The sequence below is a fragment of the Trachemys scripta genome, chromosome 2 (assembly GCF_013100865.1).
Source record: "Trachemys scripta elegans isolate TJP31775 chromosome 2, CAS_Tse_1.0, whole genome shotgun sequence".
NCBI classification, from domain to species: Eukaryota; Metazoa; Chordata; order Testudines; family Emydidae; genus Trachemys; species Trachemys scripta.
The window spans coordinates 216,895,548-216,967,636 of record NC_048299.1 but is presented as its reverse complement, the minus strand read 5'-3'; the positions used below and the strand labels follow the sequence as shown (position 1 = coordinate 216,967,636).

The window sequence follows — 72,089 nt, the reverse complement described above, 5'->3', positions numbered from 1 at the left end:
GTAGCATTTGACACTGGAGAGATTAACCGGAAATACAGCTGGCAGTAATTAAGCAGTAATTAAGCGATCCAAGTTACACAACTTCAGCTAGACTAGACGCGATAAATCAACCCCCGCTGGATTGATTGCTGCCCGCAGATCCAGCGGGTAGTATAGACATACCCTTAGTCTGTGCAGAAGGCTATGGGGTTTCACTGTAATTCCTGTGTGGCTGCTAATCCAACCCGTGAGCTGGAATAGTGGCTGCTGCCTCTGCATAACCAATATGCAGGGATTGCCAGCCACTGAATCCACATACATATCGTCCATGCTAGCATATCTGCTGACAAGCTGCTGCCCACTTCCCCTGTAATTTTTAGTTACAATTTGAACTCAGTCTATTTTTCCCCTGGCTCTGCCCCTGTATTACTGATATCACCCCTTCCTATGGATTTGGGCATACACAAATGATGACATACTCTTAAAATAATCAAATTATTTGAGATATCTTACATACCAATCATTATGCTAACATTTCTCATTGCGGTCAATGTAATTTTGTGTGTTATAGCATGTTAATTAGTTGTATTATAATAAACCCTATTCCTGGTCAGGGCTTCATTGTGCTAGGCATTGGACAAAACAGTATGAGACAATGAGATTACAGTCTTAATAGACAAGACAGACAAAAGGTGGGAGGGCAAAGAGGTGCACAGAGCGGTGAAGTGACTTGTTTAAGGTCACATGCAGGTCAGTGGCAGAACCAAGACTAGAAACCCATTCTCCTGACTGCTTGTCCAGTGCCCTGTGCACTAGACCTTGCTGCCACACTCATACAAGATTGGCTTTTTTTTTTAAAAAAAGCCATTCTTATACAAAAAGTACTCTGCAATGTAACAATACTACAGTTAAGACTCAGTCAGTCTTCCTCTTTTCAGGCACTTTCCAGATAAATAATCTCATGGGCTGAAATGTCTCATACACAGACAATCGTTTGTTTTTGTGTACATGAAAAGTTTGATAATTCCCCATTATCCTGTTTTTCAGAAATCACAATGTGCTCAAGCACTTACAAATGATACAGCAACCCAGCAAGGGATTATTGCTGCCAGTCAGAAGACACTGAGTGTTTCACAGCAGGGCAAACTTCAGAGTTCCTTACTCCACAGAGTAATAAAAACAGCAAGCGTCGCCTATTGACTCACTGCCAGGAAAAACAGCACCTACTGTATAAGTTTCCACTCAAAACTTTCAAAGTACAACTTCAAAACATTGAGCTATATATAATCTTGAAAGAAATCATCCTCAGTGATACAGAAACATTTTAATTAAATCTTCTCCCCTCCCCCCATCATATTATTGATTAGATCTATAGTGATAACTGAAATTGTAGTTGGGTAACAGGCTGGTAGTGTTTTCGGGAAATATAACTTGGTTAGCAAGTATGGCTCCTGCTGGAAGAGAGTTAAAGGGCTTCTGTTGACTCACTGAGGCATGTGCCACCTGCATATAAGTGAGGGATGGGAGCAATTTGCAGGGATCAGGGGACCTAAAGTGTGAGCTGAGCAGTCCTGAGGGAGGACTCCTAAGAACAGCCAAACATGGGAAGAAGTGTTGAGCTTATCATTAGAGAGACTGAGTGAGTGAGGTAATATCTTTTATTGGACCAACTTCTGTTGGTGAGAGATACAAGCTGTGAGCTTACACGGAGCTTTTCTTCAGGGCTTCCCAGAATGCCATAGCAGTTACATATTATTTACTATTACTTCACATTTTTTAAAAATAAGCATCCACCTAGTGCTTTGGGTGCCTGTCCCATAAAGTAACACACCACATAAAAAAGCCCCTAAGTATATCTAGCTCTACCCACATCCTTCTCAGCAAAGATAACCTTCCGGGCACGCTGCTTAACTAACCTGGGCTCTGGCAAACCAAGGGTGGGGAGCAAGTTCCAAACTTGAGGACACCTTGCAGAGAATATCTTGCCAGCAGCTCCCTCCTATTTACTGAGGGAACTCCAGCTCTGTTCAGTATATCATGGGGAGACAGGCAATCCAGCAGGAAATCACATCCCAATGATTTATGACTTTGGGAGGCCAAAACCAAGGCCCGGAATTCTGTAGGAAGCTTACTGGAAAGCAGTGCTGGTCACGGAGCACTGGTCTAACATGCTCTGCAAATGGAACTCTACTTAAGAAGTGGGCTGCATCATTCTGCATTAGCTTCAGCTTGTGAACAGTCTCAAGGCATAGCCCTGCACAAAGTGCATTACCCCAATCTAATTAAATAGGGCAGGACAACATCATAATTTGGAGGCCCTATAGAAATTTATCCCCTATGCACATATAGGAGATGATAATAAAATGCACATAAGGTTTAAAACAAACAAACAAACAAAAAAAACCACCACACAGTCCATCTCTCCAGGATCAAAGTAGGAATGTTCGCTACCAAACATTTGCTAGTGCTTGGTTTAGTCTATTTTTTTGAATTCCCCAAGTGATAGGACATCTTCCCTTTGGAAACCATTCCCCAGCACACAACAATACAGTTTTCCTGCTGGTCAGATACATTTTTATTTTCTTAGTTCCATTCTTTTACTACTACGTTGCCCATTGAATAAATCCTCTCCATCCTTGGTGTTTACACCCAAATGTGTGTTGACTAGTACAATGTTTCCCCAGCCATCTCACACTGTACCTTGCCTACTTTTATGTTTGCCAAATACAGTCTTTTCAAGCAACTTTATCAGTTAAGAGTTCAGTCGTGCTAGCCCAGGGCTCACCATTTCAGTTACTTGAGTGCTAATTACAGTACATTTTAGATTGCTCAGTAGCAGTCTGACAATTAGCTGAAGTGTCTCATACTTACCCTACTGGGATTTGGAGTAGGCTAAGATGCATTGTGTAATGCATGCACCTCTGAACAGGAAATGGAATAGTATTGCATGAGGGCCCAGCACAGGAGCCTCTCGTTAAAGCAGGTTAGAGTAAACTCAACACCACCTCACAAGAGGTTGAATTGGCACATGCCAAAGGCTGGTAACCCCTTCTTCACTGAAATGAAAGTGTTATTTCAAATACACAGAAAAATAGTGTAAAAATGGATGGAAGATAAAATAAAACCTCTACCTCAATATAACGCGACTCAATATAACACAAATTCGGATATAATGCAGTAAAGCAGTGCTCCGGGGGGGCGGGGCTGCGCACTCCGGAGGATCAAAGCAAGTTCAATATAACGCGGTTTCACCTATAACACGGTAAGATTTTTTGGCTCCCGAGGACTGCGTTATATCAAGGTAGAGGTGTAGTAAATGAATCACCAAGACTATTGTCAACAAAAAGTAGCAGAAAAGACAAGATAGAAATGGATCTCTGTGGGATGCAATAAATTAAAAACGGGACATTACAGACTATTTAGGGAAGAGACCTAAAAGCTTTACACATGTGGCAACCAGCCCCCACTGCTTATACAGGCAACTGAATGGATCTCAAGCTGCAGAAGTAAACTCAGAATACCAATTACTGTAAAGAAATGATTACACTATCTGATCCAAGCAAATTTTAACAAAAACAAAAACCACCCACTAGAAGACTGAGCTCCTGCACTGCACTAATCTGTGTATAAAACCTCTCCACTAATCCAGAACCCTGACAAACTTCCGCACCCAAGTGTCATTTAAAGAGCTCCGCTACAGAAAGCATTAAAAAACATGACAAACTCCGCATAGATGATGCACAACAACAGGCATGTGCTCACCATAAAATGAATCACTGATCAAAACACTATAAACCAAATCCAGACCTGGTGAGACGGGCTGCAACTCTATGATGATGTTGTTCTAATTAGCTCATTCTACCATCCGCAACTAAATCTGAACTTTTTGTTGTTGCTGGATTAAGATATCACATAAAGAAGAGAACACCAGTTGCTTTGAATGGTTTACCCTCTGAGTTGCACGTTAGCCTTGAATGTGATTCATGCTGCTATTTCAGGCTAATATAGAGTTGCCAACCCTCCAGGATTGTCCTGGAGTCTCCAGGAATTAAAGATTAATTTTAAATTAAATATTATGTCATGTGATGGAACTTCCAGGAATACGTCCAACCAGAATTGGCAACCCTAGAACCCATCAAGGCAGGGGTTGTGTTTGTACACATGGGAGTATGGGCCACTAATTCCGACGGGAGATTCTAGATGTTACATCAATACAAATACAAAGTAAGCATATTTGATAGTTTCACTCTGAACTGAGAGAGACTACAGGTCTCTTCTGCTATCAGTCAGCAGTCTGATCTGACACTAATGAATCTATTTTCTCCTCACCACATACATAAATCTTAGGTACTCTTGGGAATTAAACATGAGCATAGCAAGGTGAGTGTTTACATGCAAAATACCTATGTCACACACACATTTAAAGTAAGTTTAGATTAGGAAGGGAAAAGCTAACCCCACATGGATGTGCCTAGACTAGGAAAAGCAGTCAAGGTTAGGTCAGGGCTAGTTCAGAGGTATGGAGTGAAGCAAGTAAAATGAAGAGACTTTCACATTTTGGCTTCAAACAGGAAACAGGCTGGAAACTTGTTCTTGTTCCAAGTAATTATAATCTATAAACTGTCCAACATCTGCCTTTATAAGCACTTGACACTTGGTGTCCCATTAAGATGTTTGTAAGGGCTCTCAGGCTTCTCCCATCTCCTCTGGGCCCAGATGAGAGAACAATAAATCTTGCTTAGGACACAAGAGGCTCAAAACCTGGCCCTATAAGTTTCTTTGGATGGATTCTGATCTCCACTGCGCCGATGAAAATCTAGAGTAATTTATGGGCAGTGCAAAGCAGCCAGGAAGTCTGCTTGAACAGCTACCTGGGAATCTCCCTTCCCCCAAGAGTAATCTGTAGGTAGAGTAGAACGAGTCTGTGCCACCCACCCTCTCAGTGTCCCTTTCCCTGTGGTCATAGAGCTTACAAAGGTGCTCCAGCCACATCCTGTATTCTAGTATTTCCAGCTTCAGGAATAGACTCAGAGCCATCTTTGGGTGTCGGAACTTAATGCATGAGCTGAACCTGCCTCCAACCAACCCCCCAAAAAACTAGAAGCTGCCAGGAATATGTTGTGATGCTGTATGGAATCTGGGGGACACATTAGGATATTATAAATACCAATATTGTAAAATTGCAAGGAATCTGACCAGGTATGCCATGTAAGATATCTGTGGAAATGTTAAGATTTGCCAAATATGATGATCTTGTTCATATTTTTGTATCACCTTTGTATTATGAGTTATAGATATATACAGTATATCTGTATTTCCAAACTTGTGCTGTGTTTCCGGGTGACACCCCGAGGCAGATTGGCATCAGCACTAGGCCTGCTTGATGGCCCATCAAGGGACATGAACCGTACAATGAACCCTACTTTATGTAGGGGCATGCAAATGGACAGAACTCTAAGGTTTTTCCATGCCATGTGCTAGACAGCTTGGGTTTGGAACAAAGGAAGTACAAGCCACATGGCAAAAGGAATATAAAAGGCAACTGCATCATCTCCATTTTGTCTTCAGTCCTGCTTCTTACCTCTGGAGTAACCTTTCTACAAACGAAGCTCTGAACAATGGACTGAATGACCCATCGAAGCTGTGGATGTGTTCCAGAGGGACTTTCTTCAAGCCAGCAAACTCACCAATATTGCTGAGAACCTGATACATGGACTTTGAATTCTTGTATTTATGTGGTTGCTTTACCATTTAACATCTCTCTTCTTGTTTTTTCTTTATAATAAACTTACAGTTTTAGGCACTAAAAGATTGGCTGGCAGCCTGGTATTTTGGGTAAGATCCAAACCTATACTGATCTGGTAACGTGGCTGACCCTTTGGAGTCAGAAGAACATTTTGTATATGTGAGCAGAGGTTTTTTTAAAGAACTTCTCACTTTACTGGATCTAGGTGCTGATTGGGAGCCAGAGAACTGGAATGCAATAAAGGAGGCTGTGTGAGTTCTTTTTTTGGCTTCTTGATAATCAGTGTGGGGATCAGAAGCACCGTTTGTGACTGGTTGGGGAGATTAACTTCAGTGTTTTCCACCAGTTTTAGGAATATCTGCTCTCCCTTTTGCAGCCTGCTCGGACCTTAGCATTTCCAGTGAGGGCGGCCCTAGGCACCCAGGGTCACAGGTGTAAAGCCAGTTTTGCCCTCCTCCAACCTCTTCTGTCAGTCCTGCATTAAGAGCAGTTTGGTAAGGCTCCAGAATCGGGCCCAGTGAGTTACTCTGGATTTATGCTGCTATAATGGAGATCAGCACCTAGTACTGACCATTGGTTTGGCTGAGGAGACTAAGTGGAACTGCATATGCTAGTATTTCTGTAGCCTCACACAAGGTTTGTGATTTGTGAGTTTCCGGCCGTGGACAAACTAGCAGTCCATTTATTTCCATGAGAAATGTTTTTACACTTTGTGCTCCCCATCTGTCCTTCCTGACTGGCCAGCTGGTTGACATTGGTCACATTTACAGTATTCTTTGGACTGATAGGGTAAACAGCCTGGTTGGCCACCAGCCATATATACACATTGAATACATCAGGCCATGTGACTAGCTTCTCCCGAGCATAATGGTACACTACCCACCCCTGCTGTACTCATCAGCCCAGATGTGCAAACAGCGTAACATGTAATGTTAATTTATCACTTCAAAACAGTTTTGCCCTACTTGCTCCACTTCTTTGTTAATCTAGATTTGGTTGCATAATTTCTTTTCTGAATTATGTGTAAAGTCTCAACCTCATTGGCATCACTCCAAAGCTCCCTTCTCTCCCCCACTCCTGCTCCAAGCATGCACAGACAGGAATAATTATACACATAGGACAATGCACATGAACACCTAGGGATCTGCCCCAGTCAGATAAGGGAGGAGATAGGCCATTAGCTGCCATAGCATTTAAACATAACAGTGGTAGGTTTTATGTGAAAACCCAAACTAGACATGTAATCACCTGCTATATCCAACATAATTTAGTGCCTGGTATCAGCATTTGCAAGAGTGTGGCAAGTCTGGAGCCCTTGGGTGACCGAATCAGGACACTCTTTTTAGCTACCAGAATACGCATATTGAGCCAGAATCATCCCTGGCATAAGTCCACTGACATCAAGGTAGAATAATCAGATTTCTGTAACAAGTCGTTAAATATATTAATATTTTGAAAACTTTCACCCTATTCTGTATTTTCCTTCCCAGGAGTGAAGAAGAATAGTTTGCTGTAAATTGTGTGTTGTTTACATCTACTTGTGTGAGTCACTCAGTGGTGGTTTTTATTGAATATATATGACTGACATTGAACTATGGCACTGTTTTCCTGTGATAAGCTTTGTTATATAATTGGTAGTGATGCTGGCTTTGCCTCTTGCTATTTGATAGCCATGAATAGCTAACGCTGCTGATGGAGATTAAATGACTTCAGGAATGATCTAAAGCAAAAGGCAACCTGTCCAAAAAAAAAAAAAAGAGACCTGCAGGAGAGAGACAGAGAGACCTCCCTCCACATCCCTGCCCCCAGCATTCGCTTAGTACGGTGTGGATTGTGTCCAATGTTTTGTTTTATTTATTAGAAGATGACACTGGCATGAGTTTATAGTTGCGAATTAAGAGTCTGCTGTACAAAATGGCAGCCTCCAACATAAAAGCCACCACTTTAAAGTGGTCCAAATACACCCCTGCCCCCAATCTTTCCCCTCAAAGGTTGTATCATTCTAGCAGGAATAATCTGAACTCTCCTCTATGAGCCTCTGAACTACAAACAAAGGAGGGAGGAGTTTTAAAGAATCTGTTTTACCCATGCAGGTTAGTTGTTTTCATTCTTCATCCAACCAGCTGACTGCTAGGGTGGTTGGCATTGGTCCTTGGAGTCACAAACCAGGATGTAGGCTGTTAGGCCTAGTGATTGGAGCAAGAGCCAGGCAGCCAGTAACCAGAGCCGGAGTCAGGAACCAAAGCCAGGGGTCAGAATTGGATTCAGGAAGCCAGAGCAGAACAGGAGCAAGGCTACAAACAAGGCAGGATTAGGACTAGAGCAAGGCAGGCCCACAGGAGAGCACAGCTGCAGGTGAGAGAGCAGTAGTTGCTGACTCCCTCCAGCAATCAGGCAGTGTCATCAATCAGGAGCCCCTGCTGCAGCTCAGCTGTGCTCATAGGCTGCCAGGAGACCCAGCAAGCAGAGCTACACATTCTCACTCCTGACACTTGGAGTTTCTTCACCAGGGCTGTATAGCCTCATTGCAGCTCATTTCTGTTCACAAGTTCCCAGCTGGCTACGCTTTTTGGTTCAATTGTCTCTCTTAGAAAACTACATGGTCCATGGTGATCAAACTGATAGTCACTTCTAAAGGTCACTTTACTAAACCAGGCATAGCTGAGATTACAGAGTCATCTTGGATTCTTTGCCACAGCCCAGGCACCACTGTGCTCAGTGTTAGCCAGCAAGCAGCTCCTTCTAGGAGCTGGGTCTCTGTGCCCTGCTCTCACCATACAATTTGTTTCTGCATCCTGCCTGCTCCCCCATATACTCAGATGGGAAAGCCCTGTGCCATAAGTCACATAGCATAGTCACATGGAAATTGTTGTTCATTACACAAGGCTTCACTAGTTGTACTTGTGGTGAATGCTTGGGGCATTAACCCCTTGTACATTGCAATTCAGCATTAAAAACAAGGTTGATCCCATTCCCAGGGAGAATTGCATAATAATAATAATAATAATAAAAAAAAACAATTTAAAGATTATTTCTCAGCACAAGGTTTCTTACCCAGACTCTTGGCCTTCTCCCAGGAAACCTCCAACTTCCTGCTCTTGGAACACTTGTTTTCTTGACCCCTCCTTGGAGCATCTGCGTGAGCCTGAGTTGTAATTAACTACTTGTTTGCCAGGAACATACCCCCTTCCACTGGTCCAACTGTTCTATAGTAAAAAGGAACTCCACCGTTAGGCTCAGTGATAACTAATGTCCATTGGAACTGGCTTCTCTGAGTCTACATCTGGACCAGAGAGCAGGGCCGACTCCAGGCACCAGCTTGTCAAGCAGGTGCTTGGGGCGGCCACTCCGGAGAGGGGCGGCATGTCCAGCAATTTGGCGGTAATTTGGCGGATGGTCCCTCACTCCGGCTCGGAGCGTAGGACCTCCCACCGAATTGCCGCTGCAGATAGCGATTGCGGCTTTTTTTTTTTTTTTTTGGCTGCTTGGGGCGGCCAAAACCCTGGAGCCGGCCCTGCCAGAGAGTGTGTAATCCACACAATCCCCTATCCAGGTGTGATTGCTGTAGTCAGCTCTTGTAGAGTTGCTGGGCAAGGCTTTCTGCATTTAACCTTTTCTGAGGAGAGTTTAATATGAAGTACTTATATATCAAGAATTTATACCATGCAGTTAGTTACCACCTTTGCCCTGCTTGTCAGCTGTCTAGGTCACAGCACCTGGTACAAGATAATTAAGCCATTGGGACCTGTCCTGCTCTCAAACCATGACTCTGTTTCACAGTAAAGCTGAGTGGGGACTAAAGCTACTTACCAGAATAAGAACTGCTGGTTGTCCTGGCACAAAAAAGTGACAAGTCCTCAGAGGTCTAGATGGCAGTGTCCTAAGATGTGACAAGGGTAATTTATTCAAAGTGTATCAATCTGTGGTATAAACGCAGAGAAGCATCCGTCTCTTTACTGCACATTCTGCTTTTACAGTGTTAGGACAAAGAATGGGGAAAATGCTTTATTACCACCTTACAGACCATGTTTATGATGAATTTCTTTCCATCCAGTTGTTGATGCATTCATCGTGCTGTCCCCATAGACCACAGGTGTCCCCATGAGAAAGCTGTTGTATTGTCTGGGGTGACTTTGGAAGGGGAGGGGAAGGACTTGTGACATTTAGGGAGAAGGAGAATGCGTGTCAGAAGACCCCAAAATCATATACTGGTGAGTTTTTGAATATGTCACTGGCTGCACACCCACATAGCATGCATACAGTACAGCAGATTTTCAACAAAAACGGGTAGCTAGAATAGGGTTACCATATCTCATAAATAAAAAAAGAGGACCCTCCACGGGCCATGGCCCCGCCCATTTCCCCACCCCTAGCCCCGCCCCAACTCCGCCCCTTCCCCCACCCTAACTCCGCCCCCTCCTCCCTCCCACTCCCAGCCAGGGGGAAAGGGCTGCCCCAGTGCTACCAGCATCACAGTTTCCCGGGCAGCCCCCATGCCTCCGGACCCTGTGCCCCCAGCCGGGCACTTCCCCTCCGGGGCTCCGGCGGCTCTGCGTAACTTACACTGTATAAGTTACACAGAGCCGAAGAGGAGCAGAGCCTCCGCAGCTGGAGGCTCTGCTCCTCTTAGGCTCTGTTTAAGAGCCGGGCTGCCCCAGCGCTACCGGCTTTGGGCAGCCCCCGTGCCTCCGGACCCTGCGCCGCCGGAGCCCGGGAGGGGAAGTGCCCGGCTGGGGGCGCAGGGTCCGGAGGCAAGGGGGCTGCCCGAAGCCGGTAGCTCTCGGGCAGCCCGGTTCTTAAACAGAGCCTCCAGCGGCTGGGGCTCTGTGTAACTGACACTGTGTCAGTTACACAGAGCCCCTGCGGCTGGAGGCTTTTCTCCTCTTTGGCTCTGTGTAACTGACACTGGGTCAGTTACACAGAGCCCCGGGGGCTGGAGGCTCCAGCCGCCCCCGCTCTGTTTAAGAGCTGGGCTGCCCAAGCGCTACCGGCTTTGGGCAGCCCGGTGCCTCCAGACCCTGCGCCCCCAGCCGGGCACTTCCCCTCCCGGGCTCCGGCGGCGCAGGGTCTCCAGGCACGGGGCTGCCCGAAGCCGGTAGCGTTCAGGCAGCCGGGCTCTTAAACAGAGCCGCCATTTTCCCGGACATGTTCCGCTTTTTGGCAATTCCCCCCGGACGGGGGTTTGACTGCCGAAAAGCCGGACATGTCCGGGAAAAAGAGGACGTATGGTAACCCTAAGCTAGAACTGCTTTAAAACTCCCCATTTTCAGAGAACCACAGAGTGGCTGGCCAAAACCTCCACTGACTGCCAAAAGGAAGGCATTTGAAAATTCATTTGTGTTTGACTTGTACAAAGGCACCTAAAGAGCTGATTGCAGAGCCAGGAGCCCTGCTCCCCAGAGACCAGATATAACTGGTAGACAACACTACTATTGTTACATTAGCTAAAAGAAAGAGTAAATGTTAAAGATACACAACAATTCAGGGTTAACTGCCAGGTTAATAGGAAGAATAGTCAAATGGCCAGATCTTACTCTACATTATTACAGCTGTTTTGCACAGCTCAGCAGGTCACTGGACAATCTCCCCTCCAGTTTCAGGGAATCCTTGGGTGGAGTATACTTGCTGTAGCACCTCCTAGATCACCCCCTATCCTTCCTAGTCACCTGTGTCAAGGTAGGGCTGAGGAGAACAGGCACGGCCATGGCAATTCTTAGCTGCTGGAACAGCTCGGGGTGGGGTGGGGCGGAGCGGGGTTGTCTTTGAAAGCCAGCATAAGGAAGAGCATCTCTTCTTTATGCTGGAAACCAGACCAGTGGGTGAATGAACCCAGGATTAGGGTATGCAAAGGACATCTTTGCTCCCACTTCCTCAACTTCCCTGACCACTGCTTGGCCATAGCTTAGGCTTTGGCCACGTCTTTGTAAACCTCTGAGGTCAATATCCTAGATCTTTTATTAGTAAATGTAAAGAACTCCCTGCAGTTACAGACAAATCTAGTTGCCTTTTTGCAGGTCCCATAACACCAGATTAGGCCCTCTTCTAGGTGGCCATGTCCTAGAAATGGGGAGAGGGTTGGTGGAAAAAATATGTGGCTATTTGAGGAGTTTTGAGGGTTCTGCACCTGACTGACTTTGTACAGTGTCACACTTGCATACTGTATGAATAGATTATACCCTTCACTGAGCTGAATATATTACTTGACATCTTAATGCATTTGACAAGTAAAAAATGAATGAAGCTAATATAATTTCCAAGTACTGTTTTACAGCATTTATTTCTGTCATTTGTTTTTAAATTATAAAAATGTTTAAACAATGTACTGTAGGCTTTCCTAACCTGACACACACTTGCAAAGATACCATTGTTTTGTTTGCATTTAGCTCAGATCTCCAATTATATCCTCATGAATCCCAGATCCTACTGGCAGATTTTACTATGCTACACAATTGATTTACTTCAGCAGATACCAGTGTTACTGCTAGCTGATAGGTCATGCAATTGTTTCCCACTCCAAACTCCTGCAGTCAAGACAATGAGGTAGTAATTAAGGAAACACTGAGAAATAAATTTTGTCCATGTGACGGGGTTTACAGACCCCACACTAATCCAGAGCAAGGCATGGCGTGGTACTGGGTCAGGGAGGCACTGCCCCTCTATAGCTGGAAGCCCAGTGAGAGGAAGGAAAGAATTACAGGCTGCACCAGGAAATGAGGCTGATGCCTAGAGTTGTAGCACAGCAATTGCAGCCTTGGTAAGGCCACTCTGGGAGCAGTGGTCCATATTTCCTCCCACACTTCTTTGGAGCCAAGAACCTACGAGAGGCCCCAAAGAATGGGATGATGTTGTCCCCTGGCAGACAAAGCAGGTACTACTAAGGCTGACCATGCCCCAAATGGAGGCGCCACAGACGGATAGGAAGTGACTTGGGGGCGGGGTGGGGGGGGGAAAGAGTGTAACTTGGTGGACCAATGAGCAGTCTGGATACTGGGAACAGGGTCCTGGGTCAGGATCTGGTGGAGTGGGAGGGCCTGGGTCCCCCAACCATGCTGCCCCCGTCTTGAGAGAAAGAGGGGACACACAGGAGAGACCGAGGCCTCTGTCCCAAGGGCAGACTGAAAAGAAACGTGAAACCACGGTCTGACCACTAAGCCGGCTAGCTATCAAACTCCACCACTACAAAATTGGTGGAAAATTTGAGCGGGTGTCCTCGGGCCCAGGTGGTAGCCCAGACTCCAAAGGAACACTGCTGGTGGTTGCTCTGGCCTGAAGAAATAAAAGAGGGGTGCAGGTGGCAAAAAGGGTCAAGCTGGAGCAGTTTCTCCAAATTCTCCCACCCAGAGTATGGAAGTTGGTGGTGTGACACCAACCATAGAGTCTTCCAAAAGCAGTGACACTGACAAAATTACATGCAGTCTGCTGCACCTGGTCCAGGAAATACCAAAAGTGGAACCTAGCTCAACCATGATCAATGCAGAGGAAGGGCAAGGAGGGGAGGTGCAAGAGAAACCTGGCTTCCCAATCCAAGGTTGGGATGGCCAACTGACCAGAGACTGCCCCATAGAGAGATAAAACAGGAGGGAGGCTCCAGCCTAGTTTAGAGGCACTTCCACAGAACACCGTTCAATGCGGGAGACAAGCAACAGAGGCCCTACACTGTCTAGCAACTGCTTCATGTGTGGACAACTGGGCCACTTCCAATGGGATTGCCTATACATGGACTGCAATTCAGGGCAGATCTGGGTGGTGGAATCCAGAGCCCAAAAGAAGGGACAAAAAAATCTGTGGTTTCACTGCAGGTTAATGCGGTCATAATACAAAGGTGATAAACGTATAAACAAAATTATCATACTTGACAAATCATAACATTTTCAGATACCTTACATGACATATCTGGTCATATTCCTTGCAATTTTATAATATTGGTATCAACAATATCATAAATGGTCACCCATATTCTATACAGTGTCACACTACTTAAATATATCAAGTGTGGAAAGAACAGGAGGGACTCCTTGTCATTCCATTCCCTCCTGAGTTCAGTCCCCAGGCTATGATGGTTCCCCACGCAGAGACAGTAACAATCAGATAAGAGTTACTACTTGAACAGGACCAGCAGATATAGATGGGAAGGTGCTGAGGAATTGATGTATTTTCTGCAACCCAAGGTTGGCCTCACCTGGTGTCTCACCATATAGAAACCAAACCCGGATGAAAACCATGGAAGAACGTGTGACCAATACCCCTGAAAACGTGGGCAACAGTGTGGCAAGAACTGCAGAATATGCTGACCCAGGGTACCGTCGAGGAGTCACACAGCAAGAGGGACTGCCCGGTTTGGCCAATGCACATGGCAGAGGGGCATTGCTGGCACATGATGGCATATATAACATTAGTAGATGTGCAGGTGAATGAGCCCTTGATGGAGTGGCTGATGTGGTTGGGTCCTCTGATGGTGTCACCAGAGTAGATATGGGGACAGAGTAGGCAACAAGCTTTGCTACAGGGATTGGTTCCTGGGTTGGTGTTTCTGTGGTGTGGTGTGTAGTTGCTGGTGAGTATTTGCTTCAGGTTGGGGGGTTGTCTGTAAGCGAGGACTGGCCTGCCTCCCACGGTCAAACCGGACAGTCCCTCCACAAAAGAATAAATGGACACAAATCGGACATCAGGAATGGTAACATACGAAAGCCAGTAAGTGAACACTTCAATCTCCCTGGTCATTCTATTACAGATTTAAAAGTCACTATTAGTGAACAAAAAAACTTCAGAAACAGACTTCAAAGAGAAACAGCAGAACTAAAATTCATTTGCAAATTTAACACCATTAATCTGGGCTTGAATAGGGACTGGGAGTGGCTGGCTCATTACAGAAGCAGCTTTTCCTCTCCTGGAATTGACACCTTCTCATCTATTATTGGGAGTGGACTATATCCACCCTGATTGAATTGGCCCTGTCAATACTGGTTCTCCACTTGCGAAGTAACTCCCTTCTCTCCATGTGTCAGTATATAATGCCTGCATCTGTAACTTTCACTCTATGCATCTGAAGAAGTGAGGTTTTTACCCACGAAAGCTTATGACCAAATAAATCTGTTAGTCTTTAAGGTGCCACCAGACTCCTTGTTGTTTTTGTAGATACAGATTGACATGGCTACCCCCGATACTTGATTCATATTTGTGGCAACCTCTTAGCTCCCCCCTTCTTTTCAGAGACACCAAGGATATGCTCCTATTGGTAGCGTAAACTAAACTGGGGTTTTCTCTCTTCTTTATTTATTTAGGCTATAAAGCTTTTTGCAATAGCTATCCAAAATTCCCCTAGCACTGGTTTCCATAGTACTGACTTGTGTTACCTGCAGATGATCTACTGATGTACTATACCCAGCTAACCTCTGTGAACCCAGCGGAATTAGCACAGATCTCTTGCTTAGTCTTTTCTCTATTAATCTGCCATACTGCACTCAAAGGTGAGCAGGGGGACTATTCACTGAGAATTATCTACCATGTTGCACTATATTAAGGTGAACAAAGGAACCAGCATTCATTTAGTCTTTCTGGAATTTGTTCCTCTGATATCGTGAGGTTCTACCCAGACCAGAAAGGGGTTTTGTAACTGGGTGCCTCTGTGTTGTGCAGTTTTGGTTCAGAGCCCTGACACCAGTAGTGTGCACATAGCACAATGGCCTCACTCTGACTTCCACCAGCTTGCAGGGTGACACCAACACCCTCCCCCAAGCCCTGAGTTCTTCCCAAAAATCTTTCCTTGTCACACTCAGCCCCTCTTACTGTAGCACCCACAAAACCTTGTCAAGTTCACTTCTCTTTTAAAGAGACAGTACACAGCAGCTTATTAACAGGATTGACAAACCCTCTACTTCCATCAAGCTAGCTTATGATAAATGTAAAACAAGTTTTATTAACAAAGACATAGGTTTAAGTGATACCAAGTATAAAGACAGAAATGGTTACAAACAAAAGTAAAAATATGCTTCTAAGACTAAAACTCAGTGTCTTTTGTTCAAAGCAGTTTGTCTCACCACAGTCATTCTTCCAGAATGGCTGGCCCATTCTTTAGCCAGGACCCACACATGGAATTCAAAGTGCTTGGGTTTTTTGATTCCTTAGGTGACCAATAATGATGGGGTTCTATCTCCTTTTTATATTCTAGTAAGCCATTGTCAAAGGTACTTTGACAAGTAATCCCAGACAAAGTTTCTCTTTCCTGCTGGGGTGCAGACATTATGCTTTTTCCTCCCCCCTTGATAGCTTTGTTTGCCTAGTGTGTCCCCCTTCATTGTCTCTGCCTGATGACCAGGCTGGTCAGACAAGCAAATACACATTCTTTTGTCTAGGGTAGACTGGGCTTATGCATTGCTTGCCATACATTTTAAGAACATATTTATATCTTTGTACACACCCTGTAAATATACCACACAAAGATTTTCAGAACCAGTGTGTTACTAGTTTGTAAAGGATACCTCACATCAGGGGTTCTCAACTTTTTCTTTCTGAGGCCCTTCCAACATGCTATAAAAACTCCAGAGCCCACCTGTGCCACAAGTTGTTTTCTGCATATAAAAGCCAGGGCGGCATTAAGGGATAGCAAGCAGGGCAATTGCCCAGGGCCCCACACCACAGCTAAGTTGCTTAGGCGTCTGCTTCAGCCCTGGGTGGTGAGGCTCAGAACCAGAGGCTTCAGCTCTGCGCGGCAGGGCTTAGGCTTTCGGCCCTGGCCCCCAGTGAATATAACACTGGTCCTGCTTGGCGGACCCCCTGAAACTTGCTCGTGGGCCCCTAGGGGGCCCAGACCCCTGGTTGAGAACCAGGGCCTTACGTGACATCTTTTTAGATACAGATTATGACAACAGTGTGGCAAGTGAAGTGAGTATGTTGGGCCTGACAAGAGTTGCTGACAGAGTTGGACCCAAAGGCCCCTTACCACACTTCCTGGCATTGGCAGCGTTCCATGGGGTGTCCAGCCTGAGGGAAGGGGGAGTAGATGGATGAGCTCCACAGAATGTGGCTGTTGGTGTGGTTTATAGGGACTCAGGTGCAATCTTCTATCGGGCACACTGCCCTTCTAGATTCTCTCCCCTCAGAGATGGGGGAGGGGAGTTGCTTGCCCTGGAACCAGTTCATTTCCAGTCCTGCTTGGCTCTTTCCCTTCCCACGGCAGACGGCCCAACCCTACCTGGTTTGGGACCGCACTCTGCCCACAGAGTCAGCTGAGCTCCCCAATGAGACATTTAATAAAGGGGAATAAGACATGGATCTTTCCTTATGCTTATGGCTTTTCTCTCTGAAGCCTGCAGGGGCCCCAGCCACTGCAAACACCTCAGAAGGGGAAGCTGAGTTAGGGGACAGTTTTCCCAGAAAGCAAAACGGAGCCCAGGGACACAAATGGGAATTAGACAGACACATCAGTGAGTCACACTGCTAGTTAGAAATTTGAAATAAAGTGGAATTTCCTTCAGAAAGGTTCTGCAGCAGCAAGGGCTGGGTGAACAACCAGCCACGGGGAAGGCAAATAGACGGGAGGGAATTTCAGGGGGAAGGCTATTGCCCTGCTGCCAGGGACTGACAAATCTAGTCCTGCCCACAAGCCTCAAGCAGGCTGAAATACTCCTGGTAACAGGTCTGTGGACCCTAGCATGAGGAACAATGACCACATAAATGTTTTCCAGCTGAACTGAGAGCTGCTTAACTCTGACTTTGGTAAGTCTTTGGTAGGTTTTCCCATATAGTAGCTTATTATGTTTAATTATTTAAGCATGGACCATAGATTTTTATAAATTATTTTTTTTTTTTTCAGAGAAACTCCATTTTCATTATTTGTTTCTGGAATTCGTTTGTACTAAGTACTAGATATCTCTCAATTTGTTTTGAATATTATGCAGGTTTGGAAAACTGATAAACACAAAAATACCTATTATAAAATATAATTTAGGGTCTGCATGCATATTTGAACAGAGCCTTGAACTCCTCTTAGACTGGTATTGTGACATGTATCATTCCGAAGGCAGCTTTCCCTAGATTTACAATAAGATCTTTGGTAATGAAAACTACTAAAGTTTCTTTTGTTATTTTAATTAAAGAAATACATCAATGTCGAAAATTTTATTATAAAAGTATTTTATTGACATATTTGCAACGAACAGGATGAAAACATATTTCTCTAAACAAAAAATGAAAGGAGAAAAAAATTTAAACAGAAGAAATTTAACCAAAGCCAACAATTAGAGACAAAGGGAAATCAAGTCTATATTATTAGGAAGTCTAAAACACCATGATCCATTTCTTACTTGGGTATATATGCATTGAGTTCAGGATACATCTCATCTGATTAGGTCACCAAAATAAACAGTTATTGTCTTCAATTTGTTATTGAGAAAATTTTGTTCTATTTCAACTTGACCTCCTGGCCCAGCTAAGGAAGCAACCTAAAAAGAATAAAAACAAATAAAAACAGAAAAACAAGCAATTTCAAAACATGTCTTTCATTCATCTCACAAAACCAAACATCATCAAAAGTGTTTTCTTTGCTACTATTAAAACGGGGACACATTCCTCAGTAACACTGAAAAATCTCCCCCTAAATATTTAAACAAACGAACAAACAACAAAACAATGGCTGATTAGTGTCTATGTGCCATTTGTGCCTCTGAAAAATCTCCCCCCTTCATAGCTATTAAAACAGTAGGACTACATATGAGGAAAAATGCCTGCTATTGTTTCACACTTCAGTGTTATTTAAAACAGGTTACCATAAATGTTAATTCTGAGGTACAGGACCCTCAGTGTTTTGAGAGCACTGCAGTTCGCCCATCTCACTTGCAGCAAACAGCAACAGTAAGGCACCAAAATGCCAGACAGTCCTGAAATTTTATAGATTATCAGGGCTAAATCTTAAGAATCAAGGAAAGGATGAAAGATTGCACGGGAGTTGACTGCTCAAGAAAAAATATGGGATGAGAAAAACGTGTCACAAAAAAACCCTTGACTAGACACTTTTTTTTTTTTTAATTTTAAAGTCTCACACAATGTTTAGAATAAAACAGCTAGCAAACTGACTGGCTGCTGTTGAATGTTCCAGATAGAAATCCTAGTCCCATTGAAGTCAATGACAAAACGTCTACTGAATCTACTGATGTTCAGTTACTATGCTTTGCACATCCTTAATGCTCCACTAATTTTAAAGGAATATTTACAGGACAGTAGCAAAGTGAACTTGGTGCAGCAGGTGCTCTCATTCTATGACGATAGCATTCAGCAATTGTGTTCTTCCTACTTCATATTTACAGTATGCAGCAGTACCATTGTGTCAAGTGTGAGCAATCGGAAATACTTGTTTATTACAGCAGTACTTGTAATGGACTACCACAAGAAGGAAAGAAAAAATATAGGGAAGATAATTGAAAATGTATCTTTAAAGAAAAAAAAGCAAAAGTACCCTTGAAGACCCTGATCTGGCAATGTGCATGGGCAGGCAGCTGTGCCGATGCAAGGCCTCCTTGATTTCAGTGTGGTTCCACGCATGTGCTGCAGTCTGCCTGCAGCGGTTAAACGACTGGGTGGCACCCAATGTGATAAACTGATATACTTTACTGTCTTTGCCTCAGTTTTGCATTCAAATTGCTCCCAAGAAAGCAAAGGTACAAAGTGATTCTATGCTGACTAAAATGTGAAGGTCATGGACTGCAAGCCTGCAGTAAATTTCAACTGACCTTTAGACCAAGAAGTCCATGGCAGCAGCTGCTAAAATGCAAAATTAAGTATGCACTGTTACCTCTTCTAAACTCCTTTGAGACTTATACGTGAGTTTATATTTAAACATGCTGAACTTCCTCTTATTTTTGTATTAGTAAAAAACCAGCTACTGTAATAGAGAGGAAATAACATTAATTTAAATTCTACTTGTGAACTTTTTTATTCAAATCAATGACTACATATTAATCTGAAACAGACATTTATTTTCTTACTTACAGCAGCAGACAAAAACAAAAGCATTAAAAGCTTTTTCATCCCACAGTTTAATGTTAATAAGAAAAGACACTGTTCTTGTCAAAATGCAACCTAACACTTAAGGCAAAAAAGCAGAAGCTGACTGAAGTATTTATAAATAGCACAAGAATCTGAATTTGGCAAGTGGTCAGGAATGTTAAATGTTCTGACTTATTTTTTCTTACTTGAAGTTTTAATGGCAAAGTTGTTAACATCTAAGGGCAAAACAAATTTAGGGAGGTTAGTTTTGTGCTACTCTTCTTTAAGAATTCTGTATAAGAAAAAGCAGTAATCATCCCTTCAACAGTGTTGGAATACGTATGTTTTATAATTAGATTTGTTTAAGTTAATACATAAATATTTTGGAAGAGACTACTCAGTATGAGAGCAGGTACCTACACAATGCCAGCAAAAAGGCATTTCAATATAATTTCAACACACTTAGGAATAGAATTTACAGAAATGTTTCTGTGCATGACTAATGAATTCCTACTAAACAACAGAAGCATTTAATAAAAGTGTTTGATAAAGTCAAAAAAAAAGACTGATTTCTTTAATTTTTTCAGCTTCCTAGTAAGCCAAATGGAAACTACACAACAGTGTGTCAATACAAAGAAAAATAAAATGTTGGACTTAGCTGAAATGCAGGACATATGCGTTGAAGAAAGATAGCACATACTGAAGCACATTTGAACAATTACACTGTGTGTGGCTATTTATAGTTTCATACTATTAGATCGAGGATGAGTATAGTTACAATTTCATTCAACCACTAAAAATACTTTAAACAAAGTGTGACAAGATTCCGTGAAGCCAATTAAATATATAAGTTTAAACAATATAGGGAAATTAAACAAAATGTAGTATAAAAGTCTCAAGATTCCAGAATGCCATGAACTACACAGGTTGTCTGCTCAAATCCCACCCACACTCTATGCTAATTCCTCAACCTTCTTTTTGTTGAGGGGAGGTCCAGAGAAACAAACAGAATTCAGTACAGAAGTGCTGCTCGCTCATATAGAACAACCTGCATGCAGGAAAAAAAAATCTAAGAACATTTTCCAGTTACGTTCACGTACAAAGTACTGGAGATGTAATTACATACAAGATACTTGCCGGCAATTCTAATCAGCAGGGTTCAATGAACCCTGACAGTTATAGAGGGGGAAAAAACACAGCATTACACAAGACTAACTACACAGTAATTGACAAATGCTTTTAAAAACTTCAATTACTGCCTTCCTCAATCCCTATTCCCCCCTTTGTTATTTCAAAACATTCTGTTCTTTCATCTCCCATTATTCTTAGAAATATCAATATGCACCTCCCATTATTCTTAGTAAAATTATTTAAAAAAAACCAACCCGAATCTTCTGACATTTCTCCTTTCTACTGTAGTTACATTTTAAATAATATAAGGGGATGTGAAAAAGGAAATATGAGCACGAAAGTAGATCTGGATAGCTACGTTATCTTAGACAATGATTAAAAATTATGGCTCTTTTTAGGTTAGCAATTAAGGTAATGTGCAAACTTACTATATATGCTGAGAGTACACGATCCATCATGGAATGTTCCTCTGTCCTCTTCTTTTTCTCCTACTTTCTTCAGACCTAAATTCCTTAAAGCAGCTAATCTAGGCATCAATTTCCTCCACTAGCTGGACTTACAATGCATAGACTCCCCTAAAATGCCCAACTTCTTTGATTGCTCACACTGCCATTTTGCTTTCTCTAAAGAATCAGTCTTACAACTGTGCTATGGCACCCATGTCAATTTATACAATATGTAGATAGAAAATTAAAATTAATATTCCAACAACCTAGAAGCTAACAAAAATCCTAACCTATTAAGGAAAGATGATATTCTTTAAATGCTTTGGGCTTTACACAGAATACAACAAAATTCCGATTACTCGCTATCCTTTTAGGCAGCATTTTTCATGTAAATACTTTAAAGACCCAATGAAGAATGACAACTACACCTCTACCTCGAATAACGCTGTCCTTAGGAGCCAAAAAATCTTACCGCGTTATTGGTGAAACCGCGTTACATCGAACTTGCTTTGATCCACCGGAGTGTGCAGCCCCGCACGCCCGGAGCACTGCTTTACAGCATTATTGTAAATTTGTGTTATATCGGGTTGCGTTATATTGAGGTACAGGTGTACATATGGGATCCCCTCAAAACTCTTGTGTTATTTAAAAACTGAGATAAGCCCAAACCAAAATCCCAGATCCAAGCACCTTGAAATTTAGCAAATCCAGAACTGATCCTGTGATTCTTTCTATTTTGTCTTGAGTCTTCATTAAATACTAGAGAAGCTGAGTTTGTTTTATAGATGAGATGCATTTTAAAAGCAAAATACAGTAAGTATAGTTACCTGGCAAAATCTATGAATCTAAGTTCTTCTCCTATGCCAATCAGTGCACATTCAAATTAACATAAAATCTCCCTGTCTCTCACTCTTTGCCTTTAACTATTCGGAAGGGAAGTTGTAAAAGATCCCAAAAGTGGGACTGTCCCTATAAAATCGGGACATCTGGTCATCCTACTTTGCTATGTCTTGGACCTTGTCTAAAAAGCAATGCTAACCAAAGGGATCAGCAGCAGTTTTAAGGACCAGCTCCTCACAAAGCTACAGAGATAGAAATGCATGTCATACAACATCTGAAAGCTGGGTTAAGCTACTTAACATTATTGTCTATGCCTTGTAGGTCATGAGAGAGACTATAATCCAGGGGTCGGCAACGTTCGGCACACGGCTCGCCAGGGTAAGCACTCTGGCGGGCCGGGCCAGTTTTATTTACCTGCTGACGCGGCAGATTTGGCCGATCGCGGCCCCCACTGGCCGTGGTTCGCCGTCCTGGGCCAATGGGGGCGGCAAGAAGCCGCAGCCAGCACATCATTCGCCGGCGCCCGCTTCTCGCCGCCCCCATTGGCCTGGGACAGCGAACTGCGGCCAGTAGGGACCGCGATCGGCCGAACCTGCCGCGTCAGCAGGTAAATAAAACTGGCCCGGCCCGCCAGGTTGCTTACCCTGGCGAGCTGCGTGCCGAACGTTGCCGACCCCTGCTATAATCAAATCTCATGCTTCAGCGGGTTGTCTGCAGGGGTCAGGAAGGAATTTTTTCCCCCAACACATAATTGGCTAGGTGTGTTCTGGGTTTATTTGTTCTCCCCTTCCTCTGAAGCATCAGGGATTGGCCACAGCTGAAGACAGGACACCGTACAGGATGGACCAGTGCTCCTAAGGTATTCAGAAATTCCTCTTTCTAGATGCCTGGATGGTGCGTCTTGCTCACATACTGATTGCCAGACTTAGGTTGGGAAGGACTAGCAGGACCCCTGGAAGTTTCTCCTCCTTCCCCTGCATTGTGGGGTGTGGTTTGCGTGCTGGGATCATGCAGACATCTCTGACCTAATCAATTTCCTGTCATTACAGGGGCCTCAAGCATTGGTGATACTTTAGTCTGTCCTGTTCTCTGCCAGTTTAGTCTCCTGAGGACTGAAATGCCTTATTCTAAGAAAAGCCTTTGGGCTTAATATAGGGGTATATGGAGGAAATGTAATGGCTTGTGATATACTGGTGGTCATACAAAATGATGTGATGGTCCTTTCTAGACTTAAACTCTATGGAAAAATATTCTATGAAAAAATGCAGTGGGTGCATGCCTAGAATTTGATATTTCATGCTTTAGAGATTAATGTTGCCATGGAAAATGTGAAGTGAAATGCTGTGGACAGCTACAGTCTTGGTTTATGCTTGTAAAAGAAATCCTGCTTTCACTGCACATTTAATGAAACAGAATTGGATTTTATTTTGCACAAGACTTTAGCTGACACCTGGGCAGTTTGCCTAAATCTTTTCCTTAAATTCAGAGGGAACTCCTGTGCAGCCACTGAGTAATAACTTATCTGCAGCCATCTTATAAACCATCATCCTGAGAATTTTTGTCGTGCTGTTCCGGTTATTATTCCAAACATGAGTATTTTGTTGGCTCTGTCAGCTTTACACAATGATGATTCATTTGGCCAACAAATCACCAATTAATAGCTCCCCTTCCAGTAAAGTTTCTTGTGTTCATTTTTCCTCACCTTATCTAATTGCTTGTGAAGTTTAATATTTTTTTTATAAAGCAGAGTTAAAGTGAAATGAGATTTGCTTAAGTGCTAAAAGCTAAAGCACAAGTCATTAGATGTTCCCCAAAAAACAGAAGTAGCACTGCTCCTTTTCTTCTGTAGTATTAAACTAATATGCTGTACCAAAAAACTCAGCTGAAGAGAAGAATTTTTGATGAATGTTTTTGTGGCAACTAACAGGAAAAGACCTTTCCTCTTAATAAAAAACAACAACACAACATTTCAGTTTATGGAAGCCAAAGTTCTGTTAAAATATCATTGGGAAGCCACTGATATAGAAATTAAAATAGACTCTTTCTTTATGGTTAAAAGCAAAAGTCCACCCTGCTCTTGATGAATATTTCACACCACTATTTTTTAGATACTTCAATATTTACTGATAAACAGCTGGTGCAAATATCTTACAACGTAAATAGCAAACAGCAAGTTAAGAAGATCTTAACTTGCTGAAGCTCAGAAGATCTTTAGTGGACAATATGAATCATCAGCACAAAGGCAACATACCTGAAACCCTTCAGAACCCCAGGAAAGAGTTACATTCTGGCCTCCCAATTTAACGTATAAGCATTTTCCCTCTGAAACCACATGTTTACTCAATTTACAGAGAGATTTGTTTCTGTCTGGAACCCACTTTGATTCTCAAATTAGTTTTTACTGGTTTCCTTTTTGTTTGAACAATATAAGACATTTTGTTTGTAGTTTTTATGGACAGGTTTTAACAATATCATTATACCCTGTATTGCCTAGTCTTAACATATCATTTAGAAGCTCAATACTATCTTGATTGATTTGGCTTATTAGGATAATATCATAAAGGTGAAAGACCATATCTGAAGTTTTTTGTACCCTGCTGCTTTTGCAAGAGAACAAGCCACCTAATTTTATTTTTTCAAATCAAATAAGAAGCCTCTTGGGATGTAGATAAATACACTCTAATCTTTGCAAAAACTTTCATGAAAAATATGTTTCTAGACCTAACATGATTGATCCTAATGTCAATCACTTACAGAGTGTAACTCCACATAATTCACCACCAATTATTATATATTAGTTGTATTAACATAGCACCCAGGGGCCCCAATTATAGATCAAGACCCCCTTTGTGCTAGGTACTGTACAAACATGGAACAAGAAGACAATCTCTGCTCCATATGGCTTAATATCAAAATAATCTATTTTAAGTGAAATTATTTGAGTAATAAGACTGGGAGATCTAAGCCTGTTCTGCACTACAAAGTTAGGTCGATGTAAGTCGCCTTGCGTCAACCTATTTATGCATGTGTCTATGTTCAAAATTTGTCTCCGGCTAACATAAGCATCCCATGACAGAGAGACAGTGAAAGCACCTCCCTGAGCAGCACAGAGCCATGGTCAATCTACTTTGGTCAATGCAGTGCGAGCGTAGACTCCACATTATTCGAAGCAGTGCACTCAAAGCCAGTTCAGACTAACTTGATGGTTAGACAGAGTGCTGAGATGTGACAGGTGGGGCAGCACTCTGACCACTGTAGCCTGAATTGGTTCCCCTAGTAATGGCTGATTGAATAATTAGCTAATCAGAAGGAGAGGCTAGGGAGGTAAGGAACTAATTAGACCTCAACAATTAGACCTGAACCACCTGATAAAAGCCAAGAAGGAAGTGTTATGTGGGGGAAGGAGGACATGGCTAGCTGAGCCTAGAATGAAGGCTCTCCTTAGAGAGAGGGAGACCTCCTCTCCTTTTAGGACCCTAGCAAAGAAGGGCTGAAAGAAGCAGAGGTTAAAACTGTGATGTTGCACTGTACTGGGGCTGGTGATTGGGTTTAGAATAAAATGCAGCCTACATACAAGAAGAAAGTGGGTCTGAGCAGTTTCTGGGGCATCAGGACAGAGCATGGCCCTGTCACGATGGGCAAAACCCACTTACCCCATTATTTCCTTCTAGAATATAATTTTTTTTCTGAAGATGGTGAAAGCTGCAGAGATGTTAAGGGAAACTATAGAGGGAGCAAGGAGACCATAGAAGGAATGGGAGGGCACTAGTAGTTGCCAAGGAAGTAAGGAATTACAGCTAGATGTGGAAAATATCTGGATAAACTGGCTTTCAATACAGCTTAAAAGATAGCAAAGCTACACAAAGTTATTTGGGAAAATGGCTTTTGTATGGAAAATCCATCTGTGGCTTAACCTTTATGGAGAAATATACTATGCTCATCCTTACGATCCTAACAGACGCATACTGAGAAAACGTATCTCCTAACTATCAGCTAAAAAGCTCTAATAGAGAGCTCTGTGAAGCAATATAATGGTTTAACATAAATCACCATTCGTACACTGCTTTGAGGCTACTTTCACCCTCACCATTTATAACAAAGAAGGGAAAATGGGAAATCATTATTACTAATGTTTTCTGAAAAGAATCCTGCTCCCTCTCTCACCCCCATAACATTTTCATTGAGGGGAGAGGGGAGAGGAGAACCACTGTTGAAAATAATCAGTGCATATTACTTTAGAAGGCCAATGAAAGTTTGCTTGTTGGGAATAACAAGGGTGCTTTCATGGTTGCTAACCCAGAATTGTCATTAGTCTTGATAGTTAAAGATTGCAATCACCTTTGCTGAAATAATGTGGAGTAGGTTGAATAAAATCCAGTGATAGGAAGACAATTTACAGCAGGTTAATTATTGTATGCTGAGATCAAGATTTTCCAAAGGGACTAGTGATTTTGGGTCTCCAATTTGAAACACCTTAAAGCAGTGATTCTCAAACTTATTTGCTCATGCCCCCCTTCTTTGTGTCTGTAATAGTTTACCCCCCCCGGCCACATAAGTACATATACAGATAAACAAAAAATCAACATGCAACTCTCACTAAATATTAAAAACAGTAAGGCATTGATTCAAACAGAGCCAATGATCCATTGGAATAAGAGGAAAAGCAAAACTGCTTGTGGTCGATGCTTACAATTAAATGTGCACACCCCGTCCTAGCAAACGGATTAACATATAGATGGCAACAACTTTGTATAATGCTGTGCAAGCTTAACAGAAATCCATCAAAATGCACAGCCCCAGCTGAGGAACCTGATATGTCTGGACGAATCAGCTTGGATAATTATTCATTGCTTTGGGTAAAGTACATTTCTCTCCCGCCCCCCCCCCCCCCCGTAACACTTCTCACGCCCTCTCCCCCAGAATATATTCTGGGGGGGGGGGGTGAGCACAGTTGGAGAACCTTTCCCTTAAAGGGACCCAATTTTCAGAAGGTGAATGCTTAGCACTTTCTGAAAATCAGATTTCAAGATCTCAAGCTGAGCACCCAAAAACAGAGGCTCCCAAAAATAGATACTCTCGCAAAACTTGACCAAAATGATTTTACCCTGTGAAAATTGTTTACTGGACTAAGGGCACTTTGTAACAGTTGTTTTTAATTGTTTTATAATTGCATGCCTTATTTACAGAACTGAAAAGAGACCCTGTTAAGAAATAAGGACAATTCATGGTAACGCATATTATAAACGGTCTTTTTGCTAAAAGGGGAAAAAAATGTGTTTTCTAAAGTAAATATTCACTCATAACTACTGACCTTGTATGCAACTTGATTATTTTTAAAATTAAAAATAGGATACTCAAGTGCTCAGAATATAGTATCATGGAAGCTAATTAAGCAGAGTCAAGAGTGGCTAGTCATAATCCAAATTCCACAAGTTTCTTGGTAACTAGCCTCTAACAATATTGGTTGGGCTGGTAAAAAAATCATATTAAGTAAGTTGATACTTGAATTGGAAAACCAATTTTACCCCCTGTGGGTAATTTGCACTAGGTGTTCTCCCATCATTTTATTAAAGCTATTCCAATTCTCTTTCTTTTTGCCAGGTTAAACATCCTACACAGTTTTAATCAGAGGTGTCACCTGCAGGATTTCAGTAGAACATATGAGGAGGGCCACTCCACAAAACCAATTTCATTTTTACCATTTAATGATAGAATAGATGTCTCAAAGTTAACTTTTGTGTTGTTTAAAATAACACTGGACAGAAACCTCATGAATGTGTCATGTTAGGACCTAACTGTGATAAGTTCTCCTTCTAAGGTTATGTCTACATTATGCACCTTTTAGCGGCACAGCTGTGCCGCTAAAAGGTGCACAGTGTAGCTACTCTTTCGTCGGTAAAATTTTTGTCATTCAGGGTGTGTGCATTTTTTTCACACCCCTGAACGACAAAAGTTTAGCGATGAAAGTCCAGTGTAGATGAAGCGTAAGAGTCAGACCATATATGTGTGTACCTGAAAGAGCATCTCCTCCAACCTAGGTCAACTCTTAGCAAAGGTATTAACAGTCTGAGAGAAAGGAAAACAGGTCAATATTACTCCTGGGGGAATTCTGTGCATCTGCAGATGCACAGAATTCATCTGTCTCACATAATTTTGTATTTTCCTGCATAAAAAACATTTAGCCTAAGAAGTGCTGCAGTTCCGTCTTTTGCCCACCAGGCTGTGTTCGTGCCAGCTGTTCTAGTGCCATAGTGGCCTCTGGTGGGTAAAAGGCAGAACTGCAGCACTTCTTAGGCTAAATGTATTTCATATGGGAAAATGCAAAATTCTATGCCCAGTGTTGCAGAATTCCCCCAGGAGCAAAATTCATCACTGACCCCTGCCCACGGATCCAGGTTAGAACAGAGTGGGGCACACAGGGCTGCTGGGAGGGGATGTCACAGACTGGGGTTCAGAATGGCAAGTGGGGGGAAGACAGCCTGGAGCATTGGCTCAGGAGCTAGTGGGGTGACAGCATTAAGTCTGGGGATGGGGGAGGGGAGCTACAGACACCTCTGGGGATGAAGGGATGGGGAAGACATGCCTGACTGAAGGGGAGAAACTTGGGGTCAGACAGGGTCTGCATTGGACAGCTTCCTAACACCCTAACAATCCCATCTCCTCTCCCCCAAAGAAAAACCTCCCACCCACACCCAACACCCTCCAGGTTCACTCCTAGGCTCCTTCCCTCTCCCTCAGCTCCTCTGTTACCCCTGACTCCGGCAAGCCTTTGCACTGCTTCTGACAGGTGCAGGAAATACAGTTCTATATTGTAATTTAAATGAATTGTACAAAGTTCCGTATTAATATACATAGTAAGGAATCTATTTGTCAAAAAAATCTTTTTTTTTTGTCTGCATTGTTACAGACATACTTGCTGACAGATATTTTGAAATAAATTAACAAAATAATAGTAACTCGCATGATTATATTGTGTTATTTTCATAAAGAGAATATGCAGAATTCTCAAATAATGTGCAGAATTTAAATTTTTTCGGCACAGAGTTCCCCCAGAAGTACAATATGCACAACAATATGCTCTTTCTTAGCAAATATAAAAGGTTGCAACATTTCAAGAGAGAGTAGCAAAATCTCCTAAGAAAAAACAAGCTATGAAAAGAGCCAGCACTACTACCTTGGGGCAAGTTCTGCTCCTGATCCTGATGGTTTAACTACTTGGTTTGAAAAAACATTGTAAGTGAAAAAGTCACCAGGAGAAGTTAGTGGGGTTTCTTCAGCTATCTGAATGTTCACAGAGTTCCCACTGTGCTTGATTTTGAAAACTGTAAAACAAACAAAACAAATACTCTAAAGAGAACAAGGAAGTCTCTTTAAAGCTGTGACTCTAATCCTTTTCTTTAAACTTGTCTCTCCGGAAGAGTTTTTCCAGGTGAAATTTTGTGCCATGGTATGTAAACGTACAACTAGCAACCAATTAAAATGACCTCTCAATCCAAGCGTTGTTAAATCGTTTGATTGATAGTTTTGATACTTTGAAAATGCTAGTTCTGGATTTTTTTTTTATTATTTTTTTTAAGAGAAAATGTACTTGGTGCATTAAAACCCTGATGCAAGGAGATTTAGCACATGCAGTATGTCACACATACAAAGAGTGTAGGGCTGTCAAGCGATTAAAAACATTAATTGTGATTAATTGCACTGTTAAACAATAATTGAATACCATTTATTTAAATATTTTTGGATGTTTTCTACATTTTCAAATATACTGATTTCAATTACAACACAGAATACAAAGTGTACAGTACTCACTTTATATTTATTTTTGATTACAAGTATTTGCACTGTAAAAAAACAAAAATAGTATTTTTCAATTCACCTATTACAAGTACTGTAGTGCAATCTTTTTATCATGAAAGTTGAACTTAAAAATGTAGAATTATGTACAAAAACCCCCTGCATTCAAAAATAAAACAATGTAAAACTTTAGCACCTACAAGTCCACTCAGTCCTAGTTCTTGATGTTCAGCCAATCACTCAGACAAACAAGCTTGCTTACATTTGCAGGAGATAATGCTGCCCTGATAGTGAGAACAGGCATTCTCATGGCACTGTTGTAGCCGGAGTCGCACGATATTTACGTGCCACATGCGCTAAAGATTCATATGTCCCTTCATGCTTCAACCACCATTCTCGGGAACATGAGTCCATGCTGTCCTGCTCGATAACCATCCAAAGCATTGTGGACCAACACATGTTCATTTTCATTATCTGAGTCAGATACCACCAGTGGAAGGTTGATTTTCTTTTTTAGTGGTTCAGTTTCTGTAGTTTCCACATCGGAGGGTTGTTTTTTTCAGACTTCTGAAAGCATGCTCCATACCTCGTCCCTCTTAGATTTTGGAAGGCACTTCAGATTCATAAACCTTGGGTCGAGTGCTGTAGCTATCTTTAGAAATCTCACATTGGCACCTTCTTTGTGTTTTGTCAAATCTGCAGTGAAAATGTTCTTAAAATGAACAACATGTGCTGGGTCACCATCCAAGACTGCTATAACATGAACTGTATGGCAGAATGTGGGTAAAACAGAGCAGGGGACATACAATTGTCACTAGTTCAGTCACAAATTTAATTAACTTGTTATTTTTTTAACGAGTGTCAGCAGCATGGAAGCATGTCCTCTGGAATGGTGGCCAAAGCATGAAGGGGCACGAACGTTTCACATATCTGGCACGTAAATACCTTGCAATGCCAGTTACAAAAGTGTCATGCAAATGCCCGTTCTCACTTTCTGGTGACATTGCAAACAAGAAAAGGACAGCATTATCTCCTGTAAATGTAAACAAACTTGTCTGTCTTAGCGATTGGTTGAACAAGAAGTAGGACTGGGTGGACTTGTAGACTCTGAAGTTTTAAATTGTTTTGATTTTGAGTGCAGTTATGTAACAAAAAAAATCTACATTTGTAAGTTGCACTTTCATGACAAAGAGATTGCACTACAGTACTTGTATCAGATGAACTGAAAAATACTATTTCTTTTATCATTTTTACAGTGCAAATATTTGTAAGCAAAAATAATATACTCTTTGATTTCAATTACAACCCAGAATACAATATGTATGAAAGGGTAGAAAAACATCCAAAATATTTAATAAATTTCAATTGGTATTCTACTGTTTAACAGTGCGATTAAAACTGCAATTAATCGTGATTAATTCTTTTGAGTTAATTGTATGAGTTAACTGTGATTAATCGACAGCCATAAAGAGTGCTTAAAAACAAGGAAATTAAGATTTATAATTAGCACAGATAGAAAGAACCTTTTTAAAAAAAAAGTTAAAAACAGGTCTTTTATATTTTACTGGGGCTGTTCATCTTCAATTTGACCTAAAAATGCAACACATGAAAAATTATTCTTGTAACAAGAACACAATCATAGGCAGGTAAATTTGATGGGATTTCAAAAAACCAAAACAGTTTCTTTAACACTTTTCCACATGTTTTATTAATACTACTGCCTCCTCTAGAAATAGAAGAATGAACTGAAGAGAAACAATTTGATTAATTGCACCTTATCAAGGGCTAGTCTACTCCACTAGTGTGCCAAACAACAAAGGTTATCTTCCATATATGCATGTAGAATTAATACTGCTTATCAAATATTCTCCATGTCCTGGCCATGTACAACATAGCACAAATTGGCTTGGTACATTATGGATTTTTTCCCTCCTTTCTCTAGTTAATAAAATAAATAAAATCAGGAATTGGCCGCTCCTGTAGGCAAGATACCAGACTTGAAGGACCAGTGACCTGATCCTGTATGACAAATCTCATAAGAAGTTCTCGAGGGATGCGACTGCCTATTCTACTTCTTTTCCTTTTTTGTGTTTTGCCACCTTGTACACTCCAGGACTAAACAACTGTAATGTTATTTAAGTAGTGAGGGAAGGAGCAATGAAAACTAAAAACCATTTGTTTGTTTTCTTATATCCTGAACAAAACATTCTAAAAAAACCTGCTGTTTACAAACTGGGATGGGCACAATTTTTCTGGAATAATCCTTCTGCATTAGTACTTACTGTAACACTGTATGGAATATGGGTGACCATTTACATTATTGATACCAATATTACAAAATTGCAATGAATCTTACAAAATATGCCATATAAGATATCAGTGGCAAAGTTATAATTTGCTAAGTATGATAATCTTGTTTATATGCATGTATCATCTTTGTATCATGAGTTATAAATACACATAATATATCTGAGGGATAGCTCAGTGGTTTGAGCATTGGCCTGCTAAACCCAGGGTTGTGAGTTCAATCCTTGAGGGGGCCACCTAGGGATTTGGGGCAAAATCAGTACTTGGTCCTGCTAGTGAAGGCAGGGGGCTGGACTCGATGACCTTTCAAGGTCCCTTCCAGCTCTAGGAGATACGATACGATACAATATCTGCATTTCAAACCTGTGCTGTGTTTCTGGGTGACACCCTCAGACACTGGCATCAGCACTATCTAGCCTCTTTGATAGCCCATCAGGGGCAATCAGCTGTATAATGACCCCATTGAGAGAAACCAGGGGCTATGCCTTTGAGTCAGCAGGACATGTTTGGACATGTCTGTGCACAGGGGACTCCCAAGAGCTTTACCATGCCCATGTGCTGTGAGCTTGTGTTTGGGACAGAGGATATATCCTTTGCCATGTGGCTTTTACAAAAAGGGAGCTGCATCACCCAGGGCCGGTGCAACCACTAGGCGAACTAGGCGTTCGCCTAGGGCGCCAAGTGCTTGGGGGCGCCAAAAAGCGGTGCCCTGGCTCGGCAGGGAGGAGTCGCGTTTTGGAGGCACCGGAGAGCCAGAGCATTGGCTTGTGGGGGCAGCGAGCCCCAGCCATGGAGGAGCCAGCGTGGCGCGGGGGAGTGGGGGGGTGGGAGGGGGCAGCCCTGCAAAGGCGTCGGCGCCGCTAGCGGGAAGCAGCTGTACCCCCCACCCCTCCTGCCCAGGCTGTGGCCCAGTGCCCGCACCCAGGGGCTCCTGCAGGCTGCAGCAGATGCATGTGGGCGGTGGCCCCCATGCGCCCCCCGGCTTCCCCCTTGCTGCTCTCGGGCTCTGCAGCTCCTGGGCATGCGAGCCGCAGCCGCAGGGGCCCTGAGCCTGCTCCCAGGAGCTGCAGAGCCCGAGCGCGGGGAGGTGGGACCTGAGGGCGCACGGGGGCCGTCGCCCGCATGTATCTGCTGCAGGAGCCTTCGGGGGCGTAGGGGGCAGCCAGGCCGCAGCCCGGGCATGCTCACCACACTCGGGTTCTGCGGCTCCTGGGCGTGAGCCGCCGCTGCCCCTCCTGGAGCAGGCTTCGGGCCCCTGCACCCCAGAGGTAGCGGCTCACGTGCCCAGGAGCCGCAGAGCCCGAGCGCGGTGAGGGGAGTGCCGGGGGGCGCATGGGGGCTGGCACCCGCATGCATCCACTGCAGCCTGCAGGAGCCCCCGGGGGGGGGGCGCCGGGCCGCAGCCTGGGCAGGAGGGGCGGTGGGCGCGGCTGCTCCCCACTAGCGGCACCGCTGCCTTTGCAGGGCTGCTGCCCCCCTGCGCCTCGCCGGCTCCTCCATGGCTGGGGCTCACCACCCCCGCAAGCAGGACGCTCTGGCTCTCCGGAAGGCGGCTCCTCGCTGCCAAAGTGGCCCAAACCCAGCAAAGCCAGTGAGTGGACTCGGGGAGGGGGCCACCGGGGTGGGGTAGGGAGGGCTCGTGGGGGCGCTGTGCACTCTCCAGGGGAGTTCAGGGGTTGGGGAGGGGGGAACCTGCTCTGGGAAGCAGCCCCTGGGCACGGCTGGCCCCTAGGGTCTATAAAGGCTCGTTGGGATTTGTCCCTCAATGAATCGATGTGTAAGGGGGCGGGGGGGCAAGGTGGAAGTTTTGCCTAGGGCGCAAAATATCCTTGCACTGGCCCTGGTATCACCTCCATTTTGTCTTTAATCCTGCTTCTCTGATTGCTTTGACCATTTAACAATTCTCTTCTTGTTCTTTTCTTTTCTAATAAACCTTTGTTTTAGATCAGGGGTAGGCAACCTATGGCACGTGTGCCGAAGGCGGCATGCGAGCTGATTTTCAGTGGCACTCACGCTGCCCGGGTCCTGGCCACTGGTTTGGGGGGCTCTGCACTTTAATTTAATTTTAAATGAAGCTTCTTAAACATTTTAAAAACCTTATTTACTTTACATACAACAATACTTTAGTTATATATTACAGACTTATAGAAAGAGACCTAATAAAAACGTTAAAATGTATTACTGGCACACGAACCTTAAATCAGCGTGAATAAATGAAGACTCGGCACACCACTTCTGAAAGGTTGCCGACCCGTTTTAGATACTAAAGGATTGGCTGGCAGAGAGGTATTCTGGGTAAGATCTAAACTAGTATTGATCGGGTAATATAATATCTGGTCCTCTGGGGATCAGAAGAATATTTTATACAGTTTTAAATACAGTTTAGAACAGAGTTTTAAATAACTTCTCACTTTACTGGACCTATTTGCTGACTGGGAGCCACAGACTGGAATGCAATAAAGGGGGCTGTGTGATTTCTTTTTTTCAGCTTCTTAATAACCAGTGTGGGGGATCAGGATCACAGTTTGTGATTGATTGGTGAATCTAACTACAGTGTTAACCATCAGTTAGAATCTACTCTCCTTTTTGCAGCCTGCTCTGACCGTGGCATTTTCAGTGTGGGTTACCCTAGGCACCTCGGGTCACACTTACCACAGACCTTTTCACATTACAGACAGAACTGGTAGTGATGCCTATAGTTGAGGGAGCCTAACACTCTACGATTCCATTTTCAACTGCTCGTAAAACTCGCCCAAAGCTTAATTTTTCAGCCAGAAGTTTTCCATGCTTGCCCTTTGTCTCAAGGTGAATACACCTGTACCCCAACATAATGCTGTCCTCGGGAGCCAAAAAATCTTACCGTGTTATAGGTGAAACCACGTTATATCGAACTTGCTTTGATCCGCCGGAGTGCGCAGCCCCGCCCCGCCGGAGCACTGCTTTACCGCGTTATATCAGAATTTGTGTCATATCGGGTCGCGTTATATCGGGGTAGAGGTGTATTTTATTTTAAAGTTTCAGCTCAAATGGTTCAGCCACCATGCATCATAATAGTATATGAGGATGTAGTTAAAAACTGTTTGTTCTACAAGAGGCATGCCTCATTCAGTGCACAGGATGGACAGCAAATGAGAGAGAGTTGTAAGAAGAGTATGGATGTTCTCTTGAGGTTAAGGCAGTAGCGTGAGACAGAAGAGGGTTGGATTCTATTCCTGATTCTGCCCAAGGCTTCTTTTATAATTCACAGATTCCGAGGCCAGAAGGAATCATTGTGATCATCTAGTCTGATCTGGGTTACATGCTGCCTATATGTGAACAAGCAATTGTATAGGTAACTAATGTCAGCTCTGCTTCTAGCAGCACACTGATATTCTAGAGCCCAAAAACATTGTTTACTTTGTACATTACCTAAGATGCTACTCAAGTTGGTATTCCAGGATGTATAATGATTTTCTTCAGCTTTCTTTATGTACTGAAAATCTGAACACTGAGCTTTGTTATTCAACAACTCTCCTCAAGTCCAGCGCTGGTTAAAGACACATGCTATAACTGGTTTGATTGATATGAAGAAGCATTAGTTAACACCCTGCCAGAAGGATAGGAGTTTGGAGGAGAGCGGCACACAAAATTGAGAGAGTAACGTACTGTTGTTCTAGAATGCAGTAAGGAAAAACAAACTGACATGAGTTATTCACTATCCAGTTTCCCAATATGTTAAGATATGTTGTAAAGGTAGAAGTTATTAACTACAGGCCTCTACTACAACAACTGATTCATTTGAATAAGGTTAAAAGATAAATTTATATCAGAAAAGTTGCTTCTGAAAAGCTACTTGTGAATGATAACTTACCTGGTCAATGTCAGCATTGCGTGGCAGGAAATACACAATGTTGTTTGTGATCTTCTGGGACAGCTTGAAAATTTCAAATGTAGAGGCCAGTAAAGGAAAAAAAAGCTTGACATGGGTTCATTTGCTAGGTTATAATATCCCCCATCTAGTGATTAGAGACATTACATTCTTCTACTTAGTCTATTGGTGCTACACGTTAGATACTCTTTTGAAATGTCAGACCTAGCACTGCCAAAATGGATAAACTCTTCACATTCCATAAATTTGCCCAGATGTTATGAAGTGTTTCATGTTTAAGAGTTTCACTAACATTGTTTCTTAAAATGAAAATAGTACCTGTTAAAACTGTCACACATTTTTCATTTGCTAGCTATTTTCTATCCCATATTCTGGCTTGATCCTTCTAATTAATCACACATATATAAAAGATTGAAAGTTACACACACACACACACATAACCCTCTGGTTGCAACACCACAACTGATTAATGTGAAGATGATCATGTCACATAAGATCATGGCCTCAAGAAAGAAAATAGAGGCAGGGAACATATGAAAAATCCTAAGCAACAAGATCATGTTTTCAAACAAATATACTTCATAGTTTCAATTAAAAAAAACAAAGAAGAAAAATCAAAAGCGATATCAACAATTGTTTTTTGATAATTTTTGGAGACACGTGATCTAAATCCACTGCACACCGATCTTGAAGGTAGATGCTCCTGAGCATTAACCCCAGCTCTAACACGACTCTCTGCATGGGCAAATCACTAAGGACCAAGTTTCATGTGTCCACTAATTCTGAGCACCTCAATTTTTGGGTATCCAACCTCACACATTTAAGGCCTGATTTTCAAGCATTTTGCACCCGCAATTCCAAATCAAGTTCAAAGGAGCCCAAAGTAACAACAGAACAAGATAGAACCAAAGAATCATGCACTGTTCTATTCCTGAAGTGAATATTCCTGAAGCTAAAAGAAGTAAAGCTCTTGTTAATGTGTGAGAGCTATTGCTGTGAGCATATGACTTTGAAAGGATATCCATCAGGCGATATCATTGTTCTAACATCAAAGATTTCTGCCGTGGCATAGTCAGGACCCCCCCACGGAGGGCTGAGGAACACAACATCTGCTTTTATATGAGAAGCCAGCAACATGAAGTCTCCACATATGAAGTCTATCTGATCAGCTACTCCATACACTTCTGCATTATTGTGGGCAAGACTGATCTTAACAGGGTCAATATCGATCGCAATCACTGAAAAGAAGATGAAAGGAAAAAGAATTAACACTATGAAACACAAGCTGACAAAGCCATTGGACAGATGTCCATATTGTTTGCCAAAACAAGATGTTCCTTTGGTTAAGGTGCTATATTGTAGTTCTTAGGTGCATAACGCATTTATAAACCCACTAATTTTGTGTTCCCAGTCGGGACTTCTATAAATATGTATACTTTTTGTCATATACCAATAGCCAATTATCTCAATCTTGTTGCTAAAGCACACCAGACTGTATTTCCTCAAAGGGGCAAATTCTTACCCTCCAACACTGGAAAGCAGGGGTTCCCAGATGCTGCAGAAACAGTAGAGTTTCACACTGCAGGAAGGAGGGAAAGCAGGTGAGATCTGGGAAAGCTGGCTGTGGTTGAACATACCCTGCATGCTATGAAGCACAGTTCTGTAATGGCTCCCTGTGCATTCCTGAGCTGGGGTATTTGGAACTGTGCATCTGCTACTATGTTGATCTACCAACTCAACACTGGGCTGGAGTCCTGGTAGGTAATGCATTCTGGGAGGGCAAAGACTCCTTTCCTTTCCTTGACACCAGCAGAACCCCCTAGGATACATGGCTCAAACTCCTTGACTGGCAGCTGATCTCACCCCAAGAATAAATGAAAGACAGGCTGCAAGAGATGATACTAATCAATAACTCTTCTGAAAAGTAAACTGAAACTATGTGCACCTGGTACAGCATGAGAGCTGTTATGATACAGTATAAACATTTACACAAAACTCAGTCACAAAATATAAAGAAAAAAACTAAGTTTAGATGAAAAGAATAGTTACAGAAATAACTGAATGTGAACTGCCAAATTTAGCATAGATCACATCATAATCTGCCTTCCCCAGAAAATATTCAGCACTAGAATATGAATCTGCTTTGCACCCATGAACGCTTAGTGAGAGATTCCATGGAGCAGAATGTGGAGTATTATATGTTTTCACTGAAGAAGTTGCTTTCACTCCATTAGTGCAGTAGCAATAAATTATCAATGTAAAAATACACTTATTATAGATTAACATTACTTTGCAGGAACTGGCTTAGCTGCACCAGCATGTGCTCCTATTATTGGCAGTATTTTATAGACCATATGTAATGTGCTTATAAGTGGCACACAATTGCATACTGCATAGTTGTCATGGAAACAAGAAGCTGTAAACTGCTCTTCTGACATACACTGCTGATTAGCTTAATTTTCTGTGCCTCACCAGAATCAGATCAACTGAAGAAAAAAAAAAACCTAAAAGATCCTTGGGGACTGTGGGATTATTAAACCTGATAAATGATTTCTTGAGAAAAACTATTCTTGGGAACATCTCTTATACACTGTTTTTCTTAAACTGTTGGAGTGAAGAGCATTTCCTCCCAAATTCTTTTTCTCTCTTTTTGGCGAGGGGAGACTAGATGGCACTTTTCTCAGAGCCAGTCAATGATGTCCCTTAGTTTGTCACAGGCATTGTCCCAGGAAGTCTGTCACAAGCTGAACCTAACTTCCACAGCAAATTCTTTAGATTCTGCACCACTCTGATGTGGGAGACTGGAAATATTGCAGCAGCTTCATTCAAATTAAAAATGGAGTGTCTTCATTAATTTGTATTATTCATTTTAATTTTAATCAGTACTGTAGTCCCTGTGTTATTTATTTTTATATTAAATTATTCCAGCCCAATCCTTACAGAGCTATGGGAGTCTACTTGGGCTTGGGATATACACATCATACAAATTAGCTATTTTACTAAAACATGTGATAAATAAAATAACTTTGAATAATGCAACAAGTGATCATCTTTGGCTAAAATAAACTGATTAAAATATGCATGGCAGAAACACAAGAGCAGTCCTGGTTTTTTCAAATATATAAACAAAAAGATTGACATGCTTATGCTGGAGTAAAAAAATTCATCAATAGTATATATCGCAGTAGAACATAATGAATAAGGTAAAACACATGTAGAAATCCGGTATCAAGACTACTGATAGAGAGAACAGGGGATGGGGTGGGGAAATCACTGTATACAAATAGATGATTACCTCTTTTTGATGCCAAGGCAAACTGAATAGCATTTCCTCCAACTCCACAGAACGCATCCACTACTATATCACAGTTGAAGGACTGCCTGACACGGCTTGCAATATGCTTAGCAATCTTCTCAGGTGTAACAGAAAACCAACCCTCTGATGGAGGCAGTGTGGGAAGGGACGGAGAGAAAATTTGTCAATTGTTTCCAAAATCAATCATTCAAAAGAACTAAACAGAGGCTGAACATTAAATTAAGCCCAGCAATTTTGGCACCATGCATTTTACTATGGAATTATGGGATTGACCCTGTAAGGTTCTGAATACTAATTCGATACAGCAGTTTACTTTAAGTCCAGGAGTAGTCCCACTAAAGTCAGCCTACTCATGTAATTACAGCTAAACATATACTTCAGTGCTAGATTGAGCCAAAGTGCTCAGCACCTTGTAGGATCAAGCCCTACAATACTGTGATGAAAAGATAATGGTTTCTACTTAAGTCACAACAACACCATTATGTTACAAACAAATATACAGCAGATCCAGAATTTATGTTAAAATTAAAACAGAGCTGAAATAAAATGGTAGAGAAGACAGAACATGGGTCTTTATAATTGAAGTTCTGTATGCCTAATATTTCTCCTTATATTTACATGGGGACCGCTTGAAAATGGGGGCTGCTTGAAATAAGATGATAAAAAAATCACAAGAAGTTGTTATACAATCACTAGTCTTTCTGCAAATTTATGACTTTTTTCCTTGGAGAACCCATACTGATCTATGTAAAGCTGTATTTTAGCAACTGACTAAATTTAGAACATTTAATATGCAAACATGACATGTAATCAGCATATTTCAACATCGGAAGTTTATTTGGCCATATACAGATTACACCTTTTGCCATCTGATTTCTGAAGACCACTGCTGACACGAATTAATCAAACAGAATATGGTATAATTACAGGCAGCTCAATTTTCAGAAAAGATCAGGTCTGACATATGTGGCAGATCCTCAGCAGAGATCAACATAGCTCTATTGAAATCAATGAGCTATGCTGATCTGCACCAGATCACTATACATTTGTTCATACATGCCACAATGATTAAATTATTATTCACTTCTGCTTTGTTCTTTCTTATCAGATGATGAAAGTGCAGGTTTAAATACCTTTACACTGCAATGTTTGCACGCGCCAGCTAATAACATAGAATCATAGAATATCAGAGTTGGACATACCTCTATCTAATTTAATCCCCTCATCAAACCGAGAAAACAGTCTGTAACGCTGTGCCCAGTATTTGGCCAGCTCAGGATCAGCGGCAATCTCAGCAGGAAAAGATGGTGGTGTCGTTCTATTCTTTTTTTTCTTCTTTTTTTTCTTTTGGGTATTTCTTCTTTCAGTTGGTTCAGCTACAACTGAAAACACCAAATTACAAAGTTAGCATCAGGTTGGTGACCTGAGCTAGAGACACTCATGGTTACGTTTGTGCAGGCTGCAGTGGTTCCATACCAAATTTCCAGTACAGATATAGCTAGGCCACAAACCCATTATTAAGACAGAAAGGGGAATACTGATGAAGTGTCTTGCGGTGGGTTTGGATTGGTAGGTCAAAGGGAAGAGAATGAGAGCTCAGAGTGGCATTAGGAACTTGGGGTGAATTTACAGTTGGAGCACCACCCCGACAAGCTTCTCTGATCTGCACCCCCGCCACAGCGTCAAACCCTCCTGCTCACCAATGTCAAATCTAGTTATCTTGGCTGCTTGGTTCCTGTACTTATTGCCCCTGACTTAGCTGTTAAGCTGACTGGTTAACTGGCAAAGGGGTGAATCTCAGCAGATTTACCATTCTTTTCAGCAGATGGCAATATAGTTGACACTGCATAATTAACAACTGTAATCCAAATCAGAGGGCAATTTAGTGACCAAGTATAAGCAACTGAATTATGCTTTGTATTTAAACCAGAAATCAAAGCTGATCTACACAGAAGAATTATGTACTACTAATCTTATATTAAAATAAGTAAAACTGCAACCACAGGAACAATGGAATGTATATGGAATCCTCAGTAATCCTATTCCTTTGGAGCATAGTAAGTGTTAAATAATAAAAAAAAAAGGCTCATAAAATACTGGATTTTTTTTTTCTAGAAAATAAAGTAATGTTAGTATTGACACATTATATGTTTCTTGAGGCTCAGTGCAATAACAGATCCAAGAACCCAAACTCTGACAATCCAGACATTTGTTTTAATTGAATCAATCCCTACTAAAGACTCTCCCTCACTACTGAAACAATGCAGCAATGAGGGAGTTCACTGGGAGTAAAGAAGATTGTCAAACTGTTGTTCATTACAAGCCCCAAAGAATCATTATTAAAAACAGTGGCAAGGTCAGAATTTATTCAGAGAAATGCCAAAGCCACCTTCACCTGCACTGGCACTGCACAAACCAAATCTCAGTTTGCAAGTTTTTGACTGAAAACTTTAAGAATATAGTAAGTTTCATTAAGTAAATATAAAATGACAAATAGACTGGTAAAGAAACCTTACAGGATAAAGTTTATAACCAATTTGCCTCCAGTTATTAAAAACTGTACGTACCTTGACTCACACTTTCTGTTTCTACCTGAAGATAATCTGGAATATCCAGAGCAACTAGCTGTCGCCCAGAATGACATTCCTGTCTTCCTGAGCTCTGAGAGATAGAGCCACTTGCTGTTGCGTCTTCCTTCTCCTTTTCTTCAAGGTTATTTGTTCCAAGTTCATAACTAACAATGCTGGAAGATAGCGGGTCATGCTTTTTCACACTGAGATTATTACTTTGTGAATTTTCCTGTTCCTCTGAGTCACTGCTTGTAGAGGAGCCCAGCATCTTATCCTGAGCAAAGGATTCCTGGGATATAGTCTCCTCCACAGGTTCACTAACCTGTTTTAGGAACTTCTCTACCTGGAATTGTCAAGAATCACAAATAATTAGATTGCACCATCATCACGATGAAACAAGGTAGTTTAAACCAGTGGCTCTCAACCTTTCCAGACTACTGTACCCCTTTCAGAAGTCTGATTTGTCTTGTGTACCCCCAAGCTTCACCTCATTTAAAAGCTACTTGCTTACAAAAATCTGACATGAAAATACAAAAGTGTCACAGCACACTATTAATGAAAAATTGCTTACTTTTTCTTATTTTTACCATATAATTATAAAATAAATCAACTGGAATATAAATATTGTACTTGCACTTCTGCGTATAGTATACAGAGAAGTATAAACAAGTCATTCATTGTCTATATGAAATTTTAGTTTGTACTGACTTCGCTAGCGCTTTTTATGTAGCCTGTTGTAAAACTAGGTAAATGAGTTGATGTACCCCCTCGAAGACCTCTGCGTATCCCCAAGGGTATGTGTACCCCTGGTTGAGAACCACTAGTTTAAAACTCTCTTCCACTGATATAGCAATAGTTCATATTAACGTATTATATACCCTAAAAAAAAACTGTTGAAAATCTTAAGCTTGCACAGTTAAAAGTGAATGTGCAAACTGCTTCTTTGGGCCAATGAATCAATATATGATCAGACTAATTCTCCAAATACTAAATAATAACACAAATTTTCCTTTACAACTTTAGATACGCATTCTGTGTGTATGCAGGAGACAAAATCCATGCAATTAATTCATATAGGTAGTACAATAATCCAATTTCACAGAATTCATTAGAGATGAAAACAAAGAATAATATGAAAAACTTTCTGGCATATGTAGGCCAGATTTACAGCTTTTTAGTTAACTGTCTCATCCTGTGAACTGCATTTAAAGAAGGCTGCAAAGTGCATGTAAATTAGCTCCACGTTAGCTGCCTCTTCCGCTGAATTGTACCTAAGGAAGGCTCTGTGTAGTAGGAAATTCCATCAAAATAAGTTTATTCTCTCTTTAGAAGGAAGAGAGAGAGAGAGAGAGAGCGAGCGCGCGAAATCTTCAATGTGAAATGCCCTGGAGAAAAACTACCAGAACGCCTTATCTAATGTTAACAGTTGGAGCCCTGATCCTTCAAAGATCTCCACATATGGTTAACCTTAACATTACCGCTATTGTCTTTGCAAGACTGGGCTTACATCAGCAGGAGACAGACCTCCTCATGTAAACCGTAGAAAGTATACCGTTATTTTCAAATAGCCACATATTTCTTTCTTAATCCCCCCAAAGTGGAATTTTCCCTAGAATTACACTGGCCTCAGGTGCAGGGTGGGCAATACTCAGTCTTAGATCAGTGAGTTTAGTGACAAGTTTAAGGTCCAACACATCACTACCCACCAGTGTGGAAAATAAATTTTGCAATAGGAGAGTTGGAAATCCCATGAGCCTTAGAAGAATGTGAGATAACAGATCTTAAAAAGGAGGCTGTTAACTAGAAAAATCACTTGTATAACAAGTTTCTCTAAATATGTTACTAATTCCTAGGCAAAAAATCTGTTAAGATTGAGATTACATTAAAGTAGGTACCGGTAAACAAACCCAACAAGAATACTGAAGTTATCAAAATAATATAACAAGGAAGAAAAAGTGATGACTAAAAATCAGTTGCTACAGTCTATAATAGTGAACAATCTAGTAGTTTCTGTTGAGTCAGGCTGAAACCTAAACCAATGATTTGGGTGATCACAGCAACAATATAGCAAATGTCCTGGTGATGGACAGGAGAATGCATAAAGCTGTTTGGGGGTATTTTTATGTGCAATAAAAAGTTATGCAGGTGTATACAATTCACTATAGCATACAAATATTTTTTCCTCACTATTAATGCATGTGTTTGCATTTTGAAATGCATGTATTTCAAAATGCAGGTAATTCAACGATCTATAACAGTGGTGGGCAATGCACGCAGCCCATCAGGGTAATCTGATTGCAGGCCGCGAGACATTTTGCTGACACCGCAGGCACCGCCCCCCACAGTTCCCAGTGGCCATGGTTCTCTGTTCCCAGCCAATGGGAGCTGTGAGAAGCGGCAGCCAGCACATCCCTGTGGCCCCTTCGCCTGTAGGCACCGCGTCCCACAGCTCCCACTGGCCGGGAACATAGAACCGCAGCCACTGGGAGCTGGAGATGGTGGTGCCTGCGGATGGTCAACATCAGCAAAATATCTCGCGGCCCGCAATCAGATTACCCTGATGGTCTGCATCCGGCGTAGGCCACAGGTTACCCACCATTGGTCTATAATTAGAAACATATATACACATTACTGAACAAATGAGGAATCTAGAGGTAACGAAAGCTGTTTATATAAGTTGACTGTTAAGATGACATTCTTCAAAACAACTCGAAGAGTCTTTCACTGTTTTGATATGCTTCCTGACTAGAGTGCTTTTTACTAAAGAAAGATGTGTAAGCAATAAAGAGACCCAGGTTGATGCTTAATAATGTGCATTCATTTGATCTTTACTGGCCTAAACATTCCCGTTTTCACAGTTCAATAATAGTTATCAGAACAAACACGGATACATCTATGGTACTGTGGTTAGGGTGCTTTGCTATACCAGTGCTAATAAATAAACTTATAAGAAATACTTATACCTTACTCAAAGTTGTACTTTTTTGGCAAGACAACATTTCTGACTCTTCTGTGAAGAAGATGTGTTTGTTTTTTCTCTTGACTGGTTTGCGCATGTCCAAGAACTGGGATTTGAGCTTTGCATTTTTCTCCAAATACTGGACCTTGCAGCTAAAGTTTGAAATTCCCCCATATCTGCAATCAAAAATTATTGATTAAGAACAGAAGTTTAAATATGTGAGAGTCAGCTGTTATGAAATGTTAGAGAGAGACTGTCAGGGTTGACAGGCCAAACATTATCTTAAAATTACACTTTTCAGCCTAAATACAAATTTAACTATCCAGATCTCCCCATAAAATTAAAATATTTGCATTTTACACAATGTGTGTTAATGACATCTTATCTTACAAGTAAAATGGACTCCATACTGGATGGAGCCAAACTAAAACATCCTCCTCCGCAAGTGTGTAGACCATGCGATGAGCCAATGGAAACTGTTTTCAAGATGAAATAAAACACTGTCAACATCTGCATTAACGGGACAGTGGCTTTGTCCTAATATAATGAAGCTACAATAAGTTCCTATCTGGCTCCTAACTAGACACCAAACTTTTAAAAGCTGATTAACAATCAGAGCCCTCAGGAGCAGAGAATTTAAGAGACTAATTCATAATTTCACAAAACCGAGATATCTATAAAACCACATGCATTTTAACAAAACATGAGTTATACTTTAGGATGCCATCTAATTTAAACCTTTGTTATTTGTTACCTTCACTTCAAAGCACTTTTACTATTCTCTAATTCACCTTTAACACTTTGCATCCCTCCTTTCCACCCCTACAATCACCCAAAGATAAACCTACAGTTTTATTAAGCACAAACACTAATTTTCAAAATAACCTTCAAATAACTTACTAGTCAAAAGGAACAGAGATTGCTATTAATACTTGAAAATAATAGTTATGGGGAAGCTAGTGCGTAAAAGGAGCTAATTTTCGGAGGGCGGGGGGGAGAGGGAGGGAGGAACACTGAATTTGCTTATAAGTCATTACTTTTGTCCTGTACCATGCTTGAATCCCAGAAGAGAACAGGTTTCCTCAGGATCTGCAACAGGATTTTCATCTGCATCCAGTTCATGGCTATTAAGAAACCCAGATACCAGTTACTTTCTGTAAAAAGTTATCATTTTTATTACAGTTCCTAGTAAGAGAGGAAAATTCCCATTAACGCTGGCAGACTCCACAGCCTGTACTCTTATCTTCTGGGTTTTAAAGGCTACATCATGAACAAACCCAAGTATTAATGAAGTTTTAATATACACATCAGTAAGTATCACAGACAGTGACCTTTCCATTTATATCCTCCAAGTCACAAGCTAGACAAGGGCAATCTGTCCATATGAATGGAGACAATAGGCTTTTTCTACCTCAAGGCATAAGCATTTCTTGTTCTTATGCTACTGGAACGATATTAACACATTAGCATTACCACCTAAACTAGCAACTACTTAATAATGTTCCCATTCCTTCTCTTACCATCCCCCAAAATAAAAAAGCAGATTTTTATGCCAATTACAAATAAACAAGTCCATTCTCAACAGAAGGTGCATCCCATCTAATTTAACAATCTGGTGACGTAAGTGTGTATATACCTCCCATAGAGTTTGGAAGTCAGGGCTCTAAATTCTTTCCTTGGAATAAAGAAAGAGTGACCTCCAACCAACATAGAAGCTCCATGCTGTCAGATGGGAAGATAAGGAGGCAGGAAAGCCAATTATTATTATTTGCATTGCAGGAATAGCCAACTGATCCAATTAGGATCAGGGCCCCATTGTGCTAGGAGCCATTCTAATACACAGGAACACACAGAAAGGGATTTTAGAAATAGAAAAAACTAATTTATTACTTGCCCTCTCTTGAGTTTGGCATGTTTATATTCAGGTGGCTCATCCTCTTCTTCGTCTTCTTTCTTATCACTGTTGTATGATCCTCTTTTGTCATTTGAATTTGGTCTAGATGGCTCCTGTAAATCTAAAGAGGCATAAAAACGGCACTGTAAATCTAAAGAGGCATAAAAACGGAGCACTGGGAGGAGGGCGGACAGCCTGGCCGGGACCCTGCTCTCCCCGGCCGACCGGAGCGCCGGGAGGAGGGCGGAGAGCCCGGCCGCGGCCCCGCTCTCCCCTGCCGGCCAGAGCGCCGGGGGAGGGCGGCGAGCCCGCCGCGGCTCCGCTCTCCCTGGCGGCCAGAGCGCCGGGGGGAGGGCGGAGAGCCCGGCCACGGCCCTGCTCTCCCCGACCGGCGGGAGCGCCGGGAGGAGGGCGGAGAGCCAGGCCACGGCCCCGCTCTCCCCGGCCGGCCAGAGCACCGGGGGAGGGCGGAGAGCCTGGCCAGGGCCCCGCTCTCCCCGGCCGGCCGGAGCGCTGGGGGGAGGGCGGTGAGCCCGCTGCGGCTCCGCTCTCCCCAGGTGAGCGCCGCCCCCTCCAGGTGCCGCCCCAAGCACATGCTTGGTAGGCTGATGCCTGGAACCGGCCCTGGCAGTGACATTGGCTAAAGAACTCACAGCAGCACTCAAACAACTCACTGGCAGTCCCAGGGCTAAGGGCAGCAATTTAAGGAGAATAGAGGGGATAAAGAAGGAAAAGAGGGATGGGGAGGCTGCTGAGAGTTGGCTCCAACCTCCTGCCTCTGGTGTTTCTGTGAAGCTGCCAGGAGAAGGGGGAAAAATCTGTCCGCTATCTACAGTCCTCAGCAGTGGCTACTACAGGTTTCTGCATCAACCTCCTAACACCTCAGCCACTGCTGGTCTTGCATATTCCACCCCTCCTCTTAAGCAGAAGAGAACCACAGAGCAGTACAAAAGAGTTATGCGGGCTGCCTCTGGGGAGCGCAGGCAGGCACAAGGCAAGCAGCTCCTGGAAGCAGGTCCCGCCCTCCGGCTCCGAAGCACGGCTAGGCGGTTCTGTGCACTGCCTTAACCGCAGGCACCGCCCCTGCAGCTCCCATTGGCTGGGATCCGTGTACTACGTAGGAGCCTGTGGGGGGGGGTCATGCTGGCTGCTTTCTGGGAGCCACGCGGAGTGGGGTAAGGATCAGATTAAATGGTTTGATGGGCCGGATGTGGCCCACGGGCCGTAGTTTGCCCATCTGGCTTATATAGTACCACCAACTTGATTTGTTCATACCTAATAGTTTATAGTGCAGTAAGCAAATGGATGCCTTGTGATATTACATACATTGAATCAAACAAAAACAGATGTTCAGGTACAGTATTTTGGGGCAGACATGAGAAGATGGAATGAAGAAAGGATTGTATGGTTATAAGGACTTTCCTTCAAAATTGATCTTTCACAGGCCAGATTTATTAAAACATCTATTTTTGTTCTATTTACTCCAACCTACTGAGTGAGATATATACTAGGAGGAAGCCAACTGGTCTGTTTTTACAGTAAAAGCTTTGTTATCCAGCATGTTGGGGAAATGAGGGGTGCCATTATGTCAAAAAATCCAGTTAATTAAGAGGGTGGGAGTTCCCAGATCCAACACCACGAAACCCCTCCTGCACCCAAACTCCCTCCCAGATCCCACACCCCACAACCCCTCCCGAAATGCCAGTTTATAGAGCTTTCTGGTTTGTAAAGTGCCAGATAATACCGCTTTTCCTGTATATAAATAGTATAGCAGCTGCACAGCAGAAAAATTTAAAATGATGAAGCACTAATACTGTTATCCCACCACTTCTCTAGTAGATCCAGAGATTTATAAAAAAAAAGAGATATTCCATTAAAAGACTTTTATCCAAAGAATATGTTCAATAATAAGGTCTAAGAGGAGAGAGATGAGGCTTGAGTTAATTAGACAGAAGAAAATAAAATTTAGTTGTTAATCATTCTACAAAATACTCAATTCACAGGGTTAAACTGAGTAACAGAGACAGGGCTAAGGTCAGTTCTTGTGTTATATAAATCCATCTGGAGAAATATTACCAGAATCCCATACGGACCTGACTGGTTTGCGCTTTTATTTTCAGAAGATGCACTTTTCCTGGTTCCTCCATTGCATGATTCCTTCTGGCTGGAAACACAAGGACACTGCCTTGTACTACTAGTTGAACTCAGATTTTGATGGCCGTCATAAATTATTGTTAGGGCTAATTTGCTCTCCTCCGCTTCCTCCAAATCCAGATTTATGTTACTAAGCCCAGAGAGGATTTCATTATGGTGCTCATCACATGAACTAGGGTTTTCTTTACAACTGATGTTGGAGGGAGGATAAGAAGAAAGTTGTGAGTCCAGCACTTGACGAGATACAGCATCTGTACTAACACAGTCTACTTCTCCTGGAGGATCTGTTTCGAGTTTAAACGCGTTGATTTCTGTGCCAGCATCATGTGGGCTGTCAACAGTCCATCCTTGACTTGCCCAGTACTGAAATTGTTCCCAGTAATACCAGTATAGTTCGCTATAATGCTGCTTCCACTTTTCCTTGGTGTCAGGAGAGTTCCAAGGCTCAAAGGTAGGTACATTCTCAGACAATTCTACTTCCATGTGCTTCTCCAGCCAACTTTGCCACAGAAGACCTTCTCCATACTCACTCCAATATTTTTCCCATTTCTCTTTCATCTCACTGGGTAAAGCATCATTAATAGGGCAATCTCTATTTTCACAGTTGTCCTCATTCGGAAGCTGGCATGTTTTTTTCTCCTCAGTTTGTTCTGTATGTAAAGCTGGATCATCTGAAAAAGACTGGTTATGGTCTTCACAATCTTCCTCCCAGGTTTCCCGCATGATCTCATTCAAGTGCTTTTGCTGCAACTTTTTCTTCTTTTTCTTCTTCACTATCTTATTTCTCTTTCTGGAATTTTCTGATGCCTAAAAATCAAAGAGAAATAAAATGTGTTTTTAAAAAATGCCCAGAACCAAGTAACTCACAAGGGAGAATTTATTCTTTCCTCCTTTTTCGGTCTTCAGAGACATTCCTGCTTCTGCCCTCCTCTCACTACTCAGAAGGCTAATGCAAGTATTTTTTTCCTCATGAGTAAAGCTACGAGTATGTCATGGAGGTCGCGGAAGTCACAGATTTCGTGACTTTCTGCAACCTCTGTGACACTGAGCTCCTGCAGCAGCCCAGCCACTGCGGCAGTGGGGGACTCTCCGCAGCTCCCAGCTGCCATGGGTGGCAGCCTGCCCCGCAACTCCCAGCCCTGCAGGGCAACAGGGGATCCCCTGAAGCTCCCAGCCCTGCAGGGCAGGGGGACCCCCCCGGAGCATCCCAGCCCCGGCAGACAGTAGGGCTCCCCCCAGAGTGCCCCAGCCACCACAGGGAACCCCTGGAACTCCCCAGCTCCAGCGGGCAGTGGAGGACCCCCAGAGCTCCCAGTCACCATAGGCAGTGAGGGGATCCCTGAGCTCCCAGCCCTGTAGGGTAACAGAGGATTCCCCCCACCCCTGTCCCCAGCTCCCAGCCATTAGGCAGGGAGCCACTGCTCCCCGCCCCTGCATTCAGTGGGGCAGGGTGCTGGACCCTCCTCCCTCCCCATTTTGTCATATCTATTTTTAGTGCAAGTCAGGAACAGGTCATGGCTTCCATGTTTATTGCCCATGACCTGTCCATTACTTTTATTAAAAATATCCATGACAAAATCGTAGCCTTACTCATGAGATCACTGGTAGAAGATACTAAGGAAGCTTTTGGAGGGTAGCAGGGAAAGAAATGAACTTCTGCCACAGCAAATAACCCTTCCATTTGCTGCCCAAGATACAAAGTAAACCTGACAAAACTATCCAATGGTGAAGGAGAAGAGACAGGGAAACAACTAATAGGAGGAAAAAAGTAATAAGATGGTCAACTTAGTATCATCATTGGTATAAACAAATTAAACTCCATTCACTTTAGCGCAGGAATGCTTGTTTACATAAGCAGTGAATTTGGCCTGTAGTCATTTTTAAAAGCCATCGACAGAGATCAAGAAATTGTTTCACTAGTGCCTGACAGTGGATCTTTGGCTAAATCCATGAAATTATTAATTTGGCAGTAAGATGGAAAGAGAATAATCCTCTTTTACACTGAGTACAACTTACTAGGGCCAACAGCTACAAAAAAAACCCTTATCCTGCACAGAAGTACATCCCCAAACTTATTTCTGAATCGCAGTCAGCTTCACTCAGCTTTGTAGTGCTGAGGAAAGGAGCTTCAAAGTTCATTTGCATCAATGGCTGAGACTTTCAAAAGAACAAGCGGTGTTCAAGTTGTTAAATTGGAAACCCATTTTCAGTTGCTGTCAAAGTTCAGCTAGAACTGAAATGCTGTGATCCAAGTTTTGCAAAGGAAACCTTACTCATTTTTTCTTAATGCCTGCTGGATAAAAGACATCCAGAGTTACCTAATGGGGTTGTTATCTGTACAAATATCTTTGGAAGTACCTATATTTTAGAACAAAACTTTTCTATTATGAATCTGAAAAAAGTCAAACATGAGAGTTACTTAAACTCAAACCTGCTCTTCAGATTGTGTGTGGCCACTTCAGAGGCAAAAGCTGGACCATCAAGAAGTTGGTTCCAGAGAACGAATACCAGTCTTTCACTGATGTTACTTCCTTCACAGCCCTCATACCATTCTTTATTTTAACATACACTTTGTAAAGCACCACTCTTACCAGTGTTCTATAAATTAAAACTAGTGTGTATTCATTTCCCATTCAATTTCTTTGTCCCATAGTTTGTGTACCACTGTTTTTAATATTGTGTTTTGATCAGTTTATTCACAAACTGGTTCATTCAAGAAATTAATCAGTTTCTAGTCCTACAACTTGCTCTGTGGACCAGCTCCTTCACGCAAATACAGAGAGACCCACATCACACAGCGTTCAATTTACTTTCATAGTCCAGAGTCTGGAAATACAGACGCATAAAAAGCACAGTAAACTGGGGTTTACCACAAATTCCTTGTGAGGTGACAGCCCTCCGAACTGAAGTGGTAACCCCATACTTCTCATGAGTTCAGCCTCCGAGTCCAGTTCATCCTCTTCCAGGACCAAAGAATGATTGTTGTTTGAATTTTTTGCCACATTGGGATGATGATTCCCCTCCTTCTCTTCCTCTGTTTGCTCCTCTCCTATAAACAAGTTATATGAATTTACAATTTCATAAATTGGTTTCAATTCTACCCAGCTCTGCTCTGTATCTTTCTGATAGAGAATCAGGAGATCTGCACCGCAAGTTTCTTTCCCCTGTTACATTCCATAATAACATTTGAAAGATTAGTAGGCCCAGCCTTCTCCATCTCTTGCGTTAGTTGATCATTGTGGCAAAACCAATTATCTCCAACTCATCTGAAGTGACTAGTTTTGTTGACTTTTTTTTTTTTTTTTTTAAACACAGCAGCCAAGAAATACACTCATGAATTCTGAACTTTTGAACTATGTCATTATTTCAATTAATTATAACAGAATAAGGGCCTTGATTTTTGCCTGCACGATTTTTGCCCCTGCAATGAACTGCACTAAAAATAAATTCCCAGGAAAAAGCGTGAATGGAGTGGGGACACAGAATTGTGGGTGCAATTCACTACAGGCACAATTTTGTGCCTACAACATGAAGACCCAGTGTGAAAATCAAGTCCCAGCTGTTTAAATATTTATAAAACACATGCTGCCTGATATTATCTGGCCAAAAATCTAAAAGCAAGGGAGAGAGTACAGAAAGTAAACATTTCACAGGACTTCTTTTGGCATATCGTTAAACCATGGAAATGGTCAGCAACTTTACAAATGTAGCATAAATGGGGTAACAAAGATCATACAATTTTACACAACATGGCGTGCCAAGAATGTCACTAAATCTTCTCAAAAAGGATACAGACAGCTATCAAGTCACCATTTGCTCTTCTCTCAGTCTTTACATTTAAAAAAAAATTGATATAATTACAAATTTGTTTAGCGCTACAAAAATCATTGCCAAAGTAGACACTCCATATTAATGAGGCTGGTTAAACGCAGACATTTGTAATTCTGTAGAGAAAATTGATTCTTAAGCATTTTAAAAAAATCATAGTTTCTTAGCCCAGAATATATTTATTATGCAGATAACAAGGATCATCTTCAAGTTCATCTACTAAAATGTAGTCTCTCTCCTTTCACCTCTATGCTTTGGTTGGTGACTGGCCCCAGAATTCATCCATATACCTAAAACAAATATGATTGCCTCCGTTTCTGACCCCCACCACTCTGACAACTCCAAGTTCTTTCAATCTCCACTTTGTTGTCCTTTCTCAATGTATGTGGAAAGTTTAGCCTCCTCTCTAAGTAGAGCTTTTCCTTTACAAAATATTTAATATCTGGGCCGGGTAGGAGTGACAGGATAGTAAGGAGGAAATCAGATGTGAAGGGAATCATGTTCACGTAGGCATCTTGATGGGGAGTGCTAAGGATGGTAGCCAATCAGAGCAGAGGAAGTTACAGTTGCCAGAACACAATGTACACTTATAATTATGTTATCCTTATGCAGGGCAGGTCCTCTTAGCAAAAGCATTGAGAAATGGATGAGAAATGAGTGTATGATTATGGGTTAGCAACTATACAGCACTACCGCACCCTGAATAACTAATGTAATCACTTGTTTTCATAATTACACATATTACCACAAAGCACATATTTACTACATAATTAGTAATTAATTTAGCCACTTGAACTAAAATGAACCTTGGTGTCTTTAATTATCAAGCATACTTTACCTGTACTGTCATAGTCTTCTTTACCATAAAACCCCTTTAGTCCTAATTTGTATAATTTTCGATCCCTACAAAACAAATGAAAAAACCCCAAACATTAAAACACATCATCATCATCAAGGGCATACAAAGAAACAGAAAAACAACACAAGAACCATGAGAAGGCAACATCACTGACGAATCACAGAAAAATTCAGCAAGAACAAGAAGAAGCTGTAAAGACTGGCTGAGAAATAAGGGCCTCCTCCACCTGCTAGATAGAGGGAAAATCTAATGCCCCAATTCCGCAATGAACTGTTCACGGGGTGCCCCTTGCAAGATCAATGGTCATTCATGGCAGTATCAGGGCCCAAGTGCTCCGATTTCTTCTGAGAGGGTGCTGAGTGGAATATGTTTTGTTACCCCCAATGCTGCTCCTAACAAAATGCCAAGCTCATTGCTAGCATCATCCTGTCTTGCTCACATTTTACAGTAGGCTAGGCAAGATGGTCAACTGATCAGTCACTTGACTGTCTACTATTTGACCAGTCAAATTGTCAGATCTTCCAGCACAAATGCCCTGATGTAGGTGGCAGACTACGCTTTTGATTGCATGATGGTGTCTGTTAGCAAGCCTACATAAATGTCTTAATTAGGGCTGTCGATTAATCGCAGTTAACTCACGCAATTAACTCAAAAAAATTAATCGTGATTAATCCCAGTTTTAATTGCACTGTTAAACAACAGAATATCAATTGAAATTTATTTAATATTTTGCATGTTTTTCTACATTTTCATATATATTATATGCTGTGTTGTAATTGAAATCAAAGTGTATATTATTTTGCTCACAAATATTTGCACTGTAAAAATGATAAAAGAAATAGTATTTTTCAATTCACTTCATACAAGTGCTGTAGTGCAATCTCTTTGTTGTGAAAGTGCAATTTACAAATGTAGATTTTTTTTTGTTACATAACTGCATTTAAAAACAAAATAATGTAAAACTTCAGAGCCTACAAGTCCACTCAATCCTACTTCTTGTTCAGCCAATCGCTAAGACAAATAAGTTTGTTTACATTTACAGGAGATAATGCTTCCCTCTTCTTATTTGCAATGTCACCAGAAAGTGAGAACAGGCACTTGCATGGCACTTTTGTAGCCAACATTGCAAGGTATTTACGTGCCAGATATGCTAAACATTCATATACCCCTTCATGCTTCAGCCACCATTCCAGAGGACATGCTTCCTTGCTGATGATGCTCATTAAAAAATAAGTGTTAATTAAATTTGTGACTGACTGCTTTGGGGGAGAATTGTATATCCCTTGCTCTGTATCACCCGCGTTCTGCCATATATTTCCTGTTACAGCAGTCTCGGATGATGACCCAGCACATGTTGTTCATTTTAAGAACACTTTCACTGCAGATTTCACAAAATGCAAAGACGGTACCAACGTGAGCTTTCTAAAGATAACTACAGCATTCGACCCAAGGTTTAAGAATCTGAAGTGTCTTCCAAAATCTGAGCAGGACAAGATGTGGAGCTTGCTTTCAGATGTCTTAAAAGAGCAACACTCCAATGCAGAAACTAGAGAAGTCGAACCACCAAAAAAGAAAAATCAACCGTCTGTTGGTGGCATCAGATAATGAAAATGAACATTTACATACATGGTATGTCTTAAAGGTGCCACAGGACTCTCTGTTGCTTTTTACAGCTCCAGACTAACACGGCTACCCCTTCTGCTACTTGCTCTTTTTTGTTACTGTTCTAATATGACAGCAATTTTAAATATTTTATCATTTCGACACTCTGAAAATATTGGACCAATATTTGGCCAATTCATTGAGCAATTATTTTTGGACCGGTCCAATGCCCAGCCCTGCTGTGGAGCACACAGGTATCTCCCCTGCTGACCTGACATTTCTGGTGACACCCACTAGAGAGGTGACGCTCCGGTGCTCCCAGTGCACAGGGAGAGACCCACCCCCTGGAAAGAGGCAGGCCCTGCATTAGCGCTAGTTACCAGGCCCGCCGCAGAGAGCTGAGCCCCCCCCCCCGGGGAGGGGCCCGTACTCACTCCACAAAGGCCCGGGAACAGAGGCACAGGATGCTGCCAGCTCCCTCGTCCGCCTGCAGCAGCAACTCCGCCACTAGGCGGCTCCGCGGCTCGTACGGCATCCCGCACGCGGCCAACGGGAAAGGCGGGGCGCAGCTGTCACGCGCCGCTCCCCAGGGCTCCAGGCACGCGCTGCTGTGCAAGTCTAGCGGCGGCCGCGGGAAAGCCCGAGCTTGAAGCGGGGGCGCTGCGCACGCAATGGCGCCGCGTTCCTTCCGCCGGAAGCGGCCTCAGCGGGGTCGGGAGTCGCACCCAATGGGGTCCGGGCGGAGTCGCAGGAGCGTGTTCTTCGTGACTCAGGGCCGATGGGGGGAGCCGCGCTTGGGCTCCCTGGCGTCGGCTGGGAAAATGCCCGGCTGAGCCTTTCGTTACCGGCACTTCCCGCGTTATGTGCAGCGCGGGGCGCCCTGCTGGCCCTTGGGGCAGAGTCCGTGTCCCGGCCCCCCGGGCACTAGGAGATGAAGCTGGCGGCCGCCTTCCACTCCTCGGAAATTGTCCCTACAGCGCGCTGCTTTCCTGCCAGACTCTCTCCCGCGCGGCAATTGCTACCAGGCTCTTCTGTTAGCAACAAGTTCTTCTATTATCTGAACACTGTTGAACGAGGCTTCTCAAGTCCCTACACTAGTGATTTCCTCTCCTGAGATAAGGTGCTGTTCTAGTACCGGAGTCCTCTTTAAGTGGGCAGAGGTGTCTGGCCTGTTTGTCCCTTTTGTATACAGTATATTTCAAACACATTGTTTCTGTTCTTCTTTGTGCCTTTTAAGTACACGTTGGTCTCTCTTGGTGATTTCTGCATTTGTTATAGGTATTTTATCTTCTCTCTTTATATTTATGGTGTATTTTTTCCTTCCTAAAAGCTTTAACAGGCTTACCAGACTGGAGGGGGACATGTCCCCACTACACCATGCTGAGCCTGCCTCATTTCCATCCCTGGCACTGAGTGCAATGACAGTTCCAAGGGGACAGCAGCTCTAGCCTCATCAGAGGGGGCAGCTGGCCAGCACCCAGAGGGAGCATATGCTACACTCTTTCAATGGATAGGCAGCAGCATATCTGGGGGCCTCTGCCAAAGAGATGCTCCCTCATATCACCTCCTCCTAATTTAGGGGCTGTGTAGTTGTCCATTTCCTAGCAGACATGTGATGCCTAACTCAAGGCTCAACTCTAATATGGTAGAAACCACAGGCTAAGTAGATGACCAAATACATCACGTTCAACTGTCTTGGGACCAGTATAGTCACTCATCAAAAAGGCCATTTTTTTCATCATTGTTCTGTCCCTGTGGAATGTTAGCTACCTGTTTACTTCTCCCTCGTTGGTCACAATTGTGCAGAAACGGACATCTTTTAGATAAGGAAATGAAGCAGCCAAGGGACAGAATGTATTACTAAGCTGAGTGGGAGGAAAGGAAAATTAGGGAAGTTGCCAACTCCCTTTTTCACATGGGCTAGCCCTACTCTGACATCTAAGACCTTGTCTTCACTCAGGGAAAAAAGGCATGTTGTAAACTTGAGTTAACTAACTCAGGGTAAAATCCTAGAGAAGACAAGGAAATTTTTAGTTTTCAACATGAGTTAGCAGGTCTACTTGAAGAGAGGCTATGACTCACCTCTAGTGTCCTTGTAGGGTAAGCAGCATGCTACTTACTCTTGACCACTTGAAGGTATAGGAGAGGTACACTGCTCATGATTAACTCAAAAGTGCATTTAAGGCCTAATCCAAAATCCATTGAAATTAATGGAAAGACTTCCATTGACTTCAGTGGGCTTTGGATCAGGATTTTTAGTGGAAAAATGAGTGATCATTGGGGATGACATTTGGTAAATGGCACGGTATATGATCTAGAGAAGAAATCCACATATGATGCATATAAAATAAATTCAATGGAAGTGAATCAGTTCTGGCTCCAACTGAAACTTTTTTATTTAGGGCTTTATCGTACATACAAAATTGATTTGAATGACTAAACAAGTACATTTAACACTGAGAGAAGAGTTATTGCATTTGATTTTGACACCAGGACACTGTTCTGTTTCCACACTTTAAAGAAGTGTGGAAAGATTTTGAAGAAGACACAACATCGAAAGATTTCTGAGGTGCATTTGTTTTCATGCAAAATGACCACTGATTTTTCAAACTCAGTGGACACATTTTAAATACTAAATAAAACACCTTGTTGTACTAAAAGACAAATGATTTCTAATTTTGCTCAATAAGATTTTACTCTTACCATTTTCATCAAGTGGCTAGTACATGAAGATTAAATTTCAAAGGACAACAGAATAAACATTTGTCTGCAATTTTAGGGCATAAAAATTAATAGATACTAACAATCAATGGCTGTGTAAAATAAAGGCAAAATGGATCAGTATTGGAGAAGTAATGTTGACATCACAGGACACTGGAAGCTGAGCAGGGAAAGGTTTTTAAGTCAAACTGGTTAAAGCACTGGGGCAGGGTTGGGGAGCTGTTTGTTCTTTTTGCTAGCACCTATATAAAAACATAATGGAAACACTCCAACAAAGGAACACCCCAAACTTTCAATGAAGAACTCACAGAACACATCCGATATCCTCTAAAAGTTCTCCAGCAAAACCAGAATTTACATTTTATGATCTTTCTAAGGTTAAAAAAAAACAATAGATCCAAAATCTTTTTTGGTAAAATTAACTCTTCTAAAGCGTCTATACCTCAAAGAAGCAAAAAGGGACAAAACCCCAATTATTTCAAAATGCTTTGCAGGAACTGTTTGATCTGTCCTATATTCAAACATTTTGAATGGTTAAGCATTTGATTCCCTGTGCACAAAAGCCGGATATAAATGATTTGCACATTTAAGTTTGATAATAGAAACTGGAAAGAAACACTGTAAATCACTTTCTTTGTTTTAAATACATTACAAAGGAACAGCAAGGCCTTGATCTTCCTTCTTTTTCAACCCAAACTGATTCATTCATGCGTACACAGGAATGCAAAACTGAGCCATAAGAAGACAGACACCTTTATGGTGGATAACATTTAAAAATTAATGTTAAATCAAAAATTTGGTTTTAATAACCATTTTGGCAGACCAGGGGTAGGGGCAGTTGTCATTCCTACTTGTTTGGGTAAAATCTCCATAGAGCAATAGGATAATTGGATACTTTCCATCTAATGTATTTTCTGTCATTATATGGGTACCTGGCTTCCCTTGATTGCAAACAGACAAGTGTATATAGTTAAGATTCTTGTGATTTCTGCATAAAGAATATTGCTCTTCACTGCTTAAATTCTGACCCTTCAAGTTTAAGTCAAAGACAAATAAATTACAAACTAGAAATTCACAGCAAGGAACATTTTCTGCAACATAAATTACATCACAGTAAAACGCATTACAACAGTAATAATGGAGAAATATGAGCAGAAGAGCATTAGCCAACCAAGTGCTGTTTCAAACATACTTGCTAAGTTTTAGTCTGCTCATCATACTTATTTAGCATTCAGCACACAAATTATTCTGGAACAAAGTGACTTTTATTCTAGAATAGAGCATCCACAAGTGGAGCTAATCCAGAAAGTTTCCCTGGGTAGACAAGCCTTTAGCAAAGGGGAGAAACCAACTATAGCTGGAAGTGATCTACTTTATATGGGGAAATCAACATAAAAAAAAACTTTTCTTTTTTTTTTAAGCCTGTTTCTGCTGGTAGGAAAGGTACTGTTTATGTCCAGAGCACATCAGGTGAGACACAGCAATAATTATTGAAGAATTAACAATAATGCTTCTTAAAAGAAATCACAAGTTACAGTAACACATGCAATTGTAAAGATCTTTTACTAGCAAATGCGTAAATGTTTCAGTATATTTAAACACACTAGTCATCTTTCTGATGTTTATCGAATCGTTCCAATAGAGCTCTTAGTATATTTCCTGGTGTTTTTTGGTGCCTGTCTCTTAGAGATTGGATTGCAGTCTTTGCCTGTTAAGGGGAAGAAACAGAGAATTTTACTTCTTTATAAGAACACTGCAGCTCATAGACTCACTATCATGCTTGCTAACAATACATATTTTTAATAATTTGTGGAAAATGCTGTTAGGAGCGGGAAGGGAGGAATCCCCCTCAATATCCTTTAAAACTCATGATGAGAAAGTATTTCATATTTAGGTATTAAAAGCCCCCAGTATATTTGACTATAACCCCAATCCTGCAATGGGGTGTGCCTTTGGGGAGCTCACTGCAGGATTTGGCCCTATATCCTGGTCATGCCCAGTGTTAGCTAAGCACACAAGCAAATAACCTAGCGAGAGAATGGAGGAAGAAATTAAGTAAAGGGAGGCTGGGAAAATCTGGAGGGGAGAAGACCATGGCTGTACTGAATTTACTGACTATCTGAAGGGAAGATACAATAATATATATTCAGATTATTTACTACTACAGATGGCTCTAACAATTTTTACTTCCATACAACAAATATTTATACTATGGTAGTACGCAAAGGCCCCAATCATTATTGAGACCTGTACAAACAGAAAAAGAGAGAGCCCTTTCCCTGACTTCTTATCTAAAGAGACAAACACGTGAAGGATAGGGGATGGGGATATGCACAAAGCCAAATGAATAACATGAAGAATTGGCTCATCTTTGCTTATAGTTACGTGCATTGTAGGATTGTTTTTTTTAAATTGGTTTTATAGGAAGGGTGTAGGAAAAGCATAGGAGAAGAATAATAATCACAGCTTGTCATCTAACTAGCTATGAGAACAAGGAGTACTTGTGGCACCTCATTCTTTTTGCTGATACAGACTAACACGGCTACCATTCTGTAACTAGCTATGATTAGCATGCTGGCTTTTGTAAGCATTGTGGCAGTGGAGAGTTTTAAGGAGGATTTTGAAGAAGGCTGAGGTAGTGGCCGATCAGATTTTATCAGGGAGTTTTTCCCCAGGCAGAAGAGGCTACCTCGGAGGAAAAACTGAAATATTTAAGGGAGAAACTGAGTGGTAGACAGTAAAGACTGGGAATGCTGGAATTCAGTAGGTCCATATATTAACAACTGAAAAATGTTTTCAGAGGTGTGATTGTCTGTTTTTGAAGGCAAAAAGAGACTATAGATTCTGATCCTTTGCTACACATATTGAAGGGCTCTGATATGCATGCATGAGGTTGAGAGGTAGGATTTAAATAGTAGATGTGTCAGTATGCTGAGTTGTTATGAAACCTTTGCCTATTTCTGCCCTGTGTAGTTCCACTCCCAGACTGATGCCTCTGTCTTTTTATAAGGCTCAGGTGTTTAACAGAGCATCAGCTGGCTTCCTTGTCTCCACCCTTCAGTGTGGGAAGCTGCTAATTCATTATTGCACAGGTGGGGCTGGCCCCATCTCCCTTTAAAGAGGCCAGTTACCTGCTGACAGTATTCAAGTTGCCTGAAACTGACTGACACGTTTCCCACTCCACTGAATAGTATAGAATAGGTTTCCCAAACCCTTTCACTCTGAGTCATGATTATGTGAATCACCTCCCTTCTCTTTTGCAACCAGATAGCATCCCTGTGACAAGCTAATTGCTTCCAGGGAAAAGAAATGAGGAAAGCTTTTAATGAAATGTTTACTTCTTTCATTGTAATTTAGCAGCTGGCTAAATTGTGGCTAGCTCTCCATAAAAAACCAGCACGTACTCGGTGTATCACTGTTTGGAAACCTCTGGTGTAAATTATTGAGGGAGAACGGCAGGGAGGAGAGTTTTGAGATTAAAACTAGAGCTGGTTGAAACTCACAATTTCCATTCCACAGGAAATTGGGACATTTCAAAATTACCTTTTGTCCCAATTGGAATGAAGAAAATAGAAGTTTCAAACTTTCCTGCAAAGCAAAAATTTCCAGGAACCATTTTTCAGAAACATCAGCACAATCATATATATCTCAAAACAATCAAGTCAAAATTAGTTGCTTTGATAATTTTGTGTCCAATTTTTTTTATGAAATCAACACATTCCCGCAAAAGTTTTTGATTTAGTTGGATCAGCATTTCCTGTCACAAAACTGTGCCATCATAATTTTTTTACCAGCTGTAATTAAAACAATGTACAAATCTATGGAGAATTATGACAATTTAAGACAATGAGGTCAGGAGCCGATGGCAGCCACCAGTTACCAATTACAGCCACTGGCATCTGTTAGGGAGCAATAGTTCACTATGTAACAGATGACAGATGACTATAAAACAGTTTTACTTTATAAAAAACGAAAACAGACATTTTATTTTTGCCTTTTACCCTTGAAAAGCAACAATTTAAATATAGAAAACTGGAGATTTGACTATTCAGAAAATCAAATTACCTTTTCAGCTAGTTCTGCAGCAGTTACATTTGGATCATATGGTATGGGATCGCCAATATATGTGCGAAATTTGACTGGGAACCCTCCATATAGAGGAACTACTGGCAATCGAGAATATTCATAAAGCCACCTAAATGACCCTGTGAGTTTAAAAAAAAATTGTAAATAGTGAGCAATAGGTTAGAAGCTAGCTGAGTCCCTGAATCCAAATAATAGTTTGCAAAGTGCCAAGAGTATTTTACCAAGGCCATGACAAAATAAGCAAGACAATTTGCCCGGCATAGAATCTTGGGTGGTGGTGGGGAAACAAACCCTTTACTTACCCTTGCTTTACCTCATACATATTTGATATGCACCCTTATTAATACAATAAAAAAAACAGTTGCCAGAGTTAAAACAGAAGTCTCCATAGATTTACAGGTTTATTTCTGACATATAGTAGATATTGCACATATTAAAAAAAATCTAAACTTGAAGGGATACATATGGATTATATCTTACATATTTTTCCAAGTGTCCTATATCCTTCCCGAAGATTCTGTGTGAACATAGGGATGATGGGCTAATAAACGAGAAAAAAGAAGTGGTGAGGATTTGGACAACATTTCAGTCTAATTTTTTTAAAATCCTTCATCATCTCTGAACTAGAGAGGCGTTCCATCTATCACATAATCATAGCAAATGTTACCATCTCACTAAGTTGAAATGAAACTGGTAAATTTTTATTAGTAAATGAAAGAAGTCATGTGTTTGTTTAGAAAAACTACAGCTAGTTATGTACCATGGGCCTGATCTAACTTAAAAGGGGAGATTCTCAATAAGAATCTTTCCATTGACTTCAAGGGGTGTTGGATAGGGTCCCAAAGTACACAAACACTAAAACAACACTGGTTATCAGCATAAAATTTAGAAGCAGAAAGAACAGATTCCATAAATAGTGCAGAACCGTTCCAAAGAGACACAATCCTGGTGGATTTTGTTAGCTTTTTTGTAATTTTGCCTAAAATAGTAAGATCAAAAAACATCCAGATATATTATTGGCTGCAAAATCTTGCAGGTAGGCAAACCAAATGAAGCAAAAGTCCTAAAGGAAATTTGCACAGATTCTGCAATTTTAGAAGAACCGATATAGGTGACATGAGGTGGGGAGAAAAAAATGAGCTCTCCATCACTACTCCCTATCCACTACTGTCTGCCTTTGGTTGGTTAGCCTCCCTACTGACTGCTGAGAGGGATCTTTGACTGAAGCATACAAAATAACACTCTCCTCAGTGCTGTTTCGTTAGGGGCAGGTAAATTTTGCTATGCTTATTGTACAAGAAGTATTCTGGTACAGGAAGTATTTTCTCCCAAAGCTGCATAGTGGTATGAGATAATACCAGATGACATTTTATATAGGTTCTCATATATATATATAACATATATAACAAATGAGACTATTGCTTTACAGATAAGTAATATATTACTTAGTTGGAGACGATCAATTGAAACACTAAAATGCTCTATTCAAATTGCTCTTGTGTTCACAAGAGCAGTCTCAGAGTTTGACAAGACTGCTGGTGTGCTTGCCACAGAGTTGTGGTTGTGTATTTTTCAAGATATGTTGCTATCTCTGTTCAGGTTTGATATTATGAAAATAAAAATGTTAACTAAGTTTGAATTTATTTATGTCACTGACATTACCCAGGGTGTAATCTGGTCCATGAACAGCTGTATCCCCTCAGTTCTCTACCCTCCGGTGCTTTTTACACTGCTTTACTGTGTGAGTTACCACTTCCTGTCTGCTCATACACAGCCTCCAGCATGTAAATTACTCCCAGTTATAGTGTATGAGTGCTATAGCCAGTCACCCATACATTACACTGCAGCAAAACACCAGCAAGTTCCCAGTCCCAGACTTTCCCAGAAATGTATGTCTTGTACTGCCCACCTCTTTCATTGACAATACAAGCTCCTATAAAGTATGTCATTTTATTAATAGAAAATGATATGGACAAATCCCATTATCCCAAACACACTGGTTTAGATAAAACAATAAAACAAATTTATTAACTACAAAGAGATAGATTTTAAGTGACTACAAGTAATGAGGCATAAAACTCAGAATTGGTTACAAGAAAATAGAAGTATAATGCGACCAATGCCTAACTTAACAAGCTAAGTGAATTCAAAACCAAGGTTTCTCTCACCACATTTCAGCAGTTTTACTGGCTGAATTTCTTTCAGTCAGGATCCCTCTCCTGGTTCAAAGCTATTTCCTTTTTTCTTCAGGTGTTGTGGATGGTTAGAGAGAAAGGGAGAGATAATTTGGTGCAGCTGCTCTCCTTTCTTATAGTTCTTTCTCCTCTTTGAGGATCATCTCCAGCTGAGGTTCAGGAGACAAAGTCTGGGTAGATGGGAACCCCCAGCTGTTTTTTTGTCAAGATGTAAATTTTCGCCTGCATCCTCTTTCCTGCCAAAGAATGGCCACTTAACCAGGTGATGGTCCATTTGATTTTGTTGACACCCAGCTGAGGCGTTGGCTAGCCTTTTGTCTCTGAGGAACTGGTTTGTGGCTGCTCCCCAGACGTGGAATGTCAGTGATACCATACAGAGCAATCTTATAACTTGACATGCAACGTTGCCACACATATTTTACTAGGACAATAATGATCAGCAAATTATGAGTTTTCAAATCATGCCTGACAGGGCATACTTTGTACAAAATTTATCATATTCTTGTTAAAGGGGTTAACATAGAGGTACAGATTGTGTGACTGATCATGACTGAGTGCTGGGTGTAGACCCCTGTTCACTGAAGGTGCTGCAGCACAGGTTTGACTGGGTCAATCAACACATTCCTAGCAGGGATTACTGACCCTTGGTGATAGCTGCTGGGCTTATGAGACAACTGGCTCAGTAACTGGGTGGATATATATTTGGGAGGAACAGGCAGTCGTGAAAATCTCAGAGGGTGAAGAAAGCTTTGTAATAGGCTCCTCCTGCTCAATACCTGTGCTATGTCCAATACTGTTTAGAAAGCAAGGATTAAAGGTTCATGTGGTGGAAGAGAAACAGATTGTGTGTGTGTTTTTGAGTGAGAAGCCACGAAAACAAGCTAGTCAGCACTGCTCATGGGGTAGCTGAAGAAGCACCCTCTGACACTGAGGGCAAGATAAATCCATTATCTTATAAAAAATACTTGAAAAGAATTATTTTGTTAGTCTTTGGATCCCATGTTCAAGATAGAAAATACATCTGTATATACATGCAGGAGGTGGTACTTACCACTTTTGCATCTATAGCCACCTGAGCAAAGCCTTTGCGATTACCCCACAAGAGGTTGTAGTTTTCATCACTAAAGAATGCTTCTCGAACTCCGCCTGGCGAGACACCCAATAAGTGGCCATTCTTCAGAATTTGAACACATTCTTCTCTTCCACCATGCATCACACCAAAAATATCCAAAAGCAGTTTAATACCTGTAAAAAATATGTCCAGTTTACATTATAATGGAACTCTAGATCACCTTACATTAAGAACCTAAAAAAAAAAAAAGTGGCTAAACATCATGTGAAGCAGATATGCCTGCATGTGAAAACTGAACCCTAAGCCATGATTTGTAAGAGTGACAGACCTTTTTTCTGATAGCATTAGTCTAACCTTTCACCCAGATTTGTGTTAGGGAATTTTGTTAAGGTTGAATTGCTGATAGTCAATGAGAACCAAAATATAAAGAGAGAAGTTAAATGCCTGTCTTTGGAAAAGAACTATTGCTTAGTCATAATAACAAGGGATTTTCCTTTGTGTGCATGACTGACTGACAAAGTAAGTGAGGATGCCATGTGTTGACTAGACTGCACATGGCCATCCCCGCAGAGCTATTTAGCATTCTCCATCCTGGAGCTGAGCAGAACTCTTCCTTTAGCTGCTCACCCTAGCTACTGACGATTGTTGTGTTGTTAGGGATTGAAACTGAAGGCAAGGATATTGTCTTGCCTGTACTTTCAGTCTCCTCACTGCAGGTGCTCAGGCAGCATGGAGGATAAGGAGGTTGTTGGACTAGATGCAGAGGGGTGAGGAATTTGGGTAGGAGACAGACAGTAGCTAGGATGGAAAGGGAGCCCAAAGGGAGGACTGAAACAGGCTGGAAGGTGGAGGAGAAGGTTGGGGAAAGGCCAGGCTGGAGGGAACAGAAGTAGAAGGTTTCAGGCTAGGCGTAGAAGGATCTGTTACTACTATAACACACTCCTCACCAAAACCTGGACTGAAATGTCAAATTCCTGAGTCTCAATATGTCTCTGCTGTCAGTAAATATCTCTAAAACCCTCTGGCTAAATGTATGTCTCATTTCCCTCTAGTGGCTTGTCCACTTAAAGGATGACAACCTACTACTGCTATCAGTTCCTCTGTTAGCTCAAGTGGCAGAAGTCTATGCTGTAGATCTGAAGGATCCAACCATGCTGATGACCTATGTGCAGAATTTGATGACTTATGATGAAATTTCTATTTATTTTGAACTGTGCATTTTTAAAACTTCAGGGAGTTACATACAAAAAATGCTAAGTTTGCAAAGTCAAGCACTAATAAAGAAATGCCACACTTAAGGATGCCTCTGAAACCTTAATTCGCCCCCCACCATGAGTATACTTATGATACAGGCTTGAATTACGTGACCACAAACTATTTTTTTCCATAGGACTCCTGCCTCAGCATGTACAGGATAGACGGTACTCATTGGATAGGTAATTATTCAGTATTTTGTTTTAGCTGTGTCATCATTCAATTAATGGCCACATGACTTACTCATCATGCATTCTTCAGACCCTGCTCTGAATACAACATTATAAAAAAAGCCCTTGGAAAATTCATGGCATTGCCATTGGGGTTGGTCTCCCATAGCACCCCCTTGGGGTATGACAGTATGTTGAATACACCCAGCCTCTGGTCAGCAATGCCTGGGTGGTCAACAGCATGGGTCTGTCTGGGTGTGGGAGACTCAGCCCTCTGACTGAATCCCGCAGAAGTCCGTTCTTTCCTGGGCTATCAAAGATCCAAAGGAAAACAACCAAACACACAAGAAGATTCTCTTCCTTCAGGAAGCCCCTGGCAGGTCATAGGCCTGTGCAGCCCCCACGGGTGAGTTATTGGTAATAGTGCCAAAGTAATCATTCTGCATCAGGCGCACCTTCCCCTCAGAGGGCTCCAGCGGGAAGTAATTGTTTGGGCAATCCCTGCTCTTAACCAAACTCTTCTCTGGGAGATGCTCTTCTCCCACATACACCACTACCTGAGCTATGGTTCTCCCTTTTAGGCCATCCCACTCATTGAAGATTGAGGTGGGGTTGAACAGTCTGGCCCAGAGCTTTTCATTAACCTTCACTTGGCCAGTCCCAGGTTTGTATACCCATCCCAGGCATTCATCACTTCAGTATCTGAGTGCTGCACAGAATTTGAAGAATATATCTTCATAATAATCCTGTGAGATGAGGCACTATTATTATCCTCATTTTACAGATGAGGAAAAGAGGTACAGAGAAATTAAGCTCCGAAGTGTCCACTAATTTGAAGTGCCCAATTTGGAAAAGATATGGCCTGATTTTTCAGAGTATTTAGCATTCTATATCACTTTATATGTTCACAGCACAGCTCCCATTGACTTCAGTTGCAGCTGTGAATGCTCAGCAATTTTGCAAATCAGCCCTAGGATCTCAAGCTGGGCACCCAGAAAATGCAAAACACACAATTAGTGAAAAGTTTGGTTTAAATGACTTGCCCAGAATCACATAGGAACTCTGTGGCAGAGGCAGGGATAGAATCTAATTCTCCAAAGTGGTATTCAGCTGCCTTAACCATGAGACCATCCCTTCTCTTTCTGCAGCGCCCTGCCTCTTTTACAACACACCTTCCAACATTTGCAACAAATAGTGCCAGGGTTTTACAACCAACAGCCTACACAACTCTAATGCATTTTCAGAGTGTAGTCTATCTTGTGCACTGAATAAGGCAGAGGTCTTGTGGAAAAATAGTAGATGATCATGTAATTAGAGATTGTATCATAATGCGTACGCATAAGGGGGACAAAGTAACGTTGCATGAGCAACCTTAATTCTGACATTTCCTAACTTTTGACTGCTTGATTTTTCAACCTTAATGTTCTTTTAACATAGCTTTTTTATTGTAATATCAATAGACCTTGAGATTGACAGTACCCTATTATTTTGGGGCTGATAGCTAAAAAAGGTCTGCCACCTTCCCAAATTATTAGATAAAGCGGATAAGGAATTATTGTATTTGGCAGTAATTAACTTGATAATTAGATGAATCAGGTTAGTATCAACGGACCAATCTTAATTTGATTTGTTTATATTTTATGTTATTGTTTGATTTTTGTTTATATAAAATTGGAAAGTTGTGTGAACTGGATGTTTCTTATCCAGACATCAGTACCTGGGATGACCAGAAACCCAGGGTAGTAACGAAGACAAATTGAATAAGCCACCTATTGGTAGTCCACACAATCTGCCCCTTTAGTCCTCACATTCAACCAAAGTTGGCTATACTTTAAATATCGATCAGACAAGACATTTTGTTATAGTCAATAGCAACAAGTCTAGCATAACAAAATCCTCTGATATTATTGGCACTGACACTCTGACATGTTCAGCCACCATTGTATGGAAAGGCATTTGCACTTTCAAACTATAGCAAAAATTCTGGCTACAACCTGGGCATGAAGCCATCAGTCCTTAGGGAAATTCAACTAGTACGGAATGCTCCAGCACATCTCCTCAGCAACATGGGCTACAGTGATCACGTCAAACCTATCCTCCACTTTCTACACTGGCTTCCCATAGAATATCAAGTCACATTCAAGGTCTCAGTTCTTATCTTCAAGGTGCTCAATGGCCTGGCTGAAGACTATGGTCAGCAATGTCACTCCTCAGCACAATGAAACGTTCCACCTTAAAGGTAAAGTTCATCTGTGCAGACCAGGCTTTCTCGAGGGCTGGTCTGAGACTGTAGAAGGGACTCTCATAGGAACTAAGGGCCATCACAGACCTCCCCATCTTCAGCACCAAGTATAAGGTGCATTTCTTCCACCTTGCTTTCTCTAGCATAAACAACATAGTACTGTGGAGATTAAAAAAAAAAAAAAAAAGAAACAACAAAAACCCCTACTGCAACAGAACGCTACACTGTACACAAAATCCCCCACCGAAAAGAGTGTGAGAGAATAAATGTGACAAACTACAAGCGATGTTAGTCATACCACTTAATGCATTACTGGAAGGCGCTTAGATACTATGGCGGTGAGGTCAGTATAAGAACCTATATGGTATAAAACAGCAGAGATGGCCTGTGCCTGTGGATGGGGGCAGGAGGGCACAACCGTAGAACAGCTGGAGTCATGTCCCCTGAGGCTGCACCCCCACCCGGAAAGCAACAGACCCTCCCTGCAGCTCCCAGGCTGTTCCTCCACCTTTGCTTCTCCCTGCCTGGTGCAGCTCACTGGCTCAGCTGCCCCTCAGGGAGGGGGCCTGGCTGCACCATGTGACTTAGCAATCTGTGGGGGCATGTGACCCCCACATGCCCCACCACGTGTTGCTTCTGTTGTACAGTATACGATAGTATGATGGACAAGATTACTGCTAAGAGAGGCCTTTGTCCTACAACGAATAAAACAGCTAAGGTGGATGGAATACTACCAGAGGAATTTGGTAGTGAGCATCCCTGATCAGTGCAAGCTGATGTCTTTTAGAACATCACTTGAAAGATACAATACAAGAAATCTTGAAATATACCTATTCCAGAAAAAGTGCTGACATACATAAAAAATTGCCAGGTAAATTCCTCTCTACTGTATTACTGGTGGTTTTGAAAGACTGCTGAAAAAGATCTGGGGCTTATAGTGCATCACAAATTGAATATGAGTGAACAATGTGATGCCGTTTTGAAAAGGGTGTATTAACAGGAGTTTCATATGTAAGAAATGGGAGGTAACTGGCCACCACTACTTGGCATTGGTGCGGCCTCAGCTGGATAACTGGGTCCAGTTCTGGATACCACACTTTAGGAAAGATATGAATAAATTAGAATGAGTCCAGAGGAGAGCAACAAAAATGATAAAAGGCTTAGAAAACCTGACCTATGAGGAAGGTTAAAAAGACTGGGCATGTTTAGTCTTAAGAAAAGAAGACTGAGGAGGAGACCTGGCAATAGTCTTCAAATATGTTAAGGACTGTTGCAAATAGGACAGTGATCAACTGTTCTACATGTCCACTCAAGGTAAGACAAGAGGTAATGAATTATCTGCAGCAAAGGAGATTTAAGTTAGATATTAGGAAAAAATTTCTAACGATAGGGGTCATTAAGTTTTGGAATAGGTTTCCAAGGGAGGTTGTGGAATCCCCATTACTGGAGGTTTTTAAGAACAGGTTGGACAAACACCTGTCAGGGATGGTCTAGGCTAACTTAGTCCTGCCTTAGCACAGGGTGCTGCACTTGATGATCTCTCAAGGTCCCTTCCAGCCCTACAGTTCTATGATTCTATGAAGACCTGGCCTCAGTTATTCATGCCTTCATCACCTCCTGGTTGGTTAACAGAAATGCAATATACCCGGGCATGAAACCTTCAGCATTTAGGAAACTCCAGCTAGTACAGAATGCCACAGTGCATCTCTTCAGCAACACAGCCTACTGGGAAGATATCAAATCTGTCCTTCACCCTCTATAATGACTTCCAATAGAATATTGAATCAAGTTCAAGGTCTCAGTCCTGATCTTCAAAGAACTCCATGACTTGGGCCCAGGATATGTGAAAAACCATCTAAAGTTCTGGAATGAAGACCATGGCTGATGACTGCACACCTCTGGCACAATGGAACTCTCAACAATAAGAGTAAAACTTGTCTGTGCACGAGACAAAACTTTCTCTGGGGGGAGTCTGAGATGTTGGAATGAACTCCCCCAGGAACTAAGGACCATCATAAACATCATCAATTCAGGTGCAAGGTGCATTTCTTTGACTTCGCCTTCTCTAATATAAACACACAGTAACATGTGTATATATATATATATATATACACGACCTCAGATTATATATATATATATATTAAAAAGTCACACCCTACCAAAACAAGACACTCCGCTGCACACATTTCTCCCTCTGGGGAGAGGATGAGAGAAGAAACAACATGTGACAGACACGTAGTCACGTGGCTTAATGCACTACTGGAAGGCACTCAGATACTACAGTGATGAGTGCAGTATAAAAACCTCTATAGAATAGAGTAGAATAATAGAATAGAAATAGAACAGTTAATATGTACACTTGGAGGACAGATGTCTTAAGGGGAGGAATGTTGATACATATGACATATTCCTACATAAGTAAAATATAACATTTTATCATGGTGATACAGAAAGTTTATTTATTAGAATAGTTTATATATAGGGCCCTACCAAATTCATGGTCCACTTTGGTCAATTTCATGGTCATAAGACTTTAAAAATAATAAATGTCATGATTTCCGATATTTAAATTTGAAATTTCATGGTGTTATAACTGTAGGGGTCCTGACACATAAGGAGGTTGTGCGGGGGGTCACAAGGCTATTGTAGGGGGGTTGGCTATTGATACCCTTACTTCTCTGCTGCTGCTGGCAGTGGTGCTGCCTTCAGAGCTGGGCAGCTGGAGAGCGGCAGCTGCTGGCTGGGAGCCCAGTTCTGAAGGCAGCGCCGCCACCAGCAGCAGCACAGAAGTAAGGATGACATGGCATGGTATTGCCACCTTTACTTCTGCGCTGCTGCTGGCAAGGCACTGCCTTTGGAGCTGGGTGCCCAACCAGAAGCTGCCACTCTCTGGCCACTCAGCTCTGAAGGCAGCGCAGAAGTAAGGGTGGCAATACTATACCATGCCATGACACCCTTATTTCTGCGTTGCTGCCTTCAGAGCTGGGCTGCCCCATCTACATTAACCTTATGACCCCCCCCAAAACCCGCTTTTGGTTTGGGACCCCCAGTTTGAGAAACACTGTCTCCGCTGTGA

At 41.9% G+C, this 72,089-nt stretch overlaps 1 protein-coding gene and 1 pseudogene across 3 annotated transcripts; both read right to left on the bottom strand.

Moving 5' to 3' along the window:
- Positions 1-17,846: 17,846 nt before the first annotated feature.
- Positions 17,847-55,969, bottom strand: TGS1 (trimethylguanosine synthase 1). 3 transcript variants are annotated; one of them, XM_034762940.1, is made up of 14 exons: positions 55,708-55,969; positions 53,651-53,715; positions 51,855-52,033; positions 48,924-49,791; positions 46,831-46,951; positions 45,974-46,060; positions 44,941-45,112; positions 41,975-42,320; positions 40,610-40,789; positions 39,387-39,530; positions 37,113-37,329; positions 36,074-36,152; positions 19,450-19,480; positions 17,847-18,165 (listed from the first exon to the last, which is right to left on the bottom strand). In XM_034762940.1, exons 1-14 carry the CDS (start codon positions 55,806-55,808, stop codon positions 18,131-18,133), a joined length of 2,625 nt encoding a protein of 874 aa, XP_034618831.1. In that variant the 5' UTR covers positions 55,809-55,969; the 3' UTR covers positions 17,847-18,130. The 3 variants fall into 3 exon arrangements, with proteins under 3 accessions (XP_034618831.1, XP_034618830.1, XP_034618832.1); XM_034762939.1 differs by lacking the exon at positions 19,450-19,480; XM_034762941.1 differs by lacking the exons at positions 17,847-18,165; positions 19,450-19,480 and adding an exon at positions 29,096-29,444.
- Positions 55,970-59,597: 3,628 nt separating this feature from the next.
- Positions 59,598-72,089, bottom strand: part of LOC117871649 — a 14,626-nt pseudogene continuing 2,134 nt past the window's right edge.

Excerpts from the sequence above, each read along its gene's own strand:
- TGS1 (XM_034762939.1), bottom strand. The coding sequence starts at position 55,808 with ATGCCGTACGAGCCGCGGAGCCGCCTAGTGGCGGAGTTGCTGCTGCAG. Across the intron at positions 53,716-55,707 it reads TGTTCCCGGGCCTTTGTGGA|GGATCGAAAATTATACAAAT; the intron begins GTGAGTACGGGC and ends TTTGTTTTGTAG. Across the intron at positions 52,034-53,650 it reads AGAAGACTATGACAGTACAG|GAGAGGAGCAAACAGAGGAA; the intron begins GTAAAGTATGCT and ends ACTTGTTTATAG.